The sequence below is a fragment of the Oryctolagus cuniculus genome, chromosome 2 (assembly GCF_964237555.1).
Source record: "Oryctolagus cuniculus chromosome 2, mOryCun1.1, whole genome shotgun sequence".
In the NCBI taxonomy this organism is placed as follows: Eukaryota; Metazoa; Chordata; class Mammalia; order Lagomorpha; family Leporidae; genus Oryctolagus; species Oryctolagus cuniculus.
This window is the reverse complement of record NC_091433.1, coordinates 20896989-20967718: the sequence shown is the minus strand read 5'-3', so window position 1 is coordinate 20967718 and position 70730 is coordinate 20896989. Positions and strand designations below refer to the sequence as shown.

The 70730-nt window shown below is 51.4% G+C and overlaps 1 protein-coding gene and 1 long non-coding RNA gene across 2 annotated transcripts; one reads left to right on the top strand and one right to left on the bottom strand.

Annotated features, from left to right (window-relative positions):
- Positions 1-18459: 18459 nt before the first annotated feature.
- SMIM20 (small integral membrane protein 20) lies at positions 18460-28950 on the bottom strand. The gene is made up of 3 exons (XM_017350584.3): positions 28702-28950; positions 20442-20498; positions 18460-19138 (listed from the first exon to the last, which is right to left on the bottom strand). The coding sequence occupies exons 1-3, from the start codon at positions 28808-28810 to the stop codon at positions 19101-19103; spliced, it is 204 nt and encodes a 67-aa protein (XP_017206073.1). The 5' UTR covers positions 28811-28950; the 3' UTR covers positions 18460-19100.
- A 5124-nt stretch (positions 28951-34074) lies between these two features.
- Positions 34075-49908, top strand: LOC103352378 (uncharacterized). Its single transcript, XR_519854.3, has 3 exons — positions 34075-34264; positions 48091-48205; positions 49528-49908. It is a non-coding gene; the product is annotated as an uncharacterized lncRNA (long non-coding RNA).
- Positions 49909-70730: the final 20822 nt, after the last annotated feature.

Below are 70730 nucleotides of genomic sequence, written 5' to 3'. Positions count from 1 at the left end.
CCCATGAGAATGGGAACCATCAAAAGGTGAGATAACACCTGTGTCGGTGAGGATGCGGGAAAACTGGAACCCTCGTGCGCTGTAGCTGGGAAGTGGTGCAGCTGCTATGGAAGTCCTTTGAAAGACTCAACATAGCAATTCTGTAGGGTCCAGCAATTCCAGTTCTGGGTATGTGCTAAGAAGAATGGAAAGCAGGAACTCCAGGAGATACCTGTTTAGAGATATGTATACATCCATGTTTGTAGCAGCCTCATGCCCAGTAGCCAAAGGCAACTCAAGTAACTGTGGAAAGATGAGTATATTTTAAAAGGTGGTCCATAGACATAGTAGGGTGTTACTCAGCCCTAGCAAGGCAATCCTGACCCATGATTCAACATGCATGAACCTTGAGAACATCACACTGAGTAAAAGAAGCTAATCACAAGTAGTCAAATACTGTCTGATTCCACTTACAGGAAGCCCCTGGCATGACAGTGACAAAGAGTAGATGGGGGGTGGCCAGGGACCAGCAGGTGTGTCTATTGTGGGGGATGGGAAGTTGTGGTATAGGATCAGAATTTCAGTTTTGCAAGTTGGCAAGAGTTCCAAAGACGGATTTTACAACAATGTGAGTGTATTTAACACTACTGAATTGTACTCTTAAAAAAAGAAAGATTTATTTACTTGAAAATTAGAGTTAGAGAGAGAGAGATCTTCCATCCACTGGTTCACTCCCTAGATGGCCGTAATGGCCAGGGCTAGGACAGGCTGAAGCCAGGAGCCAGGCACTTCTTCCAAGTCTCCCACGTGGGTGGCAGAGGCCCAAGGACTTGGGCCATCTTCTGCTGCTTTTCTCAGGCCATTAACAAGGAACTGGATTGGAAGTGGAGCATCTGGGACTCGAACTGGGGCTTATATGGGGTGCTAGTGTCACAGGCAGCAGCTTTAACAACTGGCCCCTGAACTGTACTCTTTAAAATGGTTAATATGGTAAAACTTATGTTATGTGTGTTTTACAATTAATAATAATAAGAAGAAACATGTGACTGATGAGAGAAGGGTAAAATCTAGGGTGCTCCTGGCCACCAGGAGGCTGGCTGCTGGCTCCTCCATTCAGCCCTGGTCAGGGAGCCGCGGTTTCAGCATTGAATGGGGCCACAGGGAGTCACCCCTGCACGTGCCGTGGGAGGTGGTTCTTGGAGAGGGGAGGCATGAGCAGAGTGGGCAGCCCCCAAAATAAACCCCCCACATTTTAAGACCTGCTCTAGATAGCAGCAATGTCCTGCTTCAAACAGAGGCACAAATCCATGGATCTTTTTAAATTGCTTGGTTTTTCTTGAAAATCACGGCTTTTGAATAGGCCATACATATGTATACCATACACAACATGCAAGGTGTGGAGTAAAAGTAGATTTCCTGCGACTGTGGCCCAGCCACTATGCCTCCTCTCTGGGGATCATTGCTGTCTTCCACCCTCCCAGAGCAAAGCAGATCCGCAGTGCCACCGCCCGACCCCCGCCGCGCTCTGAGCCCGTTGCTGGGACTCGGTTCCCTTGGACAGCTTCACACACCAGTAGAAGCAGCTGGGCCGCCCAATCCTATTTCCCTCTCCCTTCCCTCCTTCCTCTCTTCCTCCTCTTTTTTCTCCTCCTGTATTTCCTTTCTGGAGAAACATGCTTATTAAATCACAGGAAGGGGACCACAGAGAGCCCGTGGCCTCATGCATCTTCAGAAAGTCACCCCCGCCTCCCCTCGGCCACTCTGAATGTATTGCCTAAAGGTCATGCGCTGGAAGACTTTGCACAGTCCCTCACTGCCAGTAACAGAGGCGGGGCCTCTGTTGGAGGTGATGCGGGTCCGATGAGGGCACGAGGGTGGGAGTGCTCACAGCGGCCCTGTGAGAAGAGGCCAGGCCTGAGCCCACAGGCTCCTTTCTCTCCACCTGGGATGCCCTTGGTCGGGTTGCGATGCAGCCAGAAGGCCCTCACCAGATGCGGCTCCTTGACCTTGGACTTGCCAGCTTCCAGAACTGTGAGTCAACAACACTTCTATTCTTTACAAACTGCCCAGTCTGTTTTCAGTTACAGAAACAGCAAATAGGCCCAGCCAGCCTCTCCTTGTTTACTTTTTAAAATTTCAAGCAAAAATAAGGAGGCAAGTCCAGTGCAGCCCTGATGAGCCCCACGCACCGAGAGGCACTGATGATCAAGTTGCTGCAATATCTCCATTGCCTTGATTCATCTCAGAGTTCCTTGGCTGGTGTGTTTCAAGGCAAAGTCCCAGACGTCAGGTCACATCAGGTCATGTCACCCCTACGTTCATCAGTAGACAGCTATAAAACATGTCACTACTGTTTTTACAAACCCAGAGTCATGACTGCATCTAACAAAAATAAGAGTAATTCTTTGACAATGTCTTTTTTTTTTTTTTTTTGACAGGCAGAGTGGACAGTGAGAGAGAGAGAAAGGTCTTCCTTTTCCGTTGGTTCACCCCCTAAATGGACGCTGCAGCCGGCTCTCCACACTGATCTGAAGCCAGGAGCCAGGTGCTTTTCCTGGTCTCCCACGTGGGTGCAGGGGCCCAAGGACTTGGGCCATCTTCTACTGCCCTCCCAGGCCACAGCAGAGAGCTGGACTAGAAGAGCGGCAGCCAGGACTAGAACCAGTGCCCGTATGGGATGCCGGCACCACAGGCAGAGGATTAACCTACTGTGCCACAGCGCCAGCCCCAATATGGTTGTTTAAAAAATCCTCACATTTAGCATGTTTCCCCATTCTTTTTTATTTAATGACCTATGTATTTGAAAGGCAGAGTGACAGAGAGAGGGAGAAACAGAAAGACAGATTTTCCATCTACTGGTTCACTCCCCAAATGCCCCCAACAGCTGAGGCTGTTCCAAGCCAAGTCAGGAGCCAGGAACTCCACACAGGTCTCCCGCACGAGTGGCAGGGACCCAAGGCAGCCATCACCTGCTGCCTCCCAGGTACATTAGCAGCAGGGAGCTGGATGGGAAGTGGAGGAGCCGGGATTGGAACCGGCACCCTGATAGGGAAGGTGGGGATCGCACGTGGCAGCTGAACCCCACTGCAGCACAACGCCAGTCCCCCCTCCTCTCTTTTAATCTTCAGTACCCACCGCACCATCTTTATTTCCCAACACCAAGTCACAAGAGCATACAGCTGACCTGCAAATGTCACATGGTCGGCAAGTGTCTCTCCGTGTGGTTCCCTGCCCCTGCCCCCACTCCCAGCCCCCGCCCCTCCACATGCCCCGTATGGAAGTAAGCTCTGGGGGCGTGTGGGACTCCACGCGTTTGACAGGAACAGCTCCTGCTGGGCCTTTGTGCGTCGCATCAGAAGACACACAAGGTCGGTCCTCAGTGACATTAAGCTGACTGCCTGATCCCTCTGTGTCAAGTTCCTTCCAGTCTTTCATCTAATGTATTCATTCGCTGGCGATCCCTGTCGGAAACAATTATTTTGCTAGGAATTACAAAATGGTTGTTTTTTTTTTTTTTTATTTTCTAAATCTCTCGTTCCTTCCCCGTGTATCAGGCAGAATTCTTGTCTTACTTGTTAGCAGCCAAAGAGCTACTTTGTCCATAGGTCTTTGCTCTCAGTGGCCCAAGGCTATTTCTCAAACTGAAATTCACAAGATCTCACTCAGCACCAACGAGGGAAATCCCTGAAGTTGTGCCTTTGACTCCAAAAGCAAGTCGGAGAGGGGAGTTCTGAGAATGATTTCACCAGGTGACCTCGTTGGTGTGTGCCTGATTGTTCAAGAGGCCTGGTCGTTTAGAAAGGTAACCTCTAGAAGTCTTGCTTAGATCAGAAATCAAGAAGCAGGCAGAGTCACTGTGGGCAAGCTGCTGCCTGGGTCACCCGCATCTCTTAGCAGAATGCTGTTCTGAGTCCCTGCTAATCCACCTTCGATTCAGCTCTGTGCTAATGTGCCTGGGAGACAGCAGATGAGGGCCCAAGTGCTTGGGTTCTTGCACCCACGTGAGAGACCTGGATGGGATTCAGCTTCCTGACCTTGCATTGGCCCAGCCTCGGCTGTCATAGGCATTTGGGGGAATAAACAGTGGATGGAAGATTCTCTCTCTCTCTCTCTCTCTGCCTTTCAAATAAATGAATCTTAAAAAAAAAAAGACCCCAAAATCGATTGCATAATTTTACCACCATACCCTCTTTAATGAGGCTACCTCAAAAAGGTCATAGAATATGGAATTAAAAGATCTTTATTTTCATGCAAAAATTCTGAAATTTATGCAGCTTTTTCTTAATATGCATTTCCCATGAGCTTTTTGGAGGCCCCTGGCGTGCATAGATATGTATTTATCTGTAGCTATAACTGAGTATCCCGCACTGAGTTAGACCCCGAGAGAGGGCCAGGTCGGTGTGGGGACAATGACAGCCTGCTAAGAGTTCAGGGCAGATAACGGCCAGAACACCACGCTTCTGAAGCAATCTCTTCCCTTCAAAAAGGAAGATAAGAGCCAGGCTTCGAGGGGATCCACGTTTGAACAGTCCTCTTGTTCATGACCTCTGCTGGATTTGTCAGAGCGAGGCCCTCGCCCTCCCGGGCTGTCACACGGATGAGAGGAGCCGGCCAGGATCACCTTTGGCTGAAGGGAAACAAGTCTCAGATCATCGGCCCGGGGCCGTGCCCTCACTTCTACCTCTGCTGTCTCAGAGCCGCTGGCTTGGCGTTCGCCGGAGTGAAAGGCACATGTCATTTTCTATACACTTAGGTTTAAAAAAAAAAAAAGTCAATCTCAGAAACAAATCAATTCCAAAATTGATTTGTGAGGGTTGGAAGGGGTGGGTGAGAGCGTCAAGGCTATGAGATTCAGAATTTTTGAGCCAAAGGAGACTTCGGAGAGCTGCAAGTCAGTTCTCTCTTTGGCCACGTGGGGCTGAGAGTGATGGGGTGACTTCTCAGGATCCACGGCAAAGCTGGGACTACACTGGGTCCTTCCAGGAGAGCACCAGCTGCTCCTTCTTCACAAACTCCCCTCCATGGGAGCCTTGAAACTGGGTCTTTGCAGGAAATGATGAATTCTCCATCCTCCTGCCGCACAGGGTGGCAGGCAGAGGTCCCCAGGGCGGGGAGGGATGTGACTTGCGGAAGGCGGAAGCATCAGGCACTGAGGGCCTACTACGTGCCAGGCGCCCTGCCGGGCCTGTAATTCCCGCACGCTGCTCCGAGGATGAGTGAGTGCACCCTCCGTGCTCTGCGTGGGGCCGTGCAGCTGTTTCCCACAGAGAAGCTCATTTGGTTTTGTCGCTATTCAGCATGTTTTTCACGGCGGCTAATTCATCTCCTAATGGGGAGGCTCCACTCACTGTGCTTTTTAAGGAAGATTTTGGTGCCATCAGAATCCTCGCCAGATGAAACAGCAATCCTAGAGTCCCCAAGCATGTCATTCCCTTCCAGTGCAAAGTGGGAGGTGCGTGGAGCTGGGGGAGGAGCCCTGGCCTGTCTGTGCCACCCTGGCCTCAGAGGCCTCCCTAGGAGAGGCTTGGGTTAGCTTAGTAGTGTCCAAATGGGCTTACATCAAAAGCCTCTGCTTAGCAAAGTCTCTCCCAACACCGAAGTCCTTAATCAGTTGTCTCCTTTCTTAGTAAAAACAAATCACGTGTCCGTAACTGTAAGAGCTCTGGACCGGAATGATATGCCACAAGAAGCTGACGTGTGAGCCTCCAAGCGTGGAGGTTGTCAGCCCACACGACATAGGTACATGGATGGTTTCTTCCAGGCCATCAGAATATTAATATAATACATATAATATAATATAATATACAATATAATATAATAATATCCAAGCAGCTCTTGGATCTCCATTACCACTCCCATGGAACACCCTCCCTAACCCAACCCAAGAATCCCCAACGAGTCTAACCTGCACCATACCGGGGTGGGGTGGGGGTGAATCCAGGTTCTTATCTCCAATGCACAAAGGAGCAGACCCAGATAAAGGTTAGCAGATGAATGAGGTTCATTAGTGAAGTGAGGATAGAGAACGTGGGCCTGCTCTGGATTGAGTTGCGACCCACAAGATTATCAGTTCTGTTTTTATGTGATCTGGAAGCATGGGACTGGTGCTTGGGGTGTTTTCCTGAAAAGAACAGGGATTTTCAGAAATTTGGCAACTGCTAATTTTCTGGACCTTTGAGGAAGTCTTAGAAGTGTCATGGCAGGGCTGATGCTGTGGCACAGTGGGTTAAGCCACCATCTACACTGCCAGCATCACATATGGGTGCTAGTTCAAGTCCCAACTGCTCCACTTGCTATCCAGCTCCCTGCTAATGTACCTAGGAAAGCAGCGGAAGATGGTCTAAGTCCTTGGGCCCCTGCACCCATGTGAGAGATCTGGAGGAAGCTCCTGGCTTCAGCCTGGCCCAGCCCTGACCATTACAGCCATTTAGAGGATGAACCAGTGGATGGAAGATCTCTCTGTCTCTCCCTCTCTGTAACTGTGATTTTCAAATAAATAAATAAATCTTTAAAAAGGGAAAAAAGGAGTGTTATGGCATCAGGTACATGTTAGGAGTAGGAGTGTCACCCATGATAATTCTACCAGATGGGTTGCAGTAAGATTGATTAGAATGCTATAGGTCAGCATGGGGACACAGTCACCAGCCATGCTGGAAATTTCCACGGCACCGGTTCTAGGTGGCAGCCGTGGGAGGAGATTTAGAGGAGCGCTGGAGGAGGGTGTGATGATGCATTTCCTCCAGCTGTTTCTCTGATCCCTGTCTCCTTACCTACATCAGGCAGAGCCCCAGGATGCACCTGCTTGTTGGCAGTTGTCTGGAGAAATCCTCAAGGATGGGGGGGGGGGGTGTGGGTGGGACATTCACAGCATCTCCCAGAGTCTGCACACAAAGCCTCCCACTGTGAAAGCCACCACAAACTCCCATCCTCGATTGCTTGGCACTGCCCTCGGCGCTGGGATACATTCCCGGACAGGAGAGACACAGCTCCTTGAACTTGTGAGGGTGCGTTCTAACAGAAGACAGAAACAGGTAAGACACACAGCAGAGAGGGGTGTCATGCAGTACTACAGAATAATATTCACTATAAATAAATGCGCGGTCTACACGGTGCGAGAAGAGGGTAAGGGGATCAGGAGTGGCAGTTTCAAGGTCAAAGGTGTTGCAGGTTTAAACGTGGTCATTAGCGGAGTCTCTTGAGATAAGACTTGGAGGAGGCAATGGGAGGAGCCATGGGGAAGGCCAGTGGGGGAGAGGTCCAGACGGGGAGAACCAACTCCTTGAGCAGGGAACATGTGCAAGCTGGATGTGACTCTGGAGTAGGCAGGAGGCCATTGTGCCTGGAGCAGACGGAACCTGAGAGCCCTGTGGTCCAAGAAGGTACGGGTCAGACCATGGAGGATCTCCTGGGCCACCGGCTTTTCTTACAAGGGCATTGGGAGACACTGGAGGCTTCTGAGAAGAGGGCCACAGTCTGCCTTTTGCCCTAACACGGTCACTTTGACTTCTGTACGGAGAACAGACTGTGGCGGGGTATACCAGTTATCTGACCTATGCAACAAATTACTGCATTAGCTGCATAAAACCATGCAAGTAAAGTATCCCAGTTTCCAGGATCGGTACTGGGGCTGGGTTTGCTGGATCCTCGACTCAAGGTCTTATCAGACTGAAATCAAGTCGTGGCTGGAAGTACAACAACCTCACCCAGGGCCTGGGGTCTTCTCCTAAGCTCCTTGGTTGTTGGCAGAACTCATGTCCTTGTGGGTTGTAGGACTGAGGTCTGCCTTCTGGCCAGCTGTTGGCTGTGGGTGGCTCTCAGACCCTAGGGGCCATTCTAAGGTCCTTGCAGTGTTAACAAGGCTGTTCTGTCTTCAAGGCGAGCAGGAGAACCCCTCTGATGCTTCAAATCTCTTCCCTCAGGAAGGACCCTGCCCTTGGAAGGGTTCATCCTATTGGTAAGGACCAACCAAGACATCCCCCAAAAGCCACCTGGTGAGTGAGCTAATGGCGGGCTTGCTGTCCATCCTATGTCCAAGCCCCGCCCACACCCAGGGGCGGGGAGTGTGTACAGGGCCACCTTGGACTTCTGTCTACCCCTGGTGGCAAGGGCAGAAGCAGAGCTCCGTCTGAAGGCCATGGTCACCATGCAGACAAGAGGAGACAGTGCAGGTCTGAGAAGGCTTGGCGGCTGGGTGAGTGTGGATGGTAGAGCCGGCCGGGTTCCCGCAGGGGGTGGCTTGGAAGGAGAGAAAGTGGCCATGATGATGCCAAGGATTTCAGCCTGAGTGAAGGCGAGAGGCAGCTGCCGTAGGCTGAGATTAGGAAGAGCGAACTCTCGCTTGGTGCTCCCTGTGTGCCCGCCCTCAGGAGTAGGTATGGGGCCACAGTGGTCATCGCCCGCATTTTCCAGCCGAAGAAGCTGAATTAGAGAAAGGTCAAGTTGCTTCCCCAAGGTCAAGAAGCTGCCCAGCAGAGCCGGGATTTACATCCGGGTTCTCAGTGCAGAATTCCTCACCTTTAACAGCTGTCGCCTCATCCCTTGTGAGTGCTTCTCTAAAACAGAATCTCTCCCTCTACGGTGGCCTCGCTCGGGGCTGAGCCTCCTCCGCGCATTTCCCTCTGCCTGCCTCCCCAGCTGCCCACTACGCGACCTCCACTGAGCCCAGCCACTCTGCTCATGGCCCACACAACAGCATTGTTGCCTTCCTGGGCCCCCACTCTCCTTGGTCTCCTGTCCCTTCACAGGAAACACTTCCAGGAGGCCGGGGCTTTGGGACCAGCTGTTCCAAGGCCCTCAAGTCTCACTTGCTGTAATTCCTCCCTGAAAACCACTGCATTCGGCAAGAGCCGGTGCAGAGCTAATGGGGCGGGGGGTGCGGCACACACATTCAGTCAGCGGATAAACAGGAGTGACCTCGGCAGAAGTGTCCGTCCACCGCCTGGCTTGCTCCTCAATGCCCAGCGATCAAAAGGCAGAGCCCATCCAGAACCAAGCGCTGCTCTCTTGATTGCAAAAACCAATGGATGGTTTTGTGCTTGCCCTACTTCATGTCTGTCCTGTGAGTGCTTATCCAGGGAGGGGAGACATAGAAATCAAAAATAGCCTTTTGAGGAAGTTTCTTCACAAATCACCATCACAGCTGGTAATTTCTTTTTTTTATTTTATTTTATTTTATTTATTTTTTTTTTGACAGGCAGAGTGGACAGTGAGAGAGAGAGAGATCCGATGGCAGGAGCCAGGTACTTATCCTGGTCTCCCATGGGGTGCAGGGCCCAAGCACTTGGGCCATCCTCCACTGCACTTCCTGGCCACAGCAGAGAGGGGCAACCGGGACAGAATCCGGCGCCCCGACCAGGACTAGAATCCGGTGTGCCGGCGCCAAAAGGCAGAGGATTAGCCTAGTGAGCCGCGGCGCCGGCCCCACAGCTGGTAATTTCAAAACCAGGTGCCCATTGCTTTTTCCCTAAGCCTCGTCGTCTTCAACACAGCCTCCCAGAGGGAGCCTGTCCCTCGGGGCTTTTGCTGGACCCAGAGCAAACCCAGGCAGCAAGCTGCGGGCCCCGACTCCTGCTTATATCCCAGCATCGCAATGACAGGCGTCAGTGGCTCAGACCTGCTCCAGGATGCACAGAGCAGCAAGTGCAGAAGCCAACAACTCTCCCTGGCGCAAACTGCCTTAGGTAAACCGTGCCCTCTGATCCGAGTGCGCTCCCCCCTCAAGGCATCGCAGGCGCTTAGATGTCAAAATACAAAGGGCTGATCCAGCAAAGACTCACAGAAGGGGCAGCCTGAGGCCCAGGTGGGTGACTGCTGCCTTTGAAGGAAACCGAGTCTCTTTGCTAAGCTGTGAGACCCTTCAACCCTAGCTCGTGCGCTCTCACAAGCTTCAGAACACTTCCTGTCTCCCTAACACGGCAGAACTAGAAAGTAAATACAGAAAAAAAAAAAAAATCCTCAGGCGGCCAGAACGTCTTAAAGCCCCTTGCAGTGTATCGACACCAGAGTGGTCACATTCACATAAAAGCCATTTGCTTTCATGTGATGCCAGATTCCAGCATCTTGGCGACGGTTTTCCGGTCTCACTGCAAACGGGAAGCGGCAAACCAGAGAGGAAGCCGCAGCCTGCTCCCTCCCGCTGGGAGGCAGTGCCGAGGTAGGAAAAGCAGCAATCTGGAGTGCACAGCCAGTCCTTCAGTCCTGCATCGCAGAAGGAAGGGGTCGTAACTGAACCGCCCAGCGGCCCAGTCGCACAGCTGTACAGGAGAACACCCAGAGCGCAGGCTGTCGTGCATAACACCCTAAATTTAAGGTGGAAATGACACGAAAATTTTATCGCCGAACAAAATGATTACAATGACACAAAATTGGGCACCTTGTCCAAGACCTTTATTTGCAAGTGACAAAAACCCGATAGAAATTGGTGCGAACAGGGACATTTTGGGGAATTTTTATTTTATTTATTGGAGAGACAGAAATGGAGAGAGGCAGACGAACAAACACTTGCATTCACTGGTTCACGCTCCAAATGCCCGCTAGCTGGGGCTGAAGCAGAGAACCAGGAACTTCATCCAGGTCTCCCATCTGGGTGGCAGGAACTTGGTCCCCTTAAGCCATCACCACATCCTCCCAGGGTCTGCATTACCAAGAAGCCGGAGTCAAAAGTGGGGCTCATGGGTGGTCCAGCAATGAAGCCACCACTTAGAGGACGCTCACGTCCCATGCAGGAGAGCCTGGTTCGAATCCCGCTTCCTCCACACTTCCAACCCAGCTTCCTGGTAATGTGTCTGGAAGGCAGTGAGTGATGGCCCAAGCGCTCGGGTCTCTGCCACCCGCATGGCAGACCTGAACAGAGGTGCCTGGCTTCTGACTTCAGCCTGGCCTACCCCCCGCTGTTACAGGCATCTGGGGGAGCTAACCAGTGGCTGGAAAAATCCCTCCTTCTTTTTCTCCCTCTTTCTGTCACTCTGCCTTTCAAATACATAAATCTTTAAAAAAAAAAAAAGTGGAGCCTTGTTTGGGACACAGGCACTCTGATGGGGGACATAAGCATAAGCACCGTAAGCTCTAGGCCAGATGCCCATCTCCAAGAGGGAATTTATTAAACCAGATACCCTTACTTCAGACACAAGTGAATCCTGGAGGCTTGAGCAACGTCATTAGGACCTGGCTTCTGTCACCTGTCGCTCCCTTCAACCTTGAGACTTGTCTCACACTGGTTCTGCCCTCATGGTGACAAGATGGCTGCCAGCAGCTCCATATCTGGGGACTAAGAAACCTCGTGCAGAGTGACACGAGGCAGAAGATAAGATGAACTCTAGCGAGGCTTTGACCACATGCCCATCCTGGCTGGTCAGTGGCCTGCCCAGTGTTTTGATTGGCTGAAGTTGAGCCTTAGGCTTCCTTCTGAACCTGGGGTAAAGTCGGCTCCACTCATAGCAGGGAGACAGGAAGGAGAGGGGTGAGCAAAAGTGGGGATGAGGCAGGAGGTGATGTGCCCACGAGGGAGGGAGTGAGACGCAGGGCAAGGAGAGCAGCAGGCGACAGCCGGCACAGGCCGCGCCTGCGATACCCTGCACGACTCTTTCCTGGGGCTTCCGGGTACAAGGATTTGCATTTTTGTTTCCTAGGAGTGTAATAAATGTCCAGTAAGCAGAGGCCTTCATGAGTGACAGGATAACTGGTCCAGTGCACGCCTGAGCAGACACAGGAATCCAGGCCCAGCATCCGAAATGTGTGACACACACGTGCACGACTCTTGATTTGCGTGTCCCCTCCAAAACTGTGCAATTTTATGGTTCTTGCAATCCGTGTCAAGAGGCGAGGCCTTTCAGAAGTGATCAGGCCAAAGGGGCCGTGCCCTGGTGCGTGGGTTAATGCTCTCATCCCGGTGCGGCTTAGCCGTGAAATGAGCACTCTCACAGGCCAGACGGCCTCACCAGGAAGTGCCCCCGGCACCTGTCACAGCAGGAAGGCCCCCGCTCCTGCCATAGGCCAACACCTGGACACTGGGCCTCTCAGCCTTTGGAATTGTGAGAAATGAATTTCTGGTCTATATAAATTACCTGGGCTGTGGTATTCTGTTACAACACCTGAAAACAGACTGAGATACACGCTTATGTGAAATAGTTTTTAAACAGAAAATACAGTAACACTTAAGCATAATTTAAACTATATCTTAGGCCTTCAAATAGTTCACTATAGTTCTATACTTAAATGGTTCCCAATTTTTGCTAATATCCCGGGATGGGGGTCAGTGTGGTATAGAGGTGGCACCCCACATAGTAGCAATAGTTCAGGTGCCAGCTGCTCCACTTCCAGTTCAGAGCCCCGCTAATGCGCCTGGGAGAGTGTGGAAGATGGCCCAGTGCCTGGCTCGCTGCCACTCACGTGGGAGACCCAGATGGAGTTCTGGGCTCTTGGTTTCGTCCTGGCCCAGCCCTGGCCATTGCTGCCATTTGGAGAGTGAATCAGCAGATGGGAGATCTCTCTCTCTCTCTCTCTCTCCCTTTCAAAGAAATAAATAAATCTTACAAATAAAAATCCTTTGTACTTCTGATTATCAGTGTATAAAATAGCCTTAGAAGAGAAAGTTTTTAAAAAGTAAACACTTTACCAATATCCACATAATTATTTTCTACATGTAATTATTTTCTACATCCACAAATGACTGACAATTAAAAAATGATTGTGACTGGAGTTTTCAACTACATGAGTGAATTCTCCTTCTGCACTATTCGTGGTTTGGGTTTCTGTTACTTGCAACCAAGAGTCCGGACAACACACCCCTTCTCTTTTCCAATGTCTGTTCAGTCGTGTGTGGGGACAGCACCCCAGGAAGAGGAGGCCCCTTGGGGGTTTCTGTATCAAGGTTCCCAGGGTCGGACGTGGAGCAATGGCTCCTCAAGTCTTTTCCCTGTGTGCTCTCTGCTTGGGGCGGGGGGGAGGAGACCACTCAGCTGTCTGAGCAAAGAGTCGGGGGTGCCCCACCACTGCCCACCAGCAGGAGGTCCGCGGTAGGACGCACTGGCTGCCATCCCCAGGGAGAGCGGCTCCGTGTCCACCTGCAGGCCCCCTGTGCACAGACCCCGCGGCAGCGGCCATGCGCACTGCCTGCCTCTCTGCTCACAGGGCTGGCCAGCAGGCAACCAACAGGCAGAGCCCATGGCGAGAGCCCCACTTCACTCAGCAGGTGCAAGCCCAGTCCAGCAGGGCGAAATCGCCTACCTGAGCTGCGAACCAGGGATTTTCGCCCGCTGATGCTTTGACGCAGGGCCTCCGGCAGGCGGGGAGCTCTCGCCACCTGCTGAGCACACAGGCCTCCCGAGCCCCGAAGCTCTGGGCTCACCCTGGAGACCACGGCGGGGGCGGCCCAGCCCTGTGTTTCTTTCCAATACCAACGCATCATGGAACATTGTAAAATACAATGACATGGGGCCAGCGCTGTGGCGTGGTGGGTAAGACCGCTGCCTGCACTGTCGGAGTCCCATGTGGGCGCCGGTTTGAGTCCCGGCTGCTCCACTTCCGGTCCAGCGCTCTGCTGTGGCCTGGGAAAGCAGTGGAAGATGGCCCAAGTCCTTGGGCCCCTGCACCCACATGGGAGACACAGAAGAAGTTCCAGGTTCCTGGCTTTGGATTGGCATAGCTCCTGCTGTTGCAGCCATCTGGGGAGTGAGCCAGCAGATGGAAGACCTCTCTCTCTCTCTGCTTCTCTGTAACCCTGCCTTTTAAATAAATGGGTAAATATTTTAAAATAAAAATAAATGACATTAATCGCATTAGACATTTTATTTGGAAGGCAGAGTCACACACACTCACACACACACACACACACACACACACACACAGAAAGAATCTTCCATCCACTGGTTCACTCCTCAAATGGCCACAAGGGCCAGGGCTGGGCCAAGTTGAAGTCAGGAGTCCAGAATCCACCCAGGTGTCTCATGTGGGTGCAGGAGCCTAAGTACTTGGACCATTCTCTGCTGCTTTCCCAGGTGCATTAGCAGGGGAACTGGATTGGAAGTGGAGCAACTAGGACTTGAACCAGTGCCATGATATGGGATGCCAGCATCCCAGGTGAGAAATTAACCTGCTGTGCCATAACACAGACTCCAATCTCATTAGAAACTTTAAGATATAAAATGCAAGCCCACTTTTTTTTTTTTTTTTTTTTTTTTTGAGAGGCAGAGTGGACAGTGAGAGAGAGAGACAGAGAGAAAGGTCTTTCTTTTGCCATTGGTTCACCCTCCAATGGCTGCCATGGCTGGGGCGCTGCAGCCGGCGCACCGCGCTGATCCGATGGCAGGAGCCAGGATCCAGGTGCTTTTCCTGGTCTCCCATGGGGTGCAGGGCCCAAGCACTTGGGCCATCCTCCACTGCACTCCCTGGCCAAGCAGAGCTGGCCTGGAAGAGGGGCAACCGGGAAAGAATCCAGCTCCCCGACCGGAACTAGAACCCGGTGTGCCGGCGCCGCTAGGTGGAGGATTAGCCTATTGAGCCGCGGCGCCGGCCTCACTTTTTTTTTTTTTAGATTGATTTATTTATTTGAAAGTCTGAGTTACACAGAGAGAGGAGAAGCAGAGAGAGAGAGAGAGAGAGAGAGAGAGAGAGAGAGAGAGAGAGTGTGTTCCTTCATCCGCTGGTTCACTCCTCAATTGGCTGCAACAACTGGAGCAGCATCAATGTGAAGCCAGGAACCAGGAGCTTCTTCCAGGTCCCCCACACGGGTGCAGGGGCCCAAGGACTTGTGCCATCTTCTACTGCTTTCCCAGGCCATAGCAGAGAGCTGGATTGGAAGTGGAGCAGCCGGGTCTCAAACTGGCACCCATATGGGATGCCGGCATTGCAGGCGCCGGCCCCCCACTTTCTTTTTTTAAACAAATCAGATTCAAAAGTCTCTAAGTGCTTATTCTACATTTCTGTACCTACTGTGGACAGGTCCCAGCCAGCCTGGAACTGCTCTGGCCACCACCGTGATAAGAGCTGCTCTACTCTGGGGAGAGCACCCTGGCTTTGTTTGCGGCTGGACCAGAACAAAGCCAAGAGCCTGGGAGTTCAACATGGGTCTCCCGATGTGGCTGGCAGGGGCCCAAGTCTTGGAACCATCACTTGCTGCCTCCCAGGGTGCACTGTACTGTCGGCAGGAGGAAGCGGAGCTGGGACTGGAACCCAGGCACTCCAGGATGGGGGGGGGGGGGGTCAGGTGTCCCACGCTGCGTGCTATCACCGTGCCACAGTCCCAGGCCTGTGCTTAGCTTTTCTGGCTCTGCTTTGTCACTGCGTCTGAATCCTATTTTTCATGGCTCTGTTCAAATGTCAGCTACTCCAATGATGATGACAGCTGTCATTAATCCGGGCCCTGCCATGATTCCAATATTGCGATAGGCATCGTACAGACAGCGCGCTTCCCTTTCCCAACAACCCTACAGGATGTTATCAGCCCTCCTGCCACCGGGCAACAGGATTCTCTGCAAAGTTTTCTGAGTCTGCAATCAGATACGACTTTTTTTCCTCTAAAGCCGGTTTTTCGCACCTTTTAAAAAATCGCTTTATTGAAACATGTCATATAGAGAGGCAGAACTATTTGTAGAGCTTGGCGAATATTCAGAAACTCGGCACATCCATGTAATCCTAAGATGAAAAAAAAAAAAAAAAACGACCAAACAGGCCCTAACAGTGTCCTGAACACCTCCACCACCCCCACCAAGAGTGGCCACCGCCCTGGCTTCTAACTGCATGGCTGCTCCGCTTGTGTTTATTCGTCATCTAAACAGAATCTGCAAGTCTGTGCTCCTGCGTCTGGCTTTGTTCGTTCAGCAACGTGAGCAGGATCACACCGCCCGTTCTCACGGCAGCACTGCAGTCCATGTGCGCACGCCACAAGGTTTTCATTCCCTGCGCCCTTGCTGTTGATGGGCATCTGGGTGGTGTCCAGCTCTGCTGTGAACCTTCTAGCACTCGTCTGTTGGTGCACCGTGTGCTGTGTGAGTCACTAAGAGTGTGGCTACAGGGACACAGGTGCGCTCTATGTCCAGTGCTAGTAGATGCCGACCTCTCTACAGGCACTTTAATATTCCATATTATTTTCATCTTGTTTGAGAATTTCATTTTCCTTACTAGATAACAAGTGGTTTTTCAGTTGAATATTTACTAATAATGCGCAGACTCACTTTAAAATGAGGCGTCTAAGAGACAATTTAAGACAATACTGAAGTGAGATGGCAGGAAGGAATACATGGGCTGGAGGGGCTTGGGTGGGGGGAGAGGCTGAAACAAACCCAAGGGTCCAAGTGCACCTCACAAGGTCTTAGGCACTTTGTAAAAAGCTGGACCACAAATATGGCTGAGCTTCCTATCAGGCAACACAAAGAGGGAATCAAGTTATAGAACTGAACGTTCACAGGATACAGGTACCAATGACTGGGCAGTGCTGCCGCTTCTGGATCTCAGAATTTATTTTCATTCCAAGTCTTCCCACGGGGGATATGATTCAACACTGAAACCCCGACAACTTGATTTCAGTTACAAAAGTAAGAAACAGTCAGCTTCTCCCTTTCTCTTACAGTCCCTCTCAAGGAGGACAGGCCAGAGCCTGGGTAACTCTCGGACGGAACTAATGCAACTTGGCCACACGACTCTCAAAGGGCCTGATTCGATCCAAGAGGGACAAAACGACTCAAAATGCAGGCCAGGGATTTCCAGAGGTCTCTGAGGCTTTCCCAGGAGGTCTGCGTGGTCCAGCCACATTACAACACATGGACAGCATCTCCGATGGTTTCACTCACCCTCTTAGCAGCGAGGACGGCAGAGCTTCCCTGAGGGCACGTGTGTGGCATAGCGACAGATCAGAGGCAGCGCCAGCTGCGAGAATCCAGTCTCTTCGGATTCGCAAACTGCCTTTTTTCTGTAGGGGTTTGTTACTTATATTTTTAAATGATTTGATAAATATTTTTCCATGTTCTCTTTTAGTTTCTAATAGAGTAAGCATCTGTAGGTATAAGCCACACAAACAACCACTTTGGAGCTCTTGAAAAAAAATTTTTTTAAGATTTATGTACTTATTTGATGGCTGCCTATGGCTGGAGCTGGGCCAATCTGAAACCAGGAGCCAGGAGCTACCTCTGGGTCTCCCACGCAGGTGCAGGGGCCCAAGCACTTGGCTCTTCTTCCGCTGCTTTCCCAGGTGCACTGGCAGGGAGCTGGATCAGAAGTGGAGCAACTGGGACTAGAACCGGTGCCCACACGGGATGCTGGTGCTGCAGGCAGCAGCTTACCTGCTCTGCCACAGAGCTGGGCCACCCCCCAAAATTTTTTAGAGTGTAACAGGGCCCTGAGACCAGAAAGCTTAAGAACCACTGGTCTAAGGAAGACTTCCCCCAAAAGTCTTCTGCTGCTAGCTCCAGTCCTAGAAGATAAACTGCGAGAAATGCTCTCATCAACTACACCTGGCCATGCTATGCCTGTCTTAGAAATCATAGAATGACAAGCTAATACACCTCGTCCCCTTCATTAACTCTTTCCCAAAGGCACGTGACTGAGCTGCGCCCTTTCGAGAGCTTCAGGCATCAGCCTGGGGTGCCCCTGGGCCGCCCAGGCAGGAACAGCAAGGCCGTGGGTCAGTCCCCAGGGACAGCACGCCTTGCACGCCAGCACCTGCCACGGGTAGACAGCAGAGTCTGAAGTGACGTCTCTGAGCAACTCCAGGCAGCTGGGCGGGACGCTCAGCCCCTTTCTCTCTGCAGGGAGGCGGGCCAGGCCAGGCTCTGGTCCAGCCTAGACGGCTGGTGGAGGCCCTGTGGTTTTCTTCCACAGAGCGCAGGCACAGCCATGTCAGCCCGGCCATCCCCCACCACAGGTGGTGCCACGCGCTGGCTACACTCAGAAGCATCGGACTCTGCTGTGTTAACTTCTTGGTGACCCCACCAAAGCAAACAGTGGTCAAATGGACCTCTGTGAGTCAACTTCCTTTATTGAGCTGTTACCCCTACGTCAATTAAACGTCAGGGAATGCGTACCAGACACAGTGACGTGCTTTGAGAACCATCAATCTCCTTTCGTTTTGGCAGGAATTGCATAACTGAGTCAGTTATCTATTAAGAAAACTCTAAGTTCCCAAGAATAAAATTATGCCATCAGCCGTTTCATCTAAAGACAGCCTACAGCCATATGCAAGGCACCTTTTCAGAAACATATAATCTAAAAGGGGCTAGAACGAGCAGGAGAGAGAGAGAGAGGGAGGGAGGGAGGGAGGGAGGGAGGGAGCCGGGAGTGGGGGAGAGGAATTTCAGTCTCCTCTCAGCAACACCTGGTGAGGGACCTGGTAGACAATGATTCCACAAACACCTGCCTCACCAAATTGCAAGTTACCTTTAAAATGTTCACTTGTACAAACAGAACACTGCACAAATTTCTAGTCCAAGAATGCTTCTTGGTACTTAAGAGTTTACAAAAAAGTACTTGAAGAGAAAGCTTCATAGACCATTGTGTATTAAAAATAAATCATTTTACTGTATGCATATTTGCACTCCTGTTAATTCACCGTGATTTGAACCATGCACCTGCACGTACACAGCTGAATGGGCTTCGTAGTGACTTAGTTTCCAATGCAGAGCCGCCTTCCAGGAGCCGTGGGTAAGGGAACTGGTTATTCCTAAACAGCCCCGCGTACCCTGTCCCCAGAGAGCCTTCCAACATGGACGTTTTCGAAGAGCCCCAGGACGTGGTCCAGCAGGGAGGGTTTTCGGCGCAGTCTCTTATTTGGAAGATGGCAAACCATCTACGAGCACCTTCCTGGTTGCTCGTATGCACATCACGGCTCTGTCAGGGGTAAAGGCTGAATAATAAGCAGGTCCCCTCCAAACACAGCGTGGGAGACGGCTTCATTTTTGGGGAAGGCAAACCGAATCATGAAAACCTGCTAACGGTGTAATTCATTCCAGGGTTCTTTCGGATACTTGATGTGAATCCTTGGGTACAGTCTCTCATTACAAGTCGTCTTATTGATGGCATTGCAGTTTGTTTCTCCAGCTTTCAGCCGATAGCCAGGTGATTTATTATGGTCCCTGCCACATCGAAAGCACGCAGATGTCTATACTCGTAATCAGAGTTGCTGACAGCCTCTCTCATTTCCTGCCAAATGGATCTGACCACACTTTTAACCCTACGGAAAGAAACATGAACAAAAACAGGACTCATTTTCAAATGTCCTACCACTTCCATCAGCCCCAAACAAACATTACAAGGTCGGGATTGAGCCGGGCAGTTTCCATGGGCTGTGAGATGGGTGAACAGGCCGCTGAGCCCTGCACCGGAACGGCTGGGCAGCCACGAGGGACTCCTAAATGGCTCAGAAGCTGCCCTGCACCAGGAAGCTATGGATCTGGGCTAGTTAAAAACAGACAAAAAAGAGAAGAAAAGAAAAAGAACGTCGCCACAGACGACAAGAGCTTTTGGTTAATAAGCTGGAAACCTCTTATTTCCGGTCAAGTTGGATCATCTTAAAGTAACCACCCATGCAGTCATTCAGGGAGTTTTCTGAGCCATTGTAGAATGCAGAATCCTGCATGGGTTGAAAGGGTCCACAAGCAAACACCACCTTCCCACGAGGGGGGTGGGCGAGCGATTAAATGAGCACCTGGCAAGGAAGCCTGAAACAGCTAGTCCCGCCTCACATCTAATTGCCCACTGTCCCCTGCCCCTGTCCACTTCTCAAATGCAGAAGAGGAGGGAGCCCAACTTGAACAACAGTGTTGTGGAGAGAAATTTCAAAATGAAGTCTTGGGTGGCAGCTATAAAATGGCAACCATGTGAAAGAAAGAGCAAAATCCTACTCCAGTCCCGCCCACGGGCCGTATAAGAACGGCGACATCATCTGATCTGGCCCTGCTAAGGCCAGACACAGGACCTTGAAACTCAGTCTGCAGCAGGCTAATTTTTGAAGCTGATAATTTTTTGTAAAGATTTATTTATTTTACTTGAAAGGCAGAATCACAGAGAGAGATGGAGAATGAGAGAACTTCCATCCGCTGGTTCACTCCCCAAATGGCTGCAATGGCCAGCGCTGGGCCAGGCCGAATCCAGGAGCCAGGATCTTCTTCCGGGTCTCCCAAGTGGGTGGCAGGGGCCCAAGCACTTGGGCCGTCTTCAGCTGCTTTCTCAGGCCATTAGCAAACAGCTGGATCAGAAGTGGAGCAGCCGGGAATCCAACTGGTGCCCATATGGGATGCCGGTGCTACAGTCAGTGGCCTTATTCCATCCACCACAGTGCTGGCCCCTAAGCCAATAATTTTGTATGGCCCACAAATGATGCTAAAAAATATACAAGCAGCCCTCGGCAGGCAAAAGGGTGCCCACCTCTGCTCCAAGTTGCAAGCCTTCTCTCGTCTTCCATGGCACAACACGCAAATCACATAACCAATAGCCTAAGTGAGACTTTGCTAGGATTTTCTTTGTTTTAAGTTTACCTGGAGGCTGCACATCTTCTTGAACAATTCCAGCCCGATTTATGGCTTGTTCTTTCTCTGAAAAACACAAGAGAGAAATTGCTCTTTAGAGAGAGAGGAGGGTGAAATCTTTGTATTTACATGGGCCAATGACACGGAACGATTAGAGAGTAGTATTTATGGGTGCTATTAAATTCAGAGATGCCATTACTCAAAGCTCTTAGGTCGTGGAAGTGAGATCCTAGAATGCAAAAGAGGTGAAGCCATACTTCAGAAGAAAAGCTGCCAACCAACATTTTTTCCCTGTGATCTCAGCATTTTGGAAAGGCAACAAAACAGAAAAAGAACAATTCTGGGAGAACTGGTGGGCGTGATATTACAAAGGGGATGCTGAATTGAAGGAGTGAACACAATGGACAAGAACACGATGCAGTTGATAATGTCGAAAATTCTCCCCACTGCAGGACCAGACGCACAGCTCAATCTGCCATGTTTTTGATAGGAAATAGAGCAGAAAATTAATCTTTGGGTGGGTGGCTTTGGTTTGGATAATTGAAGCTTCCCTAATTGATTGCAGGTGCTGTGCCAATTAGTAAACGCGTTGTAGCTACAGCGGCTGAGCCAGTCTCTTTGGAGACAGCCCACGGGCAAGGGCCAGGAGAAATTGGGCATTTTATGTCTGTGGGCCTCAAGCACTCCGACGTGTCTTTCTGAGCGGGTTAGAATAAACCCGAGATCTGTGAAAACAAAGACTTATTATTTTAAGTAGCTTGAAAAACAAATGGCAGCTCGGTAGGAGGAACGACTTGGAGCCAAAGGATGTTTACTAATAGGTCGCAGTCATGAAATGTTGTCGTCAGACCTTTGTCTCAACCAGGCTGACAGCGCTGTTCTAAATCCACACTTGGCTCCTGTTCAGTACTAGGCCCAAACTCTTTATTTTGGCTTCTGGATTCTCATAAAGTCACACAAGCATAAAAAGCCCGAGGAATGGGGTTTTGCCAAATCTGACACTTGGTGAACGTGCTTCTCTGGTGATGTGGCACCAAGTCCATCCCCAGTGACCCCGCTCACTGCTTCATCACTGCTAAGTTTTGCTCTGGCACGTAAAAGCCTGGGCACTGGGGACTATGCAGCTCCTGATGTCCCATTCCAAGAGGGACGGAGAGAAGATGGAGCAAACGAGACTGATCGCAGACAATGGCCGAGAGTCTCCCTGTCCCTCTAGTCCAAGTCGCAGGTGAACGGCAACCAAGAACCTCAAGGGCCTCCACTGGCCAAAAGACTTTGTTGCCCTGGAGGGGATGAGAGACGACCTCCATCGAGTCACAGCTTCTGAGTTCTCCTTTCCCAAGATGTTCAAGGCTGGTACACCGAGCCCTACCACCCTGTGACAGGCAGGCCTCCAAGCGTGCGCGTTTCAAGCCGACTCCTCCGTCTCCCAGGAACCAAAGCAGCTTTAATTCCCCAGACCTAACAGGTCTGCCCTCTGATATGACGGAAGAGGGGAGTTTTTAAATACAATCCACTATCAGAGGTCCAGACCTGTAGATTTCAGATCAGACACCTTGGTCCACCAAACACGCTCTCCAACAGGCAGGTACAGCACGGCCAAAGCAGCTGGCGGGCTGCCAAGCGAGCTGACTCTTGGTGGCACGGACAGAATACCTAATTGTGTTCTAACCTCTTATGATGCAATGGGGAACGCGCGAACAGAAAGGAATCCCTGTCTTCACACTCTTGCTCACTGCTAACGAGCGTGGAGAGAGAGATGGAGGATTTGTTTTAAATAGACCATAATCTTCATAATCCTTGTCCTAATGCAACCACTTCTGCAGTTTGGCTCAGACAGGCAATTTAAACCAGTTTCTACCTAGTGATAACCAGGTATTAGCAACCTATCTACAGCCACTGGCTCTTTAATCCGTTCATGGTTTACAAAGACGCCAAGGCCAGAGCAGCCTGACACAAAGGCACTCTATTCATGACACAACATGGGCAAAAAGGAAGCCAGAAACCATTCTCTGAGGACTTCGCAAGTGCGTGGCGATGAGGGTGCCCACTGGGGAAAGGACAATGCCTGCAAAGCCCGGAGAAGGGCAGTGGCAAGACTCGGAGGTCTAACTTCCGGAACAAGCTGGGGCAAACTCATGACCGACTTGAGGAGTGCGCATGTCTCAGTCGGGGGCGAAAGCATGCAAACCCTCTCCGCAAGTCCCACTCTGCCCCCTGGTGCTAAGGCAGGGGCTGGATTTGCAGTTTTAATTGCGAATCCTTATTCCCAAAGGGCAAAGTCCGACATTCAGCTCGGGACACGTGGATGTGGGCTGATTGCTGTATGACAGTACGAGAATCTATCTGATCACTTTGAAGTCTTTGAAAATGACAACACAGCCAGTATTTGGAAATAAATTCTGTGTGACCTGTTTCGGCATCTAACACCAACACCACCAACCAGGGCAGCAGCCTGTAACCAGGACTTGGGGGCGCGCTCCTGGAGGACCCGCAGAGAGGGAGCCGAAATAAAAGAGCAGGTGCCAGCCAGTGCAGAAGAGGACCTCTTTCCCCCATCTTAAGCCACCACTTGGGACATCTGCATCTGGCATCAGAGTGCAGGTTCAAGTCCTGGCTGCTCTGCCTCTGACCCAGCTCCTTGCTAATGAACCTGGCCAGCAGCAGATGATGGCTCAAGAGCTTGGGCTTCTACTGCCCATGTGGGAAACCAGGATGGAGTTTCTGGTTCCTATTTTCAGCCTGGCTCAGCCCCAGCTGTTGCAGGCAAACATTCGAGGAATGAACCAGCAGATGGAAGATCTCTGTCTGTCTCTGTCACTCTGCCTTTTAAATGAATTAAAAAACTAAAACCAAAACCAAACCAACCAAACAAAAAAGCACACAAAAAGCAACCAGCAGTAATTGGAACAAATGACACACTTTGAATACAGCCCACACATCAGATGACAGGAATGTCTCCATATTAAATGTCCTGGGTTGGATAACAGCATTGTGCGTAGGTAAGGGAATGCCTTTGCTCTCAGGAAATCTAGGCTGAAGCGTTCAGGAGTGAAAACTCAGTGTCTCCAACTTACTGCCACATGATTCAGCAAAGTAACAGGAAGAATTACATTACCGTGTATGTAAAATTACAGATGCATCTGCTAGTGTGCGTATAGATTATATGTGGGAAAGAGAGCAAAATGTGACAAAATGCTAACAACTAGTACATCTAGCTGAAGAATATACAGGAATTCATTGTGCTATTCTTTGATCTCTATCTGAGTGGAAGTTTTCTCAATAACAAAAATACAACTTGGGGCTGGCACTGCGGTGCAGCAGGTGAAGCCGCTGCCTGAGACGGCAGCATTCCGGATCAGAGTGCCGGTTTGAGTCCCGGCTACCCCACTTCCTATCCAGCTCCCAGCAGCGGAAGATGCCCCAAGTGCTTGGGCCCCTGATACCCACGTGGGAGACCCAGATGGAGTTCCAGGCTCCTGGCTTAGGTCTGGCCACACTCTGACATTGTAGTCATTTGAAGAGTTAACCAGTGCATGGAGATCTCTCTCTTTCCCTTTCTCTCTCTCTCTCTCTCTCTCACTCACTCACTCTGAGTCACCCTCTAGCACTCTGCCTTTCAAATAAACAAATTAAAAAAAAAAAAACACTTAGAAAATGTATTTGCACGTCACTGCTATTGCCTAGACTTTTACCCAGCAGCCTGTGGGGTAATCCAGAAATGGGAACCAGATGCTCAGGGGGACCAGATGGCTGTAACAGCAGGTGCGACCCTGAGGCCCAGGGAGACCAAACAGCTGTGGCCACAGGTGTGAACTGGCTGCCTGAGGGGGACCAAAGGACCATAACAGCAGGTGTGAACCAGAAGCTGAAGGCAACCGGACAGCCATAATCACAGGTGTGAACCACAGGCTGAGGGAGAGACCACGGGATCTCACAGCAAACGGGAACCCAGGCTCCGGGCAGCGGAAGGCCACTCAAAGCCCTGGCTGTGCCCAGTGCTAGAAAGCAGCTGTTTCCTCCGCGGAGGTCTGGTTGGATCTGGGCAGCTTTGTGACGCCAGGCGGAAAACAAGACTTCAGCCTGAGCATTTCGTTCAAGTACAAGGTGAAAGCAAGGAGAAGCAGGTGAACGGGGCCCAGGTCCCGACGAGGCAGGACCATTTCCGCACAGGGGTGTCTTGGGACCCTGCCCTGCCTGGGTCCAGCAGCCAGGAGTCAGGGGCAGTGAGTGAGGTGGCACAGCCGGCACCGGGCACAGGCCAGCTGTCCCCCTTCTCCACGCTGCCTGCTGGGAACACTCCTCGCCGCCCTCACGGCCAAGGCCAGGAGGGCAGGGGGCTGGCGTCCACCAGCAATTACCAGGCGGTGACTTTCAGTAAGTCATCTAAACGAGGGGACTCAGGGAGCTCAAAGCGCTGCCAGCAACACCCTGATTCTGTCTCGCTCTACCAGTCGGCCTCAAAAGGCCACGATGAGGATCCCCATCTACTTCCAGCACACTCACGGCCATCTGCGCGCTTCCCTAAATGCACCACACCATGACAACAGGATGGAAGCTGAAAAGCCAAAACAGCAGCAAACCCACGTCTGGCCGTGCAGAGGCACAGGCGAGTGCACTGCGCGGGTCCTGGAGCCCTGTCCCCTGTCCCCACGGACAGCTGTCCCTCCTCGGGCTGGCTGCAGGGCGCCAGCCTGGAGGCGACCTGGTGCTGCACACAGCAGTGAAGTCTTGCTGAGCGAAGCAGAGAGCTGAAGGTCACGCTGAGGCCCCACTCACAGCCGCCTCCAGCCTCGGCAGGTGGAAGAGGCGCCCTTTCTTCAGCCCAGGGCTCCCTCCCCTACCTGAGCACGTGGCTCCGTGCCAACTCCCACTCTGGGCACCTCATCACTCGGCACCTTTCTCGCCTCTGCCAGCCAAGACCAAACACTCTCCCTGGATCTGCTGCAAACAGCACTTGGCCACTCTCCTCTCTGCGCAGCCAAAAGTCTTTACACGGTGCATTTACTAAACCGGCTGTGCACTCTTGAATCTACCGCAGTCCGCTTGCTGCCACTTCCGAATGGCGGGGAGCAGGCTTAACAACCCTGACCCCGAATTCTCACCTTTTCACTAAGTCCAGCATGTTCACTTCTTACCTTGCTTACCTGGCCCTACTGGCCACACCCTCTTTCCTGAAGCCCAGTCTTGGGACTTGGGCCTGCACCCTCCCCCCCACTTCCACCCATCTCTGCAGCCACCCCATCTTGGTCTCCCTAGAGGGCCCCCCCCCTTCTCCAGCTCCCCACCCTGGGGCTCCAAGCTCAGCTCCAAAGCGCCAATTCTACTGCCTATGGGAAATGGCCGAGAGCACCTCCTTGACCCTCAGTCTGTCGGAGACAGAACCACCCCCAGGGCTCCCCTCCCAAGCTGTGTAATCAGTGACCACCTGCAGCTCCTTCTCTCCAGCTATTCAGAGTCAGAGGGCTGGATGCCCTCCTTGTCCGCCCTCCTGACCCCTGGGGCATTTGCTTCTGCAATATGCCTCCCCACGAGGTCACCTCCTCTCCCTGCTCCTGTAACCACTGAGGACGGTCACCTCTCCCTGGGGAGGCGGGCCCCACAGCTTCCTGCAAGAGACCCTTCCCACACCTCCTTCACGCACAGCCAGGGCTACCTATACGCAGGGGATCCAGCCCCCTGCGCTCCTTGCTAAACACTTCCCGGCTCGTCCCCCGGCCGGCCTCGCGGGACAGCAGAGGGTAATGAAGTATTTAATCAGACAAAGAGGGTTGATCACACGCCATGAACAACAGAGCGGCTGCGGGCTCTCCAGCAGGCTCGGTGGAGGAGCTGTCGTGCTACCCAGGTGCCCACAAACGACATCGAGTTTCCTGGCTGCAGGTTCCCACCCAAGAAGTATTCACAGATGCACGCCAGAAAGGAGAAAGAGAGGAGACGCTAGAAGGGTGTGGCTGAAGACAAGCCCTCAGGGACATAACAGAGGGTCTTACTGACTGGAGGGGTAATAAATACAGGGGAGGACCCACACAGTCAGCACAGGCTAGGACAAGTGCAGCCAAAGTCACCGAGCGTCTGCTTTGGTCAGGGACACCCAGCACCTAACAGGGCCAGGTATGAACAACTGCTAAAATCCAAGTTAAAAAAGAGAAAGCAAACACGCTAAACAAACGCTAGTTGAATGCACTGAAATGGACTGACTTCCGTCCACACAGCAGGTTCCTATAACCTGGTCACCAGCGCCCAGTGAGGTGCCCGGGCAGGGCAGCTAGCTGTCGGTCTGTCCACCTGCTTAAATCTCATCCTCCCTCCCCCACCCCCCTTGCCCTTATTTTTCAAATGCTTTTGTGGACCGCCTAACAAAACTTGACAAGGTGTTTTCACACCCCCCGCCTTATTTAAGTCACCCAAAGGCCCCGTAAATTCAGCTCCATAGATTCCTCTGCTCCACATGGGGAGACAGGCAGAGCTCTGAGCAGTGCGGGGGCCCTCATCTAGGAGGGCATTTAGGCCCTGGCCTGCCTCACTCCCTCTCCCAGCTGCCGTAGAGGGGTGGGACGCTGCGCCACGCTTAAGGACCAATGGCACCGGTTCAAAGCCCAGTTCTGTGCATCCTGTGCCAGTTATAACTCAGTGTGTCCACATGAAAAACGGCGATGATCATACTGCAGCTCCCACAAAGGGCTGCTGCGATCTATAGATGGGTTCATATACAAGTACATGAACTTAGAAGTCCACCAGACACACAGTAAACTTTCACCCAAGATTCGCTGCGTCGCATTGGCTGTTTAAAGACTCAGCCGAGACTGCCGGAGCAGAGTTGACAACATTTATCAAAACGGACAGGTGAGCTGCCTTCCGGTGAGAGGTGCAGATACATTAGTCGCTAAATGTCCCCCTAAGAGGCCTGATGCGTCTGTCTCCAGACTCGGGCAACCAAAGATCCTGCAGTGGAGACCCAAGGCACAACCTTCCCTTCCATCCGCTGAGCAGTTTCTCCATCAGGCGCCCCTCGCGGTGGACGGACCTGCACGCTGCACAGCCCGGCAGCTCCCCTGGGCTCTAGCCACTAGGGGCCAGCAGCCTCCTCCAGGTGATGGGGGAAGAACATCTCCAGACACAGCCCGGTGCCCCGTGGGGACCACAGCGCCCCCAGCGGAGAACCGCTGCTATAGACTTCACAACTTCTCAGATGGCACCCAAAGCAGTCCCTGGTCCCCAGGTCAACTCCAGGGGCTGCCATACAGCAGCCCGAGGCAGGGAACCCCTAGAGGAGGGGTGACGGGGCTGGATCACGCAGGGATCCACGCCGCCACCGGGCAGCCCACGCCCGCTGCATGCAGACCGGCCGGAAGGCGGGGTGCACAGAGGCCTATGCGGTCATGGCTGATGGGAAGCAACGACAAGGAAACCCGAGTGTGTGCTTAAAACACGCTGCCTCTAGAAACCAAATGTTGCGGCATCTGGAAGGGGCAGGGCGCTTGGACAGAGCTTCCGCCTCCCAGTCACCAAGCTCTTAGCCTCCACTGCCATTGTCAAGGGGCAGGGCTGGCCCTCCTCCAGCTTCGAGATGACCCAGGGTTCCTGGAGAACCAAACGAGCCTCTAATGCCCCCTACTTCCCGTGACAGAGGGCTTCAGACGCACCCTAGAGCTCTTCCTCGCCCAGGCGCGGGCCTCGTTTTAGGATGATGGCACCTGAATGATTAAGGAGGAAAATCACTCCCAGGGTATCACCATGCTCATGTGAGCGACAGGTGCAAACAAAGGCACCTGGCGGAACGAGGAAAAACTCCAAAACCCGGGTTAGCAGTTTAGGTTTCAAGTATCTCGGCGCAAAGGCGTGAATGGGGAGCGGGTGGATATGAAGCCCCTCCGGTCCAGGGTGAGCAGGGCGCCGCCTGCCCCTCCCTACATCACCATCCCCGGCACGGGTGCACGCAGGGGCCCGGCCACTCGCTCGCGGCCGCTGTGTGACCTCGGGCAAGCTACACAGCCTCGCCATCCGTGGGTCAGGGAGTGTGTCTACCCCAGGTGAGGTCGTGCAAGGGGGAGCCCCACACACGCCCGGAGCACGGTGGGGCATCGCAGTGCTAACCGCGTCAGCCTCCCGCGTGCACACACGGAGGGGCCGAGAGGCCTGGGGCGCTTGTCCGCGGCCACACAGCGGCACTCGAACCCGGATCTTTCCTCCGCACCACGTGGAACCGACGGGGGCGACGGGGCGATCGCTGGGGCCAGGCCGCGGCGCGGGGTCAGAGGTCACTCACGGTACTCCTCCAGCCTCATTAGGGGCCGGAAGTAGATGGGGTAAAAGGCGGCGCCGATCAGGGAGACGAAGCCACCGAAAATGAGCGCGGTGCGCAGGTTGCGGGACATGACGCCCGGCTTAGGGCTACCCCGACCCGCCGAGCGCCGAGCGCCCAACGCTCTCGAAAACCTTGCTCCCGCCTGGCCGGGACGCGACCCCGCCCGGAAGAGGTGGAGCGGCTTTCGCTTCCGGGCCTTGGAGGCGGGACTGCTGTGGAGGCGGGGCAGGAGGCGGGTCCTGGGACGGAGCGGAGGGGGGCACGCCCGGGGGCGGGGCCTCGAGCTGATTTGGGGGCGGAGCCTGGGGCCTGTGGGTCCCCCGCCCTCGCCGCTCTCGGGATCTGCACCTGCGGGACTCCGGCGGCAGGTTGCGGGCGCAGCTTTTGTCAGGTTCTTCCCGCACCCCTCCCTGCCCTTGGCCTGGTTGTTGCCGCCGCCGCTCAGTCACCGCCTGCAGCCCTCCTTGGCCAGCGACGCAGTCTCGTCCTGCCGCACCCGTCTCACGTTCGGTGACTGCCGTGCGGAGAGCGGCCGGCGGCGAGGGGTGCGTGGCTCTGCAGGGGGCCGCCGGCCCCTGGAGGGCGGTCTGCGGCAGGGGAGACAGGAGTCCAGGGCGCCTGGAGCGCCTGAAACTAAGCGTCCACGCTCAGTGCATCTTCAGCGACTCTGTACCCCATCCCCGCCTCGCTGCTCCCGGGACTGGGTGCCAGGGTCACGAGTGGGGGCGGGCAGGGGCAGCGATCAGGGTGGGCGCCGGCCCCACCCCTGGGACCCAGCGCTCTGCTTACCGCGGGGAGGCGCCTCTGAGGACACACGTCCACTTCCTGGTCCTGAGATGCCCACCTCCGCGCTCGGCACCCACCCGTCACAGGTGCGCTGTGCCTCACTGGGACCTGCCCAAGGCCTTCATCCAATTCTTTTTCTTTTTTTAAGATTTATGTATTTATGTGAAAGGCGAAGAGAGAGAAAAATCTTTCATTTTCCGGTTCACTCCCCAGATCGAAGCCAGGAGACAGGAACTACCTCCTGATCTCCCACGTAGGTGTCGGGGACCCAAGCACTTGGACCTTGGGCTGCCTGCCTTCCTAGGTGCATTAGCCAGAAGCTGGGTTGGAAGCAGAGCGGCTGGGACTCAAACCGGCGCTCTGAGGTGGGATGCAAGCGTTGTGGGCGGCGGCTTAGCTCACTGCACGCAGGCTGCACTTTTTTACAAGAATGATGCCCGCACTGGGGCTGGGGAGCAAAGAGGAGATTTATCTTACTCCAGCAGCAAATGGAGCCCAAGAAACCTCAGCAGTCTCTCCTGGATGCGGTAGAGAACACCCAATTCCCCACTCTTGGCAATGCTGCAGTTGAATCACGTTGCTACTTACCTGTGCGGCCCCAGCAGCCTGTCAGTCAGTGGCTCCATCTGTTGGCAGATTGATGGGCTCTCTCCACACCCCAAACACCAGGCAAGGTGCTGCGGGGGACCCCTGCTCCCCATGACCCTTCCACACAGAAGAACAGACATGGACACACCGGATAGGATGAGTGACAAGGACCTGCAGGCTACCGAGGCTCGGCGGGGTCAGGTGGGGTGGCGGCTGCTGGGCACTGTGGGAGCTGGATGGAGTGAGGACAGGAAATCTGTAGCGAAGGGGGGACTGGGGTGCACACTTTACATCTCATGGTAGAAATATCCAGCTGCAATGCTCAGCTCTCATTTTAGCATCCACTTTCCTTTTTTTTTTTTTTTTTCTGTTGTTATACCCTGAGCACCTTTAAGGGACCTACTCCACACCCATTCTAGGTCCACTAGGTAAGTTGCGACTGCCTGACCTCATTCTTCGTTTCCCAAGCTCTGGGAGGTCAGTGTTTCACTAAATGTGACCAAGCTTCCGCACCACACAGTTTGGTGTGCAGTGAACTCAGGCCCGAATGTCCAATGGGGTGCCTTCTCCAGTCACCGGACCTAAGCTGAGCCAACCATAGTCTGGCCCAGCTACTGAAAAGCTGACTTTGAACTTGAGGGGTGCGGTGGTTAACTTTAAGTGTCAGCTTGACTGCACTAGTCCCTAGAGACTTGTAAGGCATAGTTTGGGTGTGTCTGTGAGCGAGGTTCTGAAGGACATTGTTCTGTGGGTCTGGGCCGACTAGGTGGGGAAGACCTGCCCTTCATGTGGGTGGGCACCACCCGTCAGCTGGGTACCAGATAGAAAAATTGGAGGAAGGGGGATGGATCGCTTGCTCTTTCCTGGAACTGGAAGATGCTCTTCTTCTACCCTGGGACATCAGGACCCCAGGAATTACACCAAGCAGCCCCAGGCTCTTGGGCCTTGGGTTGCCCTGAGCCACACTACCGGCCCCCAGGGCCACTAGATCCCAGACAGCCTGTCATGGGATTTTTCATAGCTGCATGAACTAACACTTACAATAAATCACCCACATCCAGCCAGCCAGCCAGCCAACCACCAATCCATGCATGCATGCATCTATCCATCATCCACCCACCCATCCATCCATCCATCCACCCATTCATCCATCCACCATCTATCCACCTGTCCATTCTGTCTGAAGAGCCCTGACTAACAAGGATACCCTGGAACTGGTGGAAACTTCCTCTGGAGATGGAGAATGGGATCTGTAAAGTAGGCAGAGAGATGAGACCTGGAGGGAAACCAGATGCAGATGGTGTACTTGAGGCAACCAGACCTGAACCAAGATCTACCTCTGGGCTTCTCTGCAGCATGAGCCAATAAGGTCCCTTTTCTCTGAAGCCAGGTTGGGTTGGGTTTTGTCTTAAAGCAGATGGAGTTCCTGCTGCCATCTCAGTGACGTACTTCCTCTTGTTTGACACCATCGTGAGCTGCCAGGGTGGGATGACTCTGTCTTACAGGTCAGGTCACTAGATCAGAGGACTCTCCCAGGGTCACACCGCTGAGGGCTTGGCTCTTGAGATTCCTAACCCTAAGTTCTACTCTGTGTTGTTCCCTGTCTCCATGAGCAAGCTCACAGGACAGTCAGTCCAGCTCCCACCTGCCACCCTGCATATACTTCTGCAAGCCAGAAGGAAGGGTGGCAGGAGAATAGGACATCTTGGTGTGGTACCAGGAGTGCCTCCAAGGCAGGGACAGGACCAGTACTCCAGATAAGGCATCCCTTCTCCCAGGCGACATGCCAAGAGACTTGTGGTTCATGCTTATTTATTTTTAATTTAACTTATTTATTTTATTTGAAAGGGAGAGAGAGAAAGAGGCAGAGAAAGGAGACTGTGTGTGTGTGTGTGTGTGTGTGAGAGAGAGAGAGAGAGAGAGAGAGAGAGAGAGAGAGAAAGACTCCTACTCCTACCTGCTGGTTTACTCCCCAAATGCCCACAGCAGCCAGGGGGTGGGCTGGGCTGAAGTAAGGAGCTAGAATCCAATCTGAGTCTCACATGGGGGTAGGCAGGGACCTAAGTACTTGAGCCATCTCCTGCTGCCTCCCCTTCCCAGGGAGCTGGAATTGGGAGCAAAACCAGAACTCAAAGCCAGGCACTCTGCTATGGAGTGCAGGTTTCCCAAGTGATGTCTTAACCAAGAGACCAAATGCTCACCCCTTCGTGTTGACATAAAGGTGTTAGCTGACCGGCAGAAAAGATTTGCCTGTTGATGTATAGCACCAGAAAGCAGTTATTTGTCACCTGCCTCTGAGTCCTAGAAATGCAGGCTCATCTCCTTGCCTCCGATGCTGTCCCCATCACTGAGAATATCACACTCCTCCACTTTACCCTTTCCCACTGACCAATCGATTCAATCAGCATACCTACCCCATGCAAAGCACTGTATTCATTGATTGGGAACACAGGAAGGAATCACTCACGGTCAGTGCATTCAACGATGCTTCCCTGAGCCAGGCCCAGCGTCTCCATCAGACTTTTCCAGGGCTGATGGAGGCAGCAGCGTGCAAGCCAGCAGTGTGTTGTCCTCAGGCAGCTACAGGCTGGTGGAGGGCTAAGACAAGGCAGTGGATGGCAACTGCTCCTTGGCCTGCCTCTCAGCCTCTCCTAATAATAGCTCCTGACACGTTCAGAGGCTGACCTCTCACCTTGGCACTCTTGGTTGGATTGACTGCAGCACCTGGAGGACTCCTGCCCCATGCAGTTAACTACCAGAGTTTCCTTGTTCCATGCTCACCCATGCCTGAATCAGTATTCCCAGGTTCCGAGGGGGAAGCCTGGGCATAGCCGGAATGACATGCTCAAGGTCATGCCCAAGGCCTGGTTAGAAAAATGGCAGAGCTGGGGCCTGTGTTGTGGCATAATGGGCTAAGCCGCCACCTACGCCACTGGCACCCTATATGGACATTGGTCTGTGTCCCAGGTGCTGCACTTCTGATCCAGCTCCCTGTTGATGGCCTAGGAGAATCAGTAGAAGATAGATCAAGAGCTTGGACCCCTGCCAAACATGTGAGAGACCTGGAAGAAGCTCCTGGCTTTGGCCTGGCCCAGCACTGGCTGTTGTGGTCATCTGGGGAGTGAACTAGTGGATGGAAGATCTCTCTCTCTCTCTCTCTCTCTTGCTTTCTCTCTCTAATATGACTTTCAAAATAAATAAATAAAAGTCCTTTTTTTAAAAAAGAAAGAAAATGACAGAGCCAGGATTCAAAGACTGAAACCCATGCTGCCTGGTCCCAGAGATTTGCTCTTAACCACCGATCTACAATGCTTTGCATAGTCAGCGAGTTGGTGTTGCCTGGGTCATTGGTTCTCATTCTCCCAGAAATAAGAATCCTGAGGATGGTGACATAAAGAGGGGCAGTATTGCAGTGGTTGTCTGTTGCTAATGTGCTGGTTGGATTGCTGGGTATACCCCCACTTGCCCATAGTCCAGAAGCTTCCCTGGTTTTCTCCCTTACAATCTGCTGTGTGAAATTTCCTGTGTTCTGCAGGCCACTCCATATGCTTCCAGTAAACTCCCTTTAGACTAAATCTAGTCCTAGTCCTGCCATCAGGAGCCCTGATGGAGACAGGAATTAACACAATTACCATTAGCACATGGCATAGATGAAGTGCTTGGGGCTTTGTAGCTGTGCTAGTGTTTGAGAGAGCTGAAGGATGTTTGGGTCCAGGGGAAGGTATTTGTGCAAACGGGAAATTATGTGTGCTCAAGACAAGATGCAAGTCAAATATGTCAGCAGCCCTAGGGTGCACATTTTCATCTCAATCACTGAGAAAAAATTGGTTTAGGCTCCCATCCTGCCGCTGTCACCTCCTTGCCTGGGAAGTGAAGATTGAATGCTTGCAGGGGGCAGACCCCCAGTGAGGTTCCGCACAGGGTTCAGGCAGACATCAAAGTTAATCCGTCCTCTGATCTAAGCAAATGGTGACGAGACTTTCCTGGAACAGAGGCTCTACTAATTGTAGCACTGCAGTCCAGCAGAGGTATTTATAGCACAGTGTGGATTCCCAGGGAAGTGTTGGTGCTATCTGTGGTCGAATGCTTGAAGTCTGGAGCAGAGTAGGATCTCCTGTAGCATCCTCCGGTCCCGTGCTGTTGAGAATAAGTAAGTGCGGAAATGCTTCCGTGTGTTTATGAGGTGCTGTGACTGTCTGTCTGTCTGTCTGTCTCTCTCTCTCTCTTTCCCTTCATTTGTTCCAGTATTTCTGGGTCAGATCACTTATCCGGTGTTTCTTCTTTGGTCTCCACTTTCCAAGTAAGATGTGTCCCCAAAAGTCGGCTTTGGCTTATCTCTTGCCGTGCTAGGCACCCTGTAGTTTAACGCAAGCCCTCCCGACTTCCGGAGTGTGCAGAAGAGCAGGCCTTCTGCTGGAGTCAGGGTTACATGCCTGCCGGACAACCTCGGGCTCCACACCGCTTGCTCCTGCCCCTCCTCACCAGCACGGACCCTGGCCGGCTTTGTAGTCTCATCCGCATGGCCGAGGCTTCCTGGCTGGCCTTGCACACACCACCCTCCACCACCACTGAACCGTCTCCTTCGTGTGGTCGTTGAAGCTTTCTTCTGCACACACAGGTCTGGCCCAGCACTGCCCTGCTCAGTAGCCCCGAGTGTTTCCCTAAAGTGTAAATTTCTCAGCAGGGCCCTTGGGCCATGGTCACCAGTCAATGAAAGGCACCTGCCACATTCATGCATCTCTGCTGCATGGAAAGGTGGTCTAGGTTGCCAAGTTTTGGGCCTGTGTTCACCTCTGACCCAGAGCACAATGGACGGTCAATACATCTGCCTGCGTGGACAACAGGCTGACCCAATCCAGGACTCTGCCTGCAGAATTTGAACCCGGAAAGTCAGAGGATCAGGAGTTGGGCTGGAGGTGTAGCAGCCGGGCAGGTGCACAGTAATGGCAGGAGGTGGGCTGTGGGAGAGCCCAGGTGATGAGTCAGTAGAAGCCGAGAGAGAAATACTCTTAGACGGTGAGTGGGGCGGGAGTTGCCTGGGAATAGCAGGCAGCAGAGAACAGTGGAGGAGAATTAAGTGAAGATCCGCAAATTCCTGCAGCTGAGAGGTAACAAGATACCTTAAGCCCTAGGACTGGCTTCCTGGGATTCGTTTGTTCATTTGCAGATTCCTGCCCCTCTTCACTGAACACTCATATATGCCAGGAACCTCTGCAAGCCTTAGACAAAGTCTTTGCCATCACGGAGCTGACATTTTAGCTGGGGAGGCAAGTGACAAGTAGAGTTTCAAAATAAAGGCAATTCTAGAAGGAATCAATGCTGGGAAGGAGAGTCGAGCAGGCCAGGGAGGTGTAGGGTAGAGGGGGCGACCGCTTTTAAGGCAGAGAGACCTGAGTGGAAAGAAGGGGACCTACAAGTGCAAAGCTTGAATTGTGCTTGCTCCTCACAGAGCAGCAAGGAGTTCCACGTGGCTGGAGGGGAGTGAGCCAGGGAGCCCGAGAAAGGACATCGGGTCAGCGAGGTGGCCGTGGCAAGAGCCCAAGCTGTGGGCTTCATGAGCCTTGGGAAGGGCTCAGGATTTCACTGTGCCTTCCAAGGATGTTCACTTGGAAGAAGATCCCACTTCTGCTAGGAACCCTTCCACGGCCACTTGACGTGAAATGAACTCCTCTCTCCTAACTCCTATTTGGATTGTGTGTGACTGTGCACCTGACCACCTCTCACTTCCTATGATTTCTTGCAGTGCTGGGAGTTGACTGGGGCATTCTCGTGCAAGCCAAGGTGTGGCTGAGTGTTGAGAAAACTGATGCTGTCAGGGTTATGCACTGGGTCATCCCACTGGGCTCGCTCCTACAGCTGACAGTAGCTGCTGACCTGGGGTGTCCACAGCAGCACCCACAGGTGACACCTCCCAGAATCAGGAGGAAGCTGCAGGGTTTCTGATGGGTTACCCGTGGAAGCACCCAGAGTCATCTCGATGCGTTCTATTAGCCAAGCTGGTCTCAGGACCAGAGCGGCGTCAAGGAGAGGAGAGCCACACTTTCAGCAGAAGCCCAGGAGAGGCTGTATGGCTCTCTTCCATCTCTAACAGTTTGCACAGTGCTTTTCCCATGCACTGGTTATAGTGTCAGCCATCTTTTGCTTTATATTACAATGAATTAAGGTTTTCTTTATTTTACAAACTAGATTTCAAATCCTTGGGGGCATTATATCTTACTGAATCCAATATTTTCAGTGTGACACCCCCAATAACAACAAATTTTTATGGAGTTCCTCCACCGTGTGCTTCGGCTCATCCCATTGAATGCTCGATCTCATCTAATCTTTAGCCTGACAAGATAGACATTGTTCCCATTTCACAGACCAGAAAAATGAGACCTTGCTCAAAGTCACATCACTGTGGTGGATTTGAACCCATTTTGAAGTCTGTAGTCTCATTCTCTCTTCCACCACCTCATAGCATTGGCACTGTCCCCATGGGATTGACCTACTGTAACAAACTCATAGATTGAGTGCCTTCAACAATGAACATTAATTTCTTACTGTGCCAGAGGCCGGCAAGTCCAAGATCAAGGTTAAGGCAAATCCTGCTTCTGGTGAGGGTGCTCTTGCTGGTTTGCAGATGGCTGTCTTCCCATTGCATCCTCACCTGCTAGTAAAAGGGGTGGGGCAGTGCTCTCTGGTGTTTCTTCCTATAAGGTGAGGACCATACCCTCAAAACCTCATCACCTGTAGAAGGCCCAACCTCCTAACACTGTGGGTATTAGACCTTCAACCTATAGATGTGTGGACCAGGAGCACATGTTCAATCCATAGCAGGTGCTCAAGAAATGTGCTCACAGGTGACACTCTGGGCTGGCGTCACCAAAGTGCCACTGAGTGGAAGAGAAGAGGAAGAAAAAGGGATGTAGTGCAGAGAGGGAGCAGGGAGTTGTCAGCTATGGCTCCAGCGGGCCCCAGAGTCCCTGTGCCACGCAGCCCCGAGCAGCCTGCTCTGGGAATGCAGAGTGTGTGGACTCAACAAGGAGTCGGGATATTTATTGGGCTGGAGTGCCTGATGCAAGACTTTCCTCCAAAATTCCAATTTGCTATCTGCCAAGGTAAATGATAGAGGCTTACAGTTCATGCTGTAGCACATCTACCCAGGCCAGGCACCTCCAACTCGGAATTCCTGGTCTGCTTCCTTCCAGCTAGAAGTGAATGGAGATTTACTTACCGCCCAGAATAAGCACATCTCCTGCTCAGCAAGATCCTGGTTTTAAAAGATTCTGGTTTTACTCGGGGAGTAGCGATCTATGTGCACCTGTCTCTGTGCAGAAGGAGACACTAAGACAAATGGATCCTCTCCCACCAAGGAGGTGGCAAATGCAACTCAGTGTTTTATGTTAAACAATCTCTTAGACTTCAGTGTCTTAATGAATGTAAGGGCATCCGTGGGCCAAAGGTGTGAAAAATAGCAGCAGTTCTCGATGGGCATGTGAACGCTCAGTGAATACAATGGGAGCATGGACTTTTTCTTTTGCCCCTCCCCCGTGGTCCCCATGCTCAGAGGACCATTTCCAGACCACATCCAGCCCACTCCTGAAAGACATCCTCTGTGAATGGTGGCCACACATGTGGGTATTACCGGGCACGTGTGTCTTCAGTGCCTCAAGGGCACAGTTATGCCACTCCATGTGACAAGGTAAGTAGCCACCTGCAGAGCCAGTGTCCCTCATGTGAGCACAGGCTGGAGTCCTAGCTACTCCACTCTGATCTAGCTCCCTGCTAATGCACCTGGGAAAGCAGCGGATGATGGCCCAGTCACTCTGCCTCTCAAAGAAACAAATGTAAATCTAATGAAAAGTCACTAGGTCGGCTGGCGCCGCGGCTCACTAGGCTAATCCTCTGCCTTGCGGCGCCGGCACACCAGGTTCTAGTCCCGGTTGGGGTGCCGGATTCTGTCCCGGTTGCCCCTCTTCCAGGCCAGCTCTCTGCTGTGGCCAGGGAGTGCAGTGGAGGATGGCCCAAGTACTTGGGCCCTGCACCCCATGGGAGATCAGGATAAATACCTGGCTCCTAGGCCGGCACCGCGGCTCACTAGGCTAATCCTCCGCCTAGCGGCGCCTGCACACCGGGTTCTATTCCCGGTCGGGGCACCGGATTCTGTCCCGGTTGCCCCTCTTCCAGGCCAGCTCTCTGCTGTGGCCCGGGAAGGCAGTGGAGGATGGCCCAAGTGCTTGGGCCCTGCACCCCATGGGAGACCAGGAGAAGCACCTGGCTCCTGCCTTCGGATCAGCGCAATGCACCAGCCGCAGAACGCCGGCCGCGGTGGCCATTGGAGGGTGAACCAACGGCAAAGGAAGACCTTTCTCTCTGTCTCTCTCACTGTCCACTCTGCCTGTCCAAAAAAAAAAAAAAAAAAAAAATTAAAAAAAAAAGTCACTAGGTCTACACCAAATGCAATTGTATCTTTTTAAAAAATGAATTTATTTATTTGAAAGACAAAGAGAAAGATGGTTCTATCTGCTGGTTCACTCGCCAAATGGCTGCAATAGTCAGAGCTGGGCTAGGCTGAAACCAGGAGCCAGGAACTGCACTTGGGTTTCCCACATGGATGTGGGAAACTCAGCTGCTTGGGCCCTCATCCCAGGAACATTAGCGGGGAGCTCGATCAAAGGGGATTAGCCAAGACTGGAACTGACCTTCCTGTGTGGGATGTGGGCATCCTAAGCTTAACCTGTGACACCATAACACCTGCCCTGCAATATTATCTTTTATGGACCACCAAGCCTACTGAATATTTTTGTCTACTCTGTTTCCCACGTACCATCCCCATAACCCTACTCCATATCACAGTCATGGAGAACTTGTGGAAATTGAAGTCAGAGTGCTTGACCCCCAGCTGACGCACCCCCAAAACCTTCCCAATTATTTTGAATAACATCTTGTGTTAAATTGAATTAAGCTTGACTTCAAGATTTCTCTGTACATAGCAAACTGTAACCTAACTTGACGCGTAAACAGATTTTTAGCTACTCTTGTAGCACGTATAGCTGAGTCTCAGCCAACCACAAGTGGCCAACTGTTCAAACTGTGCTCAAATAAGACAGACACAAGTTATAGCCAATCAGGCTGCCCCTGTCCCTCACCTGTTTCCCTTACAGCACTTCCTTTTCTCTGGCTATAAGTACAGTCTGCCCATTGGCCACCAGGTGAACCATTCTGAACAAGTGTTGGTTCTGATTGCGATAAAGCCAACCAAGAGCTGCAAAACCGCGATTTGTTGTGATTTTTGCTTTTCACACGAAACATCTTCTGTGCCCTAGAAGGTTCCATCAAGGAAATTATCCTAACGGATCTCTCTCGCTGCCTTTCCCTTGATTCTCCCACGTGGGCGGCTCCCACCACACAAGTTTCCTGCTCGTTCTTGAACGCATTAGGTTTGACCCGGCCTCTGGGTCTTTGCACTTGCAGCTTCCTCTGTGCTGTGTGAAGTCCTCTGTGCTCTGGGCCTGGCTCCAGTTGCTACTTAAGTCCCTGTGTAAGTGGCACCGCCTCAGAGCGCTGTCCCTCCCCACAAGGTCTAAAGAAGTCCTCACCTCACTTCCATTCTCTATTCATCTACTCCCACCCTGAATGCACCAACTGACATGCGAATTGTTGTCCCTTGCACCTTGCACGAGTGCAGGAACTTTGTGCGTCTCTCTGTTGTGTCTCCAGCACCTTCCAGAGCACTTGGCACACAGTAGGTGCTCAATAAACATTTACTGGGTGACTGTCGGTTCTCATTTCTTAGGCTGTTCGGGCATTTGAGAGTCAGTGTTGCAGGGAGGGAGCTCCTTGGAAATGACCCCTCTCTTGAGAAGGAAGGGAAAGCCTTGCTTTCTCATCAATTATTTAGTCGCCTTCAAAGCCAGGGATTTCCAGAGGATTAAAAATCATCCTTATTGCAATTGTCACAGCCACATGCTCGCAGTGCCTAACCATAGCACCTGTGATCCCTCAGCTGGCCGCTGGTGTCTGGTCTTCCCAGGGGATTAGCCCTGGAAGGAAGCACCAGCACACTGTTACCATTGGCATCTTATGAGATTTTAATTAACGGAGGGCTTTTGTGTTTTGTTTTTTTTTTTTTTTTTTTTTCCCTTTTCTTTCTCATTCCTGGTTAGGATTTTGATTAATTTGTACGCGCGAATTTTGTCGCCTGGAGGAGATGGGAAGAGAGTGTTTGGGACTGCTGGGAGATGCCAGAGATGCCCTGCTAAAACAATTGCGGTGCGTGGCCGTGCCCCCGGGGCCCCGCCACACACCCACACCTGCGTGGGTCCGCAGCCATGCGCCGCCTTCGTGATTATTGGCTGTGGTGGATGATTGCGCTTCCTGGCACCTCGCTGCCTGCCAGATTCCTTTCTGTCTGCAGTGCCTTTGTGAGCATCGGGGTCCTCAAGTTCCAGCGGGGGCGGCTGGCTGGCAACAGCTCACCCTGGCATGTTGTCAGCTGGGACCTTCAGCTCAGCATTCCGGCTTCCACCCAGGCTGCCTCAGCACTCGTGCACCGCCAAGACCTGGGACTACGGAGCTCATCCACAGAGCTGGCACGGCAGGCGAAGGCCTCTCAGCCAGGGCGCTTGCGTAGACTGCTCTCCGCTCGCTCAGTGGCACCAGCTTGCGGTCCAGCTGAGCCTCTGTGGTCCAGTGCCCATTTCTCCCCTGCACCAGATTGCCACGCTCGGAGCCAAGTGAGGCCTGGGAAGGAGCTCCATGATGAGAAGCAGCTCTTCTGGAAGACAGATCTGGATTTGTGTCTTACCCACTTACGTCAGCCTGTAAGCCTTGATTTTATCTGTGAAATGGGGACAGTATGCCTGACCTAGCTCACAGGTGTGTTTGAAGAGATTCAACAGGACACCGCATGCAGGGCTTGGAACAGCAAATGTCAACTATTTTTGCTTGGGTCAGATGATTTGCATTCAAGTCTATTTGTGGCACTGGAGCGAGTCCTCATGTGTTGGACTTTCAAGTTTTCATGTACCAATGAGTTCTGTGATGATGAACTGAGAATACCAGCTCACTTGTCAAGCTTCGTACACACATTAGAGAAATTCATCAGTGCCTCGTTCACTTTTTTTTTTTTAAGATTTTTCATGTATTTATTTGAGAGGTAGAGTTACAGACAGTGAGAGGGAGAAACAGAGAGAAAGGTCTTCTGTCTGATGGTTCACTCCCCAAATGGCCGCAATGGCCGGAGCTACACTGTTACTGGTGGATGGCAGGGTTCTTGTCTTTGTGCAAGAAAGAATTCAGGCGTGAGACAGAGAGTAGTGGAAAGTAAAATAGCAAGGTTTATTAGGGAAGGGACATCCGTAAGAACGGATGGGCACCTCTCCAGACAGAACCTGAGAGAGAGAGTGCCCAGTCTCTCAGAGTGGGGGGAGCGGGGTTACATGGTTGAGTGGAGAGAGTACACCTGACCAGGCAGGCCAGGCCAGGCCAGGCCAGGCAGGCGGCTCAGCAGAGAGGCAAAGGGCTGAGCGTACAGTCCGGTTGAGGCGGGGCGGGTGTGTGTGTGTGTGTGTTTGTGTGTGTTAAGGAGATGGGTCTTTGTCTTCACACATCTCCTCCTGAAACAAAAGACTTTATGGATGTAAATACTAAAAACCCCTATCTGAGTTTCCCCACTGAAGTTGTCAGACAGGAGGAGGCCTGGTTAGAGGAAGGACAGGCAGGACCCCCTGGAAGATCAGGATCATTTTGAAATGCAGATGCTGGGCTGCACCTAGAAGGTTATCAGGCAGAAGGGGCGGGACCCCCACCTGGCAGGGTTCCCCACTGGCAGGATATCGGGTAGGAGGGACAGGGCAGGATGTAGATAAGGTTATCGGGATGACTTTGAGATGTATATGCTGGACATAGACGTCTTCTCTTTAGGCCTTTGTCACACACACATAAGATCATATCTGACTTCCTACCTAACACCACCAATCCAAAGCCAGGAGCCAGGAGCTTCTGCCTAGTCTCCCATGTGGGTGCAGGGGCCCAAGGACTTGGGCCATCTTCTACTACTTTCCCAGGCCACAGCAGAGAGCTGGATTGGAAGAGGAATAGCCAGGAGTAGAATTGGAGACCATATGGGATGCCGGCACCACAGCCGGAAGATTAACCTACTGTGCCACAGCGCCGGTCCCGCCTCATTCAATTTTATGCCTGGCCATGCAGTTAGGTTGGATTTTCCCCCCAAACCGTGAACCTGGACATGAACAACTTAACCAGGTCTTACTCATGGGGGAAGGGAACGTACCAATATAGAATGGAGAGGGCCGTATACAAACGTTGTTAGAAGGTTTTAAAATGAAGCAGCAGCAAATTGCATTAAAATGATTATTGCATGAACGAGTGGACTATTGTCCCTCAGGGGAAAATTTTTCCCAGTTTGCTTAGAGTAGCAAAAAGAGGGAAAAAAAAAAAAAAGATTTGGTAGTTATTTCAAAGCTGCCTCCTCCGGGGAAATTAAACCAGAGTTATGGGGTATTTTCTTTAAAACCCTAGTAGAAAACTAACTAGTTAAAAACTGCTCTGCAGTGAGCCTACGTGGATGTGAGCAGGAATCTCCTTCCCAGTGCAGCAGCCCTGGGGACGCCAGTGTTCCTGTTTCGGAACTCCCTCCCCCACCCCACTTTCCCCTGTAGGGACCTGGGTGTGTGCACAAAGGGTTACCCTACTTAACCACGCCCCAGTCTTCCCTCCCGGACCTCCCAGTGTTACCGTGCCCCTCCCATCAGCCCCTCCCCTGCAGCTACCCGGACCAAGGCTGTTTGGTATTGGAACTGCAGGTTCCTGTTTGTAAGCCAGGGCTTCTTTTTGTCTTCTCGAAAATTCCAGAACTCTTCCAGAAACCTGATTGTTGCTAGCCATGTTCATCCTGAGTGTTGTGGGCAGTTTGAAGGGCAGCGACATTTCTTGCTTAAATCTCTTTCTGAAATAGAACCCCTCTTTTCTGTCGGGAACCCATTCCACAGAAGCCTGATTCCGCCTTGTCCCGTTGACATGACCCAGAGCTGGCCAACGCAGGTACCCTGTGCTCCTGGCTGTAGTGACTATCCTGGGATAGGCATATGATCCAAGTGAAGCAATCCTCTCTTGGGTCTTTTTTGATGCTGCAATCAGAAAAGGCATTGCTTTCTCTTGGGGTTGCTAGGTTGGTCAGATTCCAGCCTCATCATGGACACATGATAAAGACCAATGCAAGAAATACAGAAAGGGGCTGGACGGCTTTATTTGATCCTTAGATCAAGTCCCGCCTGAAGCCGATATGATAGAACATTATGTAAGCTACAGTGTATGAATGGGGGTTCTCTTACTACAGCTTTAAACCATTTCTTTTTTTTTTTTTTTTTCAATTTATTTGAAAGGCAGAGTTACAGAGACAGGTAGAGACAGAGAGACAGGTCTTCCATCTACTGGTTCACTCCCCAAATGGCCATAACGACCGGGGCTGGACCAGGCCAAAACCAGGAGTCAGGAGTTTCTGCTAGGTCTCCTATGCGAGTTCAGGAGCCCAAGCACTTGGGCCATCTTCCATTGCTTTCCCAGGTGCATTAGCAGGGAGCTGGATCAGAAGTGGAACAGCCGGGACTTGAACTGGTGCCCATACGGGATGCCAGTGCTGTAAACCAGAGTTTTAACTCTCTGAACCACAGCGCTGGCCCCTTGAAAATAATTTCTGACTGATTCAACTAGATTAACTTAAAAAGCATTTGGTACTTTTTAACCTTTGAAGGATCAATGTGATGAAATAAATGTTGCATAAAGAACTCTAAAATAGGGGTGGGCATTCTATTGCAGCAGGCCACTTGCAGTGCCCATATCGTGTTAGGCAGGAAGTCAGAAATGAGCTTGTGTGTGTGTGTGACAAAGGCCTAAGGCATTGACATCTACAACAGTCCAGCATCTGCATCTCAAAGTCATCCAGATAACCTTCCAGGTGCAGCCCAGGATCTGCACTTCAAACTTCCTGCCCGGATCCTGATGATCTTTCAGGGGGTCCTGCCCCTTCTACCTGATAACCATCCTTCCTCTAAGGTGGGGCCACACCAGCCAGGCTTCCCCTGTCTGATAACTTCAGGGGGAAAACTCAGAAAGGAATTTTTTGTATTTATACCCAACAAGTCCTTTGTTCTAGGAGGAGAAGAAGGAGAAGACCCATTCCCTTAAAAACCCCAGCCTAAATGTGCGCTACGCACTCTCTCTCAGGTCCTGTCTGGAGAGGAGCCCATCTGTTCTTATGGATGTCCCTACCCTAATAAACATTGCTATGTTGCTTTCCACTGCTCTCTGTGTCACACCTGAATTCTTTCTTGCACAAAGACAAGGACCCTCTGCTTCTCCGGCAACAATCCCATATCAGAGTGCTGGTTCAGGTCCCAGCTACTTGGTGCTCCTCCTAATCCAGCTTTCTGCTAATGCACCTGGAAGGCAGCACACAAGGTCCAGGTGCTTGGGTTCCTGCCAGCCCTGTGGGAGACCCGGATGGAGTTCCTAGCTCCTGGCTTCAGCCTGGTCCAGCCCCAGCTGTTGTGGGGCATTTGGAGAGTAAATCAGCAGATGGACCATCTCTCTCTCGCTCCCTCTCTGTCATTCTGCCTTTCCAATAAATAAATAAACTTTTTTTTTTTTTTTTTTTTGAGAAAAGGGGGCAGAGTAGACAGCAAGATGCTCCATGAAAGCCACATAAAGACAGGCAGGGATGGAATGAGACTCCTACCAGCCAAGGATGCCAGCCTTCAGAAGCCGGAAGAGAAAAGGCCGGGGAGACATTCTCCCTAGAGCATCAGGAGGAACCAGCCCTGCTGACACCTGGAATTCTGGGCTCCAGACCTGCCAGATAGCAAATGTCTGTGGTTTTGAGTGGAAATCTGTGCCGGCAGCCTCGGAACAAGTGCAGTCAGCCAAGGTCACGGCTCCTGGAGCCTGTGCTTATTTGAATCTCACCCAAAGTTGCAGCCACGCCCCTAGGACAAGCCTCTGCAGCCAGAGAGTCCCACCCACCACACCTAGCAGGTGCAGACCCCTTAACCACAGCTCCCCAAGGCTATTAGGGCTGCCAGCTCCCAGTGTGCCTGACACAAGCACCTACCCTGGAAAGCCACTCTCCCCTGGGAACACACTCTGGTCCCTGTGACTTTCCAGGGCCTCACTGTTTGCCCAGGATGTTTGGACAGGAAGGTGCCTGGAGGCAGCCAGCAGCTAGTGCTGGGGCGTCTCCAGTTCTTTATATTCCACGGCCATTCTGTTTCCAGGATACGGGTCTCAGGGTCTCTCTTTTGTGGTGAATGTTGAAGCCATGTCTCGACGTGCTGTCTCAATAACACAGCGAAGGCACGCACAGCATTTGCCTGCTGACCGTGACAGCACTTTCATCTGAGCAGCCCGCATCCCAGCCAGTCCTGCGAGCCAGGTAGGGAGGAGAGCCGGAGAGGAGGAGAAAGACAATCTGAATTCATCAGTGCTTTGCCTGGGGTAGTGATTAGCTACAACTCTGACCTGCCGCCTAGCATTTTAAGCAATGGCCCAACTTCTTTAGTTTCCAACGCGTGTGAGGCTGGGAGAGCCGAGAGAGCCAACTGCCAAGTCGTTACAGGCTGTGAAGTCCTCAGCAGCTACCGCGTTCCCTGTGGCTAAACTTGAACTTCCCATACTCTCAAAGCAGGGGGTGATTGCAGTCATGAATGATCCCCAAGTAGGTGTCCTCCTCTCAACTCCACTGTCAACACCTCCAGGGCAAGGCTCCAATCTTGCTGGCTTGGATTCCTTTAATAGCATCAGCCAGGGTGTGCCTCTGGCCTGCTGATTGGCTTAAGGATAGGGGTCTAACCTGAGTCTCAGTGTCCCTAAAATGTCTTTGTCAGGTCTAGTGAGTTACGAACTGGGGCTTTGGGCTTGGAGGTCAGACTGCCTGGATTGGGATCGTGGCTGGTTCTGTGACTTCGGAGAAGTTGGTTAACCTCTGAATGTCAGGCTTCTATCTCTACAACAGGAGATGATGTCTCTGAAGTGCCCGGCAGTCACTGACAAGACAGCCGCATTGTCACCAGGTAACTGCGGCAGAGCAACAACCGACCCACACTTGCCTGGCTCCAAAGCCCCGGGCTCCTTGTAGGAGCTCAGAGTGGCTGCCGCTGGGGTGCTCTTCTGGGCTCTCTGATAGGGAGAGCTGTCATATGGGATGCAGGACTGGCAGGCATGAGCTGGACATTGCTAAATCCCTGCCACAGATGTCTGGGCTGGGGTTCCCTAAGAGTCAGCCAAGAACCCCGAACTCACCCGGGCGGGTGAACAGAAACCCGGGAAGCATCTCCGCCTCTTTGGGAGGAATCGGAAGCGTTGCAGACTCACTTCTGGCTCAACTCCCGGGCTTCTTGAAGGCCTGTGTTGTGGGGACCTGAGGGGAGGAGGTCCCATCGAAGGGTGCAGGTGACTGCGGTCTCCTCTCAGACTGGGAAACAAGGGTCCCCGTCGTCCACCCACCCTTGTCTCCTAGAGCCATCGCAAGAACAAAGTCGCTAAATCTGGGTGGTTTAGAACAAGTCCATTATCGCATAGACTTGGAGGCTGGAAGTTCAAAGCCAAGGTGTCAGCAGCCTGCCTCTGTGTTACCTGGCAGTCCTTGGCACCTCCCGTCCCATAGCTGTCTCCTCTGTGTGTTTTCACATGGTCTCGCCTCTGCTTCTGTGTCTCTGGATTCAAATACCTCCTCTTACACAGACAGCACTCTGCGAAGCCCATCTTAGCTTGATTACTTCTACTGAAGACCCCACCTCCAAGTCAGGTCTCATTCTGCAGTACCAGCATTTAGGACTTTGGCATATTTTCCGAGGTGGCAGTGGTGGTGGCGGTGGTGAGTGCTGTAACTCCACTCACAACACCATCTGTGGTGGTTGTGTGTGTCAACTTGGCCTTGGTTGAACGTTATTCTAGGTATTTCTGTGTAGGTATTTTTCAGATGAGATTGTCACATGGATCAGCAGACTTTGAGTGAAGCAAATTAACTCCCCACCCCCGTAACACAGGATGGACCCCATCCACACTGACTTCCCTGACTTCTGCCAGTAGACCGCCGTTGGCTTCGAACTGAAACCCTTGCCTAGCTTTTCAGCCTGCCAGCCAACGCTGCAGATTATGTATATGGCTGCTTCTCCATCTTCAAGGATTTGCACCTGCAGATTCAGCCAGCTACACATGGAAAGTCAATGATTCCAGAATCCAGGGACTCTGTTGGGCACGTACAGACTTCTCTCTTGTCATCCGTCCCTAAACAGTACAGTGTAACTACACAGCAACTCAACTGTATTGGGTATTACACATAATTTAGCGAAGATGTAAAGCATAGGTTCTGTGCAAATACTATCCCGTTTATACAAAGGACTTGCGTATCTGTGGATTCTGGAATCCGCCAACCCCTGTGGATTCTATATACACCCTGTTGGTTCTGCTTCCCTGAAGAATCGAATGATAGGTGACCCAGGTCTTGGCAAGAGTCCTGCAGCCGTGGCAGGACTGGCAGTGCCTCCTGGGGAGAGGAAGACACCCGAGCTGCCTTTCGTCTCACCTCACTGTCAGCAAACTCTCAGTTAACCATTGAACAAACCCTTTAGAGTCTTCCGTTTTTATTACTCCTTTGGCAAAGGAAGGTTGAACAGTTCAGTCGCATTGTGAATTGTTTGGAGACACGATGGGGAAGAAATGAGAAGAAATTCCTTAGCTCCATGAGTTAACCTCAGCCTGGAGGCTGGTGTTTTGTAGGAGTTAGAGTAGGATGACTCCTTGAAAGTACTGCTCAGCATTCTGAAGTGCCTATCACACTGTTCGTTGGCTAGTTATCTATGACTTTGCAACAAACTGCTCCAAATGGGAGTGGTTCCAAAGGAAACTATTTCATTTGCTCATGATTCTGAGGTTCAGCAACCAGGCTGGGCTCAACTCGGTGGTTCTTCTGCTTAGTCTCTTCCAGAGTCTGTAGCTACTGTCACTGGCAACACACCGGAACTCGATGGTTCAAGATGACCTCACATGAAAAGCAATGGGTACCGGCTTTTGGCTCAGCTTCTCTTTCCACGTGAGTTCCCATCTTTAAGGTGGTTAGCCTGGGCTTCCTTACCTTGAGGCCCTGTGCTCTACGAAGGTGAAAGTGGGAGCTGCAAGGCCTCTTAAGACCCAGGCTTGGAAGTTGCCAAAAACATCACTTCCATGGTATTACTTTGGTCAAATCAAGTTACAAATCCTTCCTCTACTCCAAGCAAAGAAGAATAGGGTCCACTCTTGACAAGAGGCAGTGCAAAGTCACATTTAAAAAAAGGTGCATGCATAGTTATGAGGATTTGTTATGGCCAGCTTTGCAAGCAATCCAGTACATTCACTAAGCAAATTAATGTAGGGAACAGAGTGGGTGGGTTACGTCTGCATCTGCCAGTGAGGATGATACATACGATACTGATCAGATCCAGAGTTCACAGGAGATCTCACATGTGAGAGGACATTGTGGTCGATTACACCATTTGATTGAGAACCTGGTAGGGAAAGTTTCTGGCCTCTGTCTGCTTTGAAGTCTGTCTATAAATTTTTTCCTGTGAAATTAGGTATTTGCCTCATCACTGTTACAGCACAGCCGGAAGCATCTGGTAGGGCTTACTAACTTATATTCTTAGAATTTCCTTGGCAGAAATTAGCAATTTTTTTCCTAAGAACTTTTTTTTCCCCACTCTTAAAGACTGAGTCTTCAGGTTAATACTGGGGATCCACAATTCATAAATTTGTTCCTCTGGGTTCATTGTTACAAAATGAGACTTTTAATAGATTGCAAAGACTTAATAAGAGTGCTGCCTAGTCACATAATGAAGTTACTGCACACGTGGTTGACAGGTAGTAATTTATTATTATCCTTGTCCCTGATAAGAGTCATGTCATGCACAGCGGGTGCCTAATAAATATTAGCTGTTACAACATAAGCGATGGAAGAGAGTTTGTCCCTTTGTGTCTCAATGAACCATTCATAACACAGTCTTCTGTGAACACCAGGGCTGTTTTCTGTTAATGTTATCAATTACACGTAGAAGGGAGCTATAGCAGTGTGTCTTTATTATTATTAATTTATAAATGTCCTAATTTATCCTGCCACCATGTTTTGCTTAGCATAGCAAGTCACAATATTTTCCTGTCCCTGCAGTGGAAGACTGCAGTAAGTTGATCTTGCTAAAGAGAGATAATTATTAGCTTCCTCCAGAATGCATGCATTACTAAGCATTCCAGGAGGATTGATGTTTCTATGGACTTTGGACAAGAGGAGGCAGCAGCGAAGGGAGATAGGGCTGTTTTAGTATTTGTCCTTGATCCATTTGCATATCCATCACTGGTAATTAGTGAATGCCTCTTGTGTTTCAGGCGGTGGTCACGCGAGAATCAATGCGGAGGCACCCAGTTCCCAACAGAGAACCAGCGATCACCAAGTTTGCAGTCAAGAGCAACTGCTTCGCAGGGGGGTGCTTTTCTCAAAAGTCAGCAGCGAAATGGCAGATTTTTGAGCACGGTTCACTGATGTTCAAGGGTTTCTTCCTCAGATGAGCAGAGCTATTCTGGCATTTGGGATTGCTGGTTTTTTGTTTGTTTGTTTTGTTTTGGTTAGGAGCATGCATGGGAAAGGCAAGGGGATTTAAAATTCAACAGCGGATTGCTATGGGGTGTGGGGGGGTGTTAGTGGGGGATGAGGCTTTGATTGCCAGGCTAAGGGTCCAAAGAAAGAAATAAAGAAAACCTGAAACAACAGAGCCCATTCCTACATCCTTTGCACCCTAACCAGCCAGCACATACAGATGTGTTAAAAGCATTTAATTATTTAATATATTCCCAGCGAATTCTTCTTTTTAGGAGAACTTTAGATCAACCACAAGGAGGCAAATATTGACGTACTATTAACTGGAATTTGGCTGTTATTATTAAACATTTATGAAGTGTCTCGTTCAATCATTCATCAGTTCAATTTCACCAATCAACAAGTAATGATTGACGCTCTCCCAGTTGCCAGGTGCGTGGGGACTGCTAGGAATGCCGGTGGGGTTTGCAGTCCGGGGGGAAAAACCAGGCTGCAGGTGGAAGTGGTGCCAAGGCTTGTGGGTCTAAGACGCAGGCTCCAGAGCTTGGATAACGGGAGGTACTGACCAGGCTGTGGCTCTCAAAGCCTGTTCTGCTTACAATGAGATGCTTGGAGGCTGAGCGTCCGAGGCTGAGTGGCCAGGAGGCGGGGCTTGAAGTAGGGCTTCCTGGCAAGCAATTTCTGGAAGGCGTGTTCTCTGGCCAGGAGTACTGGAAGGGCGTGAGGCAAACACGAGCCACGCAGGCTCAGGTGTGCTCCATCCCGTGGAGCCCTAGAGTAGGCACGTACCCCCAGAATGCACCTGTGCGTGCGTGCGTGCCCCCATCAGGCAGACAAGAAACCCTCCTAGACTTGTGAGTCCCAGGAGTAGGGAGCCACGTGGCTGTTAGCAGGTGGCTATTATAACAGCCAGGAGCTGGGTTCGGGAGTCCAGTCAGGGCACCAAGAGCGTATACTCCTGGCAGGAAGGAAGGCAGAGCAACTGTGGGGGCTCTTGTCACCCCCCACACGCAGGGTGGAGATTGCCTCCCTGCAGGCAAGGATAGGAGAGATCATCAGTTCCTCTAACGGCAAAGGCGCAGCCTTGCCCGAGACCCCAAGTCAGGGGTGGGAGCCACAGGACATCACCAGCAGCTTGGCCGAGGGCACCACCCCAGGGAGGGCTCCATCAGCCCTGAAGGAAAGAGATCTGCAATTCAGAATGGGGTTTGAGTCACACTGAGGGAGGCGACAGGCAAGGCAGGGACCTGGGGATGCCAGCATTCTAAAAATAAATAATCCTCTCCTGCTCCCTTCAGAGGCGCTCAAGGTAATTTGCAAACATTTGCAGGCAAGTTTTCACGGGGCTGAACTGCAGGCACAGCTCCCACTGACTTCAGAGCGCGCTCCCGGGGGACACACAGCCAGGTGAGGCCCTGGTTCTGGGTAATTAAGACTTGCGGCACCCTCGTTAGCGAGGAAACCCTGGTTCACAGCACTGACACGTGGCAGGCTGGCAGCCCCGCGGCCCCTGGGCGGCTGGCGTCGCCCGAAGCCCACTCGAGCAATCATTAATGTTGCTCTCCTTCGCTTTCGGAAATCAGAGGATGACGTCACTTTGACTACGAGGGACAATCACGGTACAATCAGCGGAGCCAGCCCGCCTTGCTCAGTGTCCTCGGAGCCGCTCGCTGGTGGTACAGCTGGGGCTCGCCGGGGCAGCAGTGGGGAGGAGGGGTGGATCTTTGTTCCACCGCCACCTTCTTAGCAGGTGAACTCTCTCGCAGGGCCCTTCCCGCACCTGTACTTCTCCTTACATTTTCCTTCTCTGTTTCCTTCCTGTCCTTGCTCTTGGGTGGTCAGGCCTGGCCAGGAGGAACTCTCTAGAAAAGTCCTTGGCCCCTTCTCTGGATCAGGATGGAGGAGGGAGGAGCAAGTGAATCAGCAGCTGTCTGTCAAGCGTCCCCATGGGCAGCTGCTGTACTGTCAGCTAAGAGGGGCACCGAGAATTCTCCACTGCCTTTCTGACCCCCGGAGAACCTGCAGCTTGCATGGGAGGTACAGCCCTCCCCACACTAGCAATAGGAGTGAGCAGCACAGCTTTGGAGCCAGAAGCCCTGGGTTTGAATTCCAACTCTGCCACACTGGCTGTGTGACCTTAGCACGTGACACAACCTCTCTGTGCCTCCATTTTCTCATTGATATGATGCAATAGTACCTACCTTATAGTGTTATAATGAAGGGTTAACAAATGAATGGAAGGGCTTCAAACATGGTCCAGGCTCAATATGCATGAGCAAAACAACAGACATTTATAGAGGACTCACGGGGCTAAGTTCATCTTGCGTTTTATCCCATCCATTGAAAACAGCATTGGAGGTGGGCACCATCATTTTCCCCTGCTGTGGCTTGAGTGTCACCTCCAAAACTCGTGCAAATTTCACTGCCGTGTAACAGCATGAAGGGGTAAAATCCGTCAGAGGTGAGTAAGTGGTGAGGGCGCCATTCTCACAAGCGGGTTAATGCTTTCATCCAGGGAGTAGGCTACTCACAAAAGAAATAGATTCCTTCTGACAGGCGCGAGTCTGGCCCCTGTTCTCCTTCCCTCCAGCCCTTTCTCGGCATGCGTTGCCGTCCGCCTTGTTACGAAGCAGCAAGAAGGCCCTCACCAGAGGCAGCCCCGTGACCCTGGACTTCCCAGCCTCCAGAGACAGGAGCAACATCAACTCCGGCGTTTGTCATTTTCCCGAGCTGTGGTATTCTGTCATCACAGCAGCAAAAAAACAAAAACAAAAACAAACAAAAAAATTAAGACATAGCCAATTCAACAAAACGAAAATGGAAGCTCAGAGAAATTAAGTAAATTGGACAAACCACACTGTGAAGAGTGAGACAGCTGGTATTTGTTCCCACAGCCAAAAGCCTTGGGCAGGAGCCCATAATGCGTCTCCTTAAGGAAACCGCTGAGGGCCAAGCGCTTCAGAATGAAGAGCTCCCCAGGGACCGGAGCAGTGGGGGGGGGGGGTCTCTGCTGAGTCATCCCCTCAGCTCACTCACGCATTCAGCTGATTTTTATTATTATGATTGTTAATATTATTTATCTGAGACACAGAATTCCCAGCTGCTGGCCCACTCCCCAAATGTCTGTAATAGGTAGGACTGAAGCCCAGAGCTGGGAACTCAATCCAGGTCTCTCATGTGGATGGCAGGAACCCAACTACTTGAGCCATCACGGCTGCTCACAGGATTTGCACGGGCACGAAGCGAAACCAGGATTCAAACCCAGGTACTCTGATTGCAACTTTGGTCTTTTAATTGGCATCATAACCACTAAGCGAAACACCCACCCCTAGCCAATATTGACTGAGTACATAGTACTATCGGGCGCAGAGTTGGAGACGTCATGAGTAAGGTTACTTCCTCATGCGGTTGGAAGAAGAAGAGTACCTGATCAAGGAGCAAGAAAGGTCAGGCAGAGAAGCCTGGTGAGGAGGGGTGGGCAGGTCCCCCAGGACAGGGTCTTCATCTGCTTCCCCTCGCCCTCGCTCTCACAGACCGAGTAATTGGCAAACAATAGATTTCTATTTGACTCACTGTTCTGGCAACTGCCAAGATTCCTATGGAATTCACTCCCGGGATAACTAACCCACTCCTACGATGACAGCATTAGTCATTCCTGACGGATAAGCCCTCATGACCTCATCACCTCTTCAAAGTCCCACCCACCAGCACTGTTGCAATGGGGATTAAGTTTCCAATACATGAATGTTGGGGAACACAGCCCATGGCATTCCTCTCTGTGCACCCTCCCAAATTCATGTCCACGCACTTGCTCTAGCCCTAAAGCCTCAGAGCTGTAACTCCTCCGGCAGCAACTCTAAAGTCCAAAGTCCAGAGCCTCAGCTGAATCAGATGCGGGCGGGAATCAAGGCGTGATTCATCCCATAGTGAATTCCTCTTCAGCTGGAAGCCTGTGAAATTAACAAGCATATGTGCTCTCCAAATACAACAGTGGGACAAGCCCAAGGTAGACAGTTTCCTTGCAAAAAGGAGAAACAGGAAAAAATGAAGGAGTAATTGGTCCCAAGTAAGTCCAAACCCAATAGGAAAAACATTAGGTCTCAAAACTGGAAAACGACCTTCTCGGATTCCAAGTCCCACACTCCGGACACACAGGGAAGGGATTGGGTCCCCAAAGCCTTGGGCGGGCCCAGCCTCGCGGCTTTGCTGGGCTCACTCCTCCTCGCATCTCTGATTGGTTTAGAATCTCACGTCTACAGTTCTCCCAGGCTGGCATTGCACCCTGGTGGCCCCACAGTCCCGGGGGCTTGGGCTGCCCCACTGCTATGGCTCTGCTAAGCACTGCCCTGGTGGGGCATTTCTGCAGTGGCTGTGCCCATGGGCCAAGTCTCTGCCTGAGTCACCAGGCCACCCATGACGTCCTTTGAGATCCCGTGGGAAGCCACCATGGCCACAGCTCTCATATTCTTGCAGCCTTTGGCCACCTGCTTAGCGCTCCTTCTTGAACCTGCTTTTCTTATGCTTTATGTGTCCAAGATGAGAGTTTTCTAAATCTTTCCATTTCTCTTTTAGGTCTAAATTCCCTCTTTAAATCCTTTCTCTCTTCTCTCATCAGGTTGTAAGCGCCCAGAAGAAGCTGTGAAGCATCCTGAATGCTTCGCTGCTGAAGTCTTTCCGCCAGGGACCCCAGGTCACCATTCTTCCGCAGAATCCCAGGACACGAACTTGACCGCACCAAGGATACATCAAGAACGGCCTGAGCCCTGCTGCAGCTCTGGTTCCTCGTCGCCATCTCAGACCTCATTAGGAAGGCCCTGACATTGGGTGGTACCAATGTTCAGATCATGGCCACTTAAGTAATCCCTAAGATTTGGGCTCTCCCTACAGTTCTTGTCTTCTTCTGGGTCCTCACCGGAAATGCCCTTCATGCTCCACTGTGGAGTTGAGGTGTCTTCTAGCCTGCTCCTCCAACTTTGACCAGCCTCTGCCCATTCCCCAGCCCCAAAGCCCCTCTGCATTCCCAGGTACCTCTACGGTGGCAGCCCTACTTCTCGGCACCCACGCTCCATCTGAGTGCACTTTCTGCTGCTGCCATGGTGCTACCCACTGGCTGGGTAATTTGTGAACAATAGGAATTTTTTGGGCTCATGTTTCTGCAGACTGGGAAGTCTAGGATTGCGAGGGTCTTCCTGCTTCCGCCATGATAACCTGGCAGCAGGTCCCACGTGGGTGAGAGAGCACCCATGCTTGAAAAAGAGAGAGAGAGAGAGAGAGAGCAAGCCAGGAAGGGGGCAGAACCCATCCTCTTGTCAGGAACCCACTCCCTTGCTAGCCAGTGCCGTTAACCCATTTGTGAGGGCTGACATAATCCCCTCTTGGGGTCCCACCTCCCAGCACTGCAGGGCGGCTTGAGTTTCCAGCACATGACCCTTCAAACCACAGGAGGTGGGGAAGTGGGGAAGCAGGGAGGAGCCCGGGAAAGGCCTCCTAAGAGGCTGGAGGCTTGGGGGCACACAGGGCAGAGGGTTAAATGTATGAGAGCGTCAGGCGATCCTAAGGAAGTGTCACACGGCTGCTGGCGGGTACGCCAGTGAGACATAATTATGATAACCAGCACCCTTTGCGTATTTACAATGTGTTGGGCACTTTGCACACTGTTTTATTCCTTTCCTGGAGTGGGCAAACCATGACTTGTGGGCCGAATGCTATCCGTTGGCTGTTTGTTTGTGGCTGGTTGGCTAAGACTGATTCCTACAGATGAATACTTGCAATCGATTTTGATGATAGGGAGTGCTAACTTTAAATTCTAATTAAGCAAAATGTTATCACCAAAGAGAATTCTATTGTTCTCATTAGTAGGTTGTATTATAAAAAATTGTCCTCATCATCTTTCCAGCTTTATTAAAGTACAATTGACAAATAAAATTGCATATATTCAAGGAGTACAACATAATCATCTGATATATGGACGCATTGTGAAGCAGCGATCATAATCATGTTAATTAATATATCCATCACTTCACATGGAGTGATTATGTGTGTGTGTGTGTGTGTGCGCGCGTGTGTGGTGTGAGGACAATCAAGTCCTATTGCGAATTTTTAAGCATAAAATACCATATTTTTAAAAAGATGTACTTTTTGTTTATTTGAAAGGCAGAATAAGAAAGAGGGAGGCAGAGAGAGAAAGAGAGATCTTCCATCTTCCTCAAATGGCTGCAACTGCCAGTGTTGGACCAGGCTGAAGCCAGGAGCCAGGAATTCCATCCGGGTCTCCCACATGGGTGGCAGGGGCCCAGGCACTTGGGCCATCTTCCACTGCTTTCCCACGTGCATTGACAGGGAGCTGGATGGAAAGTGGGGCAGCCGGGGCTCAAATCAGAGCCCTGAAATGGGATGCTGGTATCATAAGCCACAGCTAAACCCTCTGTGCCCAGTGCCAGCCCCAAATACAGTATTATTAACTACGGTTACTGCACTGAACACTCGGTCCCTAGAACCTCTTCGACTAGTAAGTGAACACTCATGACCTTTGGCCATCTCCCCACTTTCCCCACACTCCAGCCCCTCGCACTCTCTGCTTCCATGGGTTCCAACTATTATTCTATTTTGAATTTTGTCAGTGAAAACATGGTGGATATGTATTTTCTCTCTAGCTTTCTAAATACCTATATTTTCATAGTAGCCTCAATTTTGCTTCTGGACCTGCAAAATCAGACATTTTTACTATTTGGTCCTTTCTTGGAAAGTTTTCCAGTATCTATTTGCTTGTTTTATTTTTTTCCCCAGTTGCCTGGGAGGCATTTTTCTTATTTAAAGCTAAGGGATTTGAGCCCAAGGAGACTGAGCGCTGCCACAGAGCTAAGACAGGGCAGAGACAGGATTTGAATGCAGGGGTCTAACCCGGGGTCCACCACGCAGAAACAATGTCCACCCAGCACTTGCTAAGGTTCAGGAGAGAGACTGAGGGCCACGCTGGGCAAAGGGAGAGGAAATGGAGCAGGCAAACTGCCGAGATGCGGAGACAGGAAGCGGGGGCATCAGCCGAGCGGGGCTTCCCTGGGTGACCCAACGCGCATGGATGCCCAAGACCTCTCAGAGTCAGCCTTGCTGACTCTGGGTGAGAAGGATTCCTGACCTAGGACACAGTTTCTCGCCTGGATGACTGGAAATATCTACAGTGCCCCAGGAAACGCTGCAGGAAGAGCCGGTCTGGTGGGCTGGGGGCGGGCCAGTGTGGGGACGTTCAGCCTGGACAAGCCGAGCTGGAGATGCCTGGGTGACAGATATGCAGTGTGCCCAGGAGGACAGTGGATTAAGTAAAGGGTCGGACTCTGGCACGCAGTGCGGAGTCAGGGGGTTGCAGCCCTCGGGGGCTGGATCCCAGGGAATGGGAAAGAGCAGGAATGAACAGAGCAGAGGAAGGAAGGATTCCTTCTGCTAACAGGAGTGGAAAAGTTCACCTTCTCAGCGTGAGGGGTGGGGGAGGCGAAGCACCTTCTCGAGTCTGAAGCTCTGGGCGGAGAGGGGCAGGAGGCGCGTTCGAGGTTCAGTGGTTCCTGGAGGAAGGAACAAGGCTATTTTTGAAATGGGCTATCTATGTCATTGTAGGCAATCTCTTGTTACATACAGACGCGCATGCGACGAAGCACCATAAAGGGTACATTTTAAAAACCCCTGTGTGTATATTAACTTTCACAGAATTATCTGATTAGCTTCGGAGGCTGTCGGCTTAAAGAGCATGAAGATTTCCAAGTGCAAGCCGGGGGATGGATGCTCAGTGTAATTGAGAACACAAAGAGAGTTTCCTCCCAGCAAAGTTTCAAAAAAAAAAAAAAAAAACCCAAAAAACAAAAGAAGCAGCAGCCGCTGATTATATAATTCCTACCTGGGCTCGCACAATCTTTGATTATCTATTTATGCTCTGCCAATCCCAGGACCCAGAGGAAATCAGACAAGCCTGCAAGAAACTCATTTCCAACACTTCTCTCCCTCGCTCCTGTTTCCCGGCCTCCTTCACCTCCAGGAGTCTGCCTGTGAGGGCCTCAGGTGGACGTGGACGTGGACGTGGACGTGGACGTGGACGTGGATATGGACGTGGAGAGCCAGCAGGGCGAGATCCTAAGGAGCTGGCAAGGTGGCACCCGCGGGACTGGGATAACAGCAGTGCCGCGGCCTAACCGGGCCATGGCTCAGTCAGCCTGGCCTGCAGACAGGATTCTTAGAGGACCAAGAATTCTTGGGCCTCATAAGGGGGAAACGATGGGCCCACCTGAAGCTTTATAGGAAGTGAGGGTTCATCTAGGTTATGGGTGTGACAACTGTTTGGTATGTTTGCCTTGGATGGATTTCCTGGAGTTTGTTCCTGGTCTATAGGGCACCTGTGTACGGTAACAGACTGCAATCCCAGGCGCGGACTAGTGCTTAAATCCCCGTGTCCCATATCGGAGTAGCTGGGCTCCGCTGCTGGCTCCGATGCCCACTCCAGCCTTCTGCCCTCGCCGACCCTGGGAGGCCCCAAATGATGGCTCCAGTAGATGGGTTCCTGCCACCCGTGCGGGAGATCTGGATGAAGTTCTTAGCTTTGGTCCTGCCCAGCCCTAGCAGTTGCATGCATTTGGGGAATGAACCAGGCGATGGAAACTGTCTCTTTGTCTCTGGAATTAATTAATTGACCAAAGGTGATCTCCCTGGCCCTGTCCCTCACCCCACGCAAGTCTGACTCAGGGACAACTGGCAGGGTAAGGGGGACTAAGTTCCCACTCACCTTGTAGGGGGAGGCTATGGGCCAAGCATGATTTCACACCTGTTCCCCTCACCCCAAGCCCTGTTTGTGCTACTGTTCCGCTCACTCATTGGTTGAAAGAGCTGTATCTGGAAAGTGGGGGCTCACCCAACACCGTGGGTCCATCTCAAACACCAATTTGTCCTTTTCCCTGCATGGGCATTGCATACCATTCATTAGGATGGGGCCCTATTCTTGCCTGGACTGAACTCAGCGAGGGATCCCAAAAGGCACTTTGAATGCCGGCAGCCGCACTTTGGGGTCACTGGGGTCCCTCTGAAAACATTACCCCTTTAGTGTTCTAAATGGAACTGGAGATCACATCAACAGGATCTAGGAAATCCATTAAAAAATAAGCCAGATGTAACACGGTCCCATAGCTAATAAGAGAATGAGATTTTCATGCGATGTCTTTGAAGGAGAAAAATGCATTGCGAAACACTACACAGCAGCAGTGTCAAACGCAGCAACGATTTTCCGTGACTCCGAGGAAGCACAGAGGGTTGGTGGGAAAGGGCTTTGCACGTTTACCTCTGGACCTGGTTGGGTTTTAATATCATCCTGTCATTTGTGCACATCCCCAGATGCCTTGTCAGGTAGAGTTGCTTATTAAGCCACTCAAAGTGTCTGATGAAAATAGCAGACAATCTAGACTATGAATCACTCCGCAGAATCCCAGTGGCCCTTGCACAACCAGATTCTGCAGAGTTAAACAAGGAAGCAAACACGTGGTCAACACTCTTTCCAGGTCACACTCAGCGCTAGCGGCGATTAGCAAGGCGTGGACTGTGTCTGAAAAGGGTTCACTCCCCAAGGAGCAAGGAACAAACAAAACTTAAAAATATACTCTACAAGGCACCAGCGTGGTGGTGCAGTGAATTTAGCCGCTGCTTGCAACACTAGCATCCCATGTTGGAGTGCCGGTTCAAGTCTCAGCTGCTCTACTTCCAATCCAGCTCCCTGCTGATGCGCCTCGGAAAGCAGCAGACGATGGCGCAAGTGCTTAGGACCCCTGCCACCTACATGGGAGACAGGGATGGAGTTACAGGCTCCTGGGGGCCATTCGAGGGGTAAACCAGCAGCAGATGGAAGATCTGTCTCTCCTTTTCTCTATCGCTCCACTTTTCCAAATAGATAAATGAATCGTAAGTAGAAACATATACTATACCAGATAAGGTGAAACTGTCAGGAACGAGTTAGAGAACACTCAGGTGTTGTATTGATGAAGTATGGTTCTGTACCCAGAGCTACGGGGACATGAAGGAGTGGAAGCGAACCCAATCTAAGAAAGACTGGGAAAATTCAAGGTAGAGATATCTGAACAAGAGATTGAAAGGAGTCTTCTTGGTAGGGCACAGCACGGGGGAAGGCTTAACAGCAATGCTCGGCACAGCCAGTAGGGGGACAGAGAAGAGCGTCGTGTGGCGGGACAGCACGCTGTAGGTGACCGTGACCCACCATGAGGCTGGAAAGAAGGCAGGAGAGGTTGGCCAGGCCCAATATGAATGCGAGCCTAGGAGGTTCGAAGGCTGGGAAAGGCACAAGGAGGTTGATCCCGCAGGGACACTTCCGATGGCCCCTGAGCTGCCGAGCGCAGCCACTCGGGGAGGTCCACCTTCAACATGACACGTGGTGTTGTTCTCTTCACTGACCCAGAAAATTCATCCATTTCCTAAAGTTCTTTGTTTGGTCCCAGGGTGTAATCATACCTTACAACAAGTCTACACGCTACCACCGGCATGTCGAATTCAGCCTACCACCTATTGGTTTCATCGGAACTCAGCTGAGCCCATGCAGTTCGGTAGTATCTGTGGTTGACTACTGTACGATGGTTGATCTCATACCAGAGTTGAATGCTTGTGACCCAGACTGGTGTACAGGACTTCAAATATATATGGTTTGGTGGTTTATGGGAAAACACTTGCCAATCCCTGCCTTCGGGTTTTTCCAAGTTCATTGCCACCTTTTCCGCTGAACAGCAACTTTGCAGCTAACCTTGAAGGTGGGCCTCATTTCTTTTTGTACTGCTCACCTCTGCCTTCATCATCTACATCCAATCCAGCTGACCAAGTTCAACTGCTCTCATTAAGGTGGTGGTGGAGCACAGCATGAGGTATCGTGTACAAAAGAGACAGAGGCATCGAGTGCCAGAAGCCAGGCAAGTCTGGTCAAGCCAACCCATCTCTCCCCTGCAGGGAGTTCCTAAGGATGAGAGCAGCAGTCTGGTAGGGACCCCAAGTATATTGATTGCAGCACAGTGAAAAATTTTCCCCATATCTGCATGAGGAGAGCAGCACTGGCTACCTGGTTATGCTGGTCTCTCAAAATGTGCAAAGTAAGGAGCAGACGCCAGTCTCAGGGAGACCTCTCTCATGCCGCAAGACTGAGTCAGCATTTTTACCAGCAAGCATGAACCAGAAACAACCATGCTTATCAACGTGGAGTTTGCCCTTTGTGGGGGATGGGCAGCCACTGGCATTGATATGTCAGAATCCATGTTCCAGAACGATCTGGATGAGTCAGAGCAGTCATCCCAAAGTCCTTGCTGCCAGAGACGTGATTTCTCCCAAGTGAGGAATGTAGGGCTCAGGCAGCTCCATCCCCACTACTGACCTTGGAGTATGCCCCCGATGGTCTCGGGTCTTGTGGCACGGTACCTACGGGGGGCAGCCTGCCCATGTCCAAGTTTTTGGAAGTCATAAATCCAGCCAATAAACTGCTAGATGAAACGTGTGCTATCCTCCTGCCTTGACAACTGCTCCTTCTTCACCACCTAAAAGCCCAAGTTCAAGTTCAAAGTGCTCTGAGTCCTGGTGCTGCCCCAGCATGTCTGTGCAACCTCTCCCCAGCTGCTTCCTCCTTACTGTCGCTTGCTGCCACTCGCCTGGCTCTGTTCTCTGCCTTCTCTCTTTCACTCCCATTCTGGCTCCCCTCTCTCATGAACCTATTAGCAGCTTCTTCAAACACTGCTGCTCTAATGCTCCCATTTGGCACTGGCACAAACCCCAGGGGGAGGCGTCCCTGAGGGAGCTGCCCAAGGGCTGGGAAAGACAACGTGGTCAACTCCCGCCCGTCTTGCAGCTCCTGGGCCTTCTAAAGCAATCCCTCCCCAGGACCCAACGTGATCATCCCTTCCCCCCACCCACCCCCACCACCCACGCTCTGAACTGAATCACAATGGAAGAATTTCAGCCCGTGTGGGCAACTGGAGGCAGAGGCATTCTCATTTAGGAGCAAGAAATTTCTTTGAATTCTAGTGATTTTATTTGCCACATGCTTTAAAAAGTAAGTCTTGGTCACTGAGATATGATTTCTGTATTACATGTATTCCAAAGGGGATGCAAAAGCAAACCTACTGCCTAATGAATTAGTGCGAAACACGTGACTGCTGGAACCTTCCGCTGTGCCTCACTCTCTTCTCCTCAGAAGACACCAATCACCATGCCCGTCTCCAGCACCTCTGTTTGGTTCTGCGTGGTTTTTAATTTTAGGGAAATAGGGGCTGGCACTGTGGCGTAGCAGGTAAAGCCACCACCTGCAGTGCCGGCATCCCATATGGGCTCAGGTTCAAGTCCCGGCTGCTCCACTTCCGATCCAGCTCTCTGCTATGGCCTGGGAAAGCAGTAGAAGATGGCCCAAGTTCTTGGGCCCCTGCACCCATGTGGGAGACCCAGAAGAAGCTCCTGGCTTCTGGCTTTGGATCGGCACAGCTCCGGCTGTTGTGGCCAACTGGGGAGTGAACCAACAGATGGAAGACCTCTCTCTCTGTCTCTCCTTCTCTTTCTGTGTAACTCTGACTTTCAAATAAATAATTCTTTAAAGTCAGCGCCGCGGCTCACTAGGCTAATCCTCTGCCTTGCGGCGCCGGCACACAGGGTTCTAGTCCAGGTCAGGGCGCCGGATTCTGTCCCAGTTGCCCCTCTTCCAGGCCAGCTCTCTGCTGTGGCCAGGGAGTGCAGTGGAGGATGGCCCAAGTCCTTGGGCCCTGCACCCCATGGGAGACCAGGAGAAGCACCTGGCTCCTGCCTTTGGATCAGCACGGTGCGCCGGCCGCGGCGGCCATTGGAGGGTGAACCAACAGCAAAGGAAGACCTTTCTCTCTGTCTCTCTCTCTCACTGTCCACTCTGCCTGCCAAAAAATAAAAAATAAAAATAAAAAAAAAATTTGTAGGGAAATAGAAGCAAAGGGTCTGAATTTCCTTGTATATGGTTTATTTATTTATCTATCTGGGAAGCAGAGAGACAGACAGAGGGAACAGAGAGCTGGTTCACTCCCCCACAGGCCTGCAACAGCTGGATCTGGGCCAAGCTGGAGCCCGGGAGCTAGGAACTCAATCCAAATCACCTACCTGTGTGGCAGGGACCCAGTAACTGGAGCCATATGAGTGCCCCCCAGCGTCTGCATAGGCAGGAAGGTAGAATTTGGGAGCCAGAGTCTGCCATCCAACCCAGACATTCCTACAAGGGATGAGGGCATCTAAACCACCAGGCCCAATGCCCATGCGTACCATCCTGTGTAAACTTTCTTTCACTCAACATAATGTTCGTGAAATCCATCTAGGATGCTATGTGCAGTCCCAAGTCACTCAGTTTCAATGCTATATAGTAATCCATTCTATGAGTGTTGATTTGTTGATGAGCATTTAGGTTGGAGCCCAAATGGCTGGTCACCATAAATAATCCTGCCATGAAGGTGCTCGCAAATATCTGATGGTGCACATGACCATGAACTTGGGTCTGTATCCATAGAGAAGTGGACTGCTGCATGATGGATGGGTTCTGTATGTTTCCACTTAGTGGGTACTCCTGGTTTTCCAGACTGGTCCAACCCATCTGCCCTCTCCCTTCCAGTCTGGAGGAATTCTTGTTACTGAGTTTCATGCACTCTCTTCCATGAGACAGTCCCGTTTGTACCCAGGTTGAAAAATTTACATTTTTTTTTTCCAGAAAAGGGAATGAGACTTGTCAAAGATACACCGTGTTCCTGTGGCTTCCCCTGTCCAAAGTCGGAAGGGCTCCCTGCTCGTCGCCGAAGTTGCCCTCTCTGAGGTTCCTCATTCAGTTTCCTGACTTTCTAACCGTCGGCCGCACTGCCTCATGCGCATGGAACAGCCTCCCTCCTCTGTCTGGCCTTGCACCTGCTACCCTGCAGGTTGAGTCTGAAGACCGATCTACAGATGGCCTTCCACTGTTCTCCAAAGACAGTCCTTCTCCGAATAATCCCATGTGCATTACAGGTTCCTCTGTCTGCCCCTCCAATCTGTCTTGCAGACCCTCCGGGGCTACGGACCACACACTTCTTTCATAAGTTCCTGCAGCACCTGAGAGAACACTCAGGACCCCACAGGGAGCGATCAGTGTTTGCTAACCGACTGACTTGTTCAGAGTAGCTTAAAATTCATCTTTATTTTTATATGATAGTTTAAATGATTTAATGAGTGGCTGTCACTGACAAGTCACTTGGGGACTATGTGTAAAATGCCACAATAATACAAAAATAAAGCTTTGCTTGAGACTAACACACACAACTGCCTTCAGTGTACACACGGCTCTTGCTACTGGAGGAAACAGCCCTTCCTTTGGTCAAGTGGAGTTGTTTTCATTGATAAAAATAAGTAAACCCACATTCCCTCCCACCGCTTTGCTTGAATGCTTACAGAACCAGGCATCGTCTATAAAACTCTTTTCTGCAATGAAAATGCAGAAAGTGCAGCATCTCTTTATTTGGGGATTTTAAACATTGCAGTCATGTTCATCATGGTGACTGTAGGCTTTTGTATCTAAGACAGACTCATTTCTCAAAGTCATATTTAAATATCTGAAACGGTAGTGCCGGCCTCGTGGGCACTGCACAACATCAACGAAGGGAGAAGGGGTAACCTCCCCACCAGTAAAAAAACAACACACAGGAACGGTACGGCTGTGGGTATTCGTGTCTAGGAAGCAGCAGGAGCAGGGGGAAGAAGCACCGTGGATTCTAGGGGAGCCGAGTCTGGGGTGACATCTGGGCGTCGGCTTCACCATACAGCAGGGCGTGGGAGTTGTTCCCTCCCCAAGTGAGGTGTCCAGTTGTGCCCCGTTTTGCAGGGAAGCTTTCTTGCCTGCCCCTTTCAATATTCTAAATAACGAACTGGACGGTCCCCAGGCTTTCCCGGACCTAAGTCACACACAGCTTCGTGCCCCTGTCTTTGTTCCTGATTTCAGATCTTAGGCAGCTCGTTCATTCATTCAGTTGTTTACTTAGCAATCAAACGGTGAGGCAGCAAATAGTTACTCTTGCCAAGTGTCATGCTTGGTGCTTGGGACTCCATGCTGCATCCTAACCGGATGTTATTTAAATAAATACACACACGACTCTAAGCCTGCCTCGGTGGGAATGCCTTGAAAGGAGGTGGCAGGATGGAAATGGGTATTAGAACGACTCGACTCAGGCAAACAGGTCCGGGATAAGTCCTTGAAGAAGCGGTGACTGGGCTGATAGCTGTTAAATGAGCAGGTGTGATAACTGGGTCAAGGGGGTGGGGCTTGAGGGAATGAGAGCAGCACATACCAAGGTCCTGTGGTGAGAGAGAGTATGATGTGCCTGAGGACTAGGAGGAAGATGGTTGTGACCCTCAACCTCTGAGCAAAGTTGGCCTGTGTGGACAAAGAGGTAGGGGGAGCACAGAGGATTCCAACTCTGCCCTGTGGTTGTGGGACCTGGAGGCGAAGGAGGAGGAGGGTTTAGACCTTCCGGCTCTTGTCTCTACGTATCCCTGGTCAGCATCTCGGCTCCATCACAGGTGTCCCTCGCCAGCTGTTTGCACCCAGGCAGACGGTCTCCGGAGCCCGCCTGGGTAATGGGAGGACGCTCGGGGGTGAGGGAGGGCCGTGCTCCAGTGAGCCGGATCTGCTCTCTCTGCACACAATGAGCCATTCGGGCTGGAGCCTGGGCTGGCGGCTGGCGGATCGGAACGCGTTTCGCTGCAGTGGTCTGAAAGGGGAGCCTGGTGTCAGCTTTTATAGAACACAAGGCACCCAACCAAGTGGTGTAACCTCTCCCCTGTAAAGCAAGACGCGGCCTTGGGGTGTTGGGGGCTCAGTTTGCAGCTGGGATTAAAGAGAGGCAATTTTGAAATAAAAACGCCCCTGCCTTGATTTATCATGCTAATAACAAAATACATCCCAATAGCATTTTCATACTCCAGGTAGTCAACATTTGGAGATTTTAAAGATCTGAAACATTTCTGTTGGTTCAAGCTGTTGCAATGCACAGCATGTTAAGATAGCCGTAAACCCTGCAGGGACAGAACAGGAGAGGGAGGGGGACCAGGGAGGAGAAGGGAAGGAGACTGTTTTTTTGAATGTTAACTGTGGTTTTGTTTTCTTTTTCTCTTTAAAGATGATTTATGGGGCCAGTGCTCTGGTGTAGCGGTAAAGCCACTGCCTGCAGTGCCGGCATCCCATATGGTCACCAGTTTGAGTCCTGGCTGCTCTATTTCTGATCCAGCTCTCTGATATGGCCTGGGAAAGAAACAGAATGTGACCCCTGTCCTGGGGCCCCTGCACCCACATGGGAGACTTGGAAAACACTCCAGGCTCCTGGCTTTGGATCGGTCCAGCTCCAGCCATTTTAGTCATTTGGGGAATGAACCAGCGGGTGGAAGACCTCACTCTCCCTCTGTCTCTGTCACTTTGCCTTTCAAATAAATAAAAAAATATTTTTTAAAAAAGATTATTTGACAGGCAGAGTGACGGGGTGGGGGGCAGAGAGAGAGAGAGAGAGAGAGAGATCTTCCGTGTGCTGGTTCACTCCCCAGATTGCCACAATGGCTGGGGCTGGAGTCAGGAGCCTGGAACTCTGTCTGAGTCTCCTATATTGGTGACTGGGGTCCGACTACTTGGGCCATCTTCCAGTGCTTTCCCAAGCGCATTAGCAGGCAGCTGGATCAGAAGTGGAGCAGCGGGGACACAAACCCACACCCATATAGGCTGCTGGCGTTGTAGGCGGCAGCTTAGCTTGCTGTACCATAACACCAACTTCAACTGTAGTGTTCCTCACCACCAGCGTGATGGATACCTTGAGCCCCATCACTGTTGTGGGTGCTGCCCTGTGCATCATGGGATGTTTACCAATCAGCATCAATAGCACACCACCAAATCCCCAACAGTAGACACTGCCGAATATCTGTAGGCATTGCCAAGCGTTTCCTGGGCCGGGCGGGGTGGAGGGGGAGGGGAGTGTGCAGACTCACCCCCACTTTGGAGTCACAGTCCTAGAGAATCCATAATTATAACAGCTGGCATGGAAGGGTTTGTGAACTAAAAACACTGCCAACAATTTGCGAGAGTTTGAAACTGTTCCGTGTAGTGTACACCGTCCAGCGTAGTGACGGGCTTCCCAAGCTGAAGTAAGTCAGTGTTGGCTTTCCCAGAGCAGCCTCGCTCTGCACCGCCACGTAGGACCGATCGCGTTCCAGTCATCAAGGAAAGTCGAGCTGAGCCGAGGCTCCCGCAAGTCAACTTTTTAATTCAAAGTCTGAAGTGCAAAAACCAGAATTGCCGTTTCTTCACTGGAGGAGAAATAAACAAGGAAATGATCGCTCGCTCTCTGTGCTCCTGAGACGTTAAATCTCTCTCCCGCCTCCGTTTCGGTGGGAGATGGGAGGGCATTACGGGCTGTAATAGAATCATCTGGATGCTTAACTGTAGTCTGGAGGAATTGGAAAAGCTCTGTCAAATTTCCCAAGAGAGCGAAACTCCCCGACCAGGGGTCGGCTGCCCAGCATCCTCCATCCGGGCAGAATCTGCCGTCCGGCATGGAACGTGGTTGGCCTCCTGCCTTGTTACCATGCTGTCCGTGCGCGACCTTGAGAAATGGCGAAGTCTCCTTGTTTCTCTGCTGTCTTTTTCTGAAAATAAGCCTGAATGCAGGGGTTGAAGCCAGTTGGGGATCAGGAGTTAGCATTTGAGGAGCGATCCTCCCCCCCGCCCCCAAGGCTGCCACGGCAGGCCCGGGATTTTGCCTATTTCTCTTTGTCAAATTGGCAGATGTTGCTTTTACGTAAGTGGAGATGCAGGATTTAGGAGTATCACAGAAGCACTGCTAATCACTGCAAATTTCTATCTCTGAGTTTAGATTAGATATAGATGAGTTGAATCCACCAGATGATAAGTAGGTAGCTAGCTAGCTATGTAGAAAATACACATAACAGCCACAGGAAATATCATCGAATAGATTTTATAATTTGAATAAGATGCTATCTACAAATATCAAAGACACCCTGGCTCAGGTGATTTGCAAAAGCACTTGGTAGTTCTGATGTGAAGGTATAAGCTCTCGCTTAAGCCTTGGTCACCTAGTGCTGTTACAAGATCCACAGACTGGGTCGCTAGCAGACAACTGGAATTTGGTTCTCAGGTCTGGACACTGCGAAGTCCAGGGTCTCGGTGCTGGCACCTTTGATGACTGGTGGGGGTCCGCCTTCTGGCCTGTAGATGATGGCACCATCTCGCTCTGTCCTCACGCTGAGGACACTGGGAAGAGGATCTCTGGGGCCTCTCTTCCCAAGACACCAATCCCATCGGGAGGCTTCTGCCCTAGGACGCTATCACCCCAAGAGTTCCAGCCTCCTAAAACTACTGCCTTGGGGGCTAGGCTTCAAAACTACAAATTTTGGAGGGACTCCGAAGACATAAAAGGAATCAGAAAACCTTAGTTACTCTGAGTATCAGAGGGCTCTCTGAAGAAAAGGCACCACAAGCCGCCTGCGTGTGTGTCTTGGGAAAGGGAAATTTATCTATGAGCTCCGAGGGAAAGAGGAGACAGAGCTTGTTTTATTTTGTGGTTCGGTGCTGTACGAGGCAGGAGGATTAGGCAGGAAAAACGCTGGTTGGTTTATTTTAAGCCTGAAGACTGATCCCTGACTAGTGTTGAAATTAGCCTGCTACACTCGGGTTAGTACAAAGAGGAAAGCACGTAACAAACTAAGACCGAGGGCTTGTAAACTGGAGCACGGTTCTGGAACATTCCAGTGGCCGCAGCTTGGGATGTCTTGCGTTAGTATAAAGGGTAAGGCAAGTAGCAAACTGAGACTAAGAAGTTGTAAATTGGAGCCTGATTCCGGAACATTCCAGTGGCCACAGCTTGGGATGTCTTCAGTATGTGCCTGACCAGTAAGACTTTCATTCCTGTCCAAAACACATGCTAACAACCGCACGCATCTGTGTCATCTGCAAAGCACTTCCCGGGGGCTCCCATTCACATAATCCTCAGAACAAGCCCGGGAGCTGCTGTCGCCTCCTTCCGTGATTCAATGGCTTCAGCGGCTCAGTAGGTCAAGGGGCTTGCTGAAAGGCCTTATAATTGGTGGAGCCCAGGCTGGAACCAATCTACCCCCCTCCGCACACCAAGTTCCTCTCCAAAAAGAAAAAAACGGAAGAGCAGTTCCTTGAAATAAAAAGGTAAAATAAAGTACAAATTGCAGCAGTCAGGTGAAGCTGGGAATGAGCAGCATGGCTGTATGCTTTTCAACCAGATTTCTTTTTCCTTCTCACTCACCTCCTTCCCTACTCTCTGTTCTCATTTCCTAAGAGGTCATCTCTCCTTTACAAAAGGTCAGAAAGCTGTCTCCCCCAAGGTCACCATCTCTCTCCAAAGAAAACTTCCAGAGACAATTCAGCCAAACCTCAAGCGTCCAAACCATGTAAGCTGTACTCGCACGCACGCACGCCGCGGTTTTCATGATCATGATCTCTGTCTGTCTGTCCTCCTCCAAGTGCACATTTCTATTTCCTCGTTCTGAAATGGAGAGAGCAGAGGTCCGTTCCTGGTAACTGACCAAGGGCACGCCGCCCACGAAGGCATGGCGTCTTCTGTTGCGTTTGAGGCTGACCTCTCTGAACCATTGAGCATCTGTTACTTTCACTTCTTCTTCTTCTTTTTCTTTTTTTTTTTTTGTTTTAACTTCCTAAGTCTTGTTTTGTTATACTGTATTTTTGCCCTCCACAATTTATCAGATACATTCATACTTACTGGGTTAAGAGCATTAAAACAATGGGATTCTGTCAACAATATATGGGAGTTACAAATTTAGTTCAAACAGCTTAGTAAACAGTATTCAGCATTTGGCCCTTGTAATCTCACTTTGTTCAGTGTCATAATCCATAGCCTTAGTTTGAAATATTTCCTTTGATTTTTATCCTGGAGTATTTTTTAAAAAGATGTCTTTATTCATTTGAGAGGCAGAATTACAGACAAAGAGAGGAGAGACTGAGAGAGAGAGAGGGAGAGAGATCTCCCATTTGCTGGTTCACTCCCCAAATGGCCTCAATGGCCTGAGCTGGGCTGATCCAAAACCAGGAACCAGGAGCTTTCTCCTGGTCTCCCACGTGGCTGCAGGGGCCCAAGGACTTGGGCCATCTTCTACTGCTTTCTCAGGCCATAAGCAGAGAGCTGGATCGGAAGAGGAGTTGGTGGGACACGAACCGGCACCCATTTGGGATACCACCGTAGGCGGAAGCTTAGCCCACTACACCACAGCACAGGCCCCTGGAGTATTTTTTTTAATGTATACTGTTTGACCTCATTTTAATAACATCCTCCCTAAAAATATGCCTGATTACTGTAGCAATCACACAAACATATGTGCCTGTTGTCTATCTACCAATCTGTCTCTCTCTACCCTTCTTTGTCAGCATTATCATCTGGGGCCAGGAACCCTTTTTTTTTTCCCCCAGGGACCATTTGGGTATTTATAATAACATTCATGGGCCATACAAAATGATCAACTTAAAAATTAGCCTGCTACAGATTTATTGGATTTCAAGTCACGTCTGCAGGGCCAGACCAAATGATTTTGCGGTCCTTATACGGCCCGTGGGCCAGACGTGCCTCCACCCCTGACGACCACTGCTTAGGCCATTTCGTCCCCATGTTCGCTCCTCTGGAGAAGGCATACGCTACGTGGCCTCTGGCGGGCAGTCCACGAGAGCGCCTCTCCCGAGGGACATGCCTGGTTGTCACTCACCAGGCCACTCGGCCAGTGAGGGAGGAATTTTGCTGCCTCTCCACTTCACTCAGATTTGAGAGAGTTAATTATTTAATATGTTTGCCAAGCACATTGGGCTCCCTGGAGAAAGTGTGCCACATAAATATATATAAATGAATAATTAATTAAAGTTTAAGCACATTACTTGGTGTGTTCTTCCTTAACTGCCCCATTTTCCTAATGA

Coding starts and splice junctions, on each gene's coding strand:
- SMIM20 (XM_017350584.3), bottom strand. CDS start 28,810: ATGTCCCGCAACCTGCGCACCGCGCTCATTTTCGGTGGCTTCGTCTCC. Junction 20,499..28,701: donor AATGAGGCTGGAGGAGTACC/GTGAGTGACCTC, acceptor TGTGTTTTTCAG/AGAAAGAACAAGCCATAAAT. Junction 19,139..20,441: donor AGAAGATGTGCAGCCTCCAG/GTAAACTTAAAA, acceptor TTCTTTCCGTAG/GGTTAAAAGTGTGGTCAGAT.